The sequence below is a fragment of the Lissotriton helveticus genome, chromosome 2_1 (assembly GCF_964261635.1).
Source record: "Lissotriton helveticus chromosome 2_1, aLisHel1.1, whole genome shotgun sequence".
In the NCBI taxonomy this organism is placed as follows: domain Eukaryota; kingdom Metazoa; phylum Chordata; class Amphibia; order Caudata; family Salamandridae; genus Lissotriton; species Lissotriton helveticus.
The window spans coordinates 1,550,314,672-1,550,386,760 of record NC_136059.1 but is presented as its reverse complement, the minus strand read 5'-3'; positions in this window follow the sequence as shown (position 1 = coordinate 1,550,386,760).

Genomic DNA, 72,089 nt, shown 5'->3' with positions numbered 1-72,089 from the left:
TCAGAGAAATCTTTACAAAAAATAGGGTCAAGGAGAAGGGAGTTATTGAACCTCCATCTACCAGAATGGGGAGAGAAAGGAAGGAGGTCAATATCTACGAGTACCGGGGCGTGATCTGAGATCAGAATAGAACCAATGTCAGAGTGAATAGCATGTTGTGTGAGGGGTTTACTGAGAAAGAGGTAATCAATGCGTGATTGTGAACTATGCACGGGGGAGTAGAAACTATATTCTCGGAGATCAGGGTTACACAATCTCCAAATATCTACCAAAGCATTGTTACAAATAGTGTTAGTAAATTGAGAGTGCATCTTAGAAGGAGAGAATCTAACTTTAGAATGACGATCAAGGATGGGATCGGACACCAAGTTACAGTCACCACCAAAAATAATGTAATTTTCAGTGAGAGTGGAGAGTTTAGCAGAGATCGAGGGCCAAAATAATTTATCAGTACCAGTGGGGGCATAAACATTGAATAAAACAATCGGTATCTTATCTATAAGTAAGTGAACTAAAACCCAACGACCCTGGTCATCACATTCCTGTGAAACAAAAGAAACATTTAACTTTTTATGTAACAGAATCAAAGTCCCACCCTTCTTAGAATCAGTGGGAGAAAAGAAAACATGACCCACCCAACAACGCTTAACTTTTAAGGCTTCCGCTTCAGATAAATGTGACTCTTGAATAAAAGCTACATCAGCCTTAAGTCTAGCTAGATGCGAGAGTACTCGCTGTCTCTTGATAGGGTTGTTTAACCCCTTACATTCCAGGTAACGACACGGAATGGAAAACAACAAGAAAAATATACAGTAATACCTAATTCTGTTACCAAATCAAGAATAAGAGAGAAAGAAGAAAATGAGAATATGATATTTAGAAGAAGTAACAAAGAGATGGAATAGAGAAAGAGGAAAGGGTGAAACAGAACTAAAGAGGGGGAGACAGAGAGGAAGAGAGAAAGAGAGGAGGGAAAGAAAACAGAGACAGATAAGATCAAAAAGACAGTACACATCCAAAATGGACGACTGAGTAACATACTTACGGAAACAAAAAGCACAAACGGAGGTGGGGGTGGAAGCACCGAAGAGAAGACGACGACACCATACGGAGCAGGAGTCAAACCTCAGGAATCATGAGTCCAGGGGGCAGCGTACAAACAAAAGGAGTACATCAGGAAAGGGTGAGGGATAGGAACATCTGTAAATATAAAGGAGAAAGACGGGATAAATACATGTTAGGAGTATGAGGGAGATAACAACACAGTAGCAATAAAAACAAAAACAGCCATAGAAAAGAACCAATGGAACGCCATCACGAGTAATGACGAACAAAAGACATTAGCAAACAAAGCAAAAAAGAGCACAAAATCTTTCAAGGTGGTCTGGAGATGTCCATAGAATCAGAGCCTTGTCGACGCAGGAACTCCCGAAGAACAGCAGGGTCTTCATACGTGGTGGTTTTGTCCTTGTAGGTGACCTTGAAAAGGCAAGGATGAAGAAGACCGTATCGTGCATTGAGAAGTCTGAGCTGGGGACGTAAGTCCAGGAATTGCTTTCTTCTGTCTGCGGTGACCTTGGAGACATCCTGCGACAAGTAAAGGCGGTGTCCTTCCCATATAATTTGTTTCTTAGCCTTGGCGGCTGAGAGAACTTGCAAAAGATCAGTAAATTGAAGGAACAGCATGATGACACCCCTAGGTTTAGAAGAAACTCTAGGGCCAAGACGGTGGGCTCTTTGTATGTTGACAGAGGCCAGGGCTGGAGCGTCCAGGATCTTTGAGAGAAAAGTTGGAAAGAAAGCCGTCGGACTGGACCCTTCTGTTAGTTCCGGAAGTCCATACAGGCGAAGGTTGTTCCTACGGTTCCTATTTTCCAAATCCTCAGTTTGTTTCTTGAGCAGAAGAACCTCAGCCTCCAGTGAAGGAAAACGCGAACATGTAGAATGAAGGGCTTCCGAAGATTGCTCCAGGAGAAGTACACAAGAGTCTAGAGATGACCACTTGTCTTGCATAGCCTGCATGTTGGTCGTGGTGGCCTCTATAAATGGTTTTAGGGCTCGGATCTCCTCTAGAATAGTGTCCAGAGATGAAGACGAAGTGCTATTATCAGGTGAAGGCGGATCCTTTTTAAGACGCTTGATGGTAGGCAAAGCGGAGGAGGCTTTCCCTCCATTTTGAGACTTAGGGATTGCCCCAAGTGTGGCGTCCGGTCTTGACATGGTGGATGCGTCCGAGTCCTGAAGGGGTGAATCCGAATCTGAACCAGGGGGTAGTTTAGTGGTTGTGGCAAGCTTCAAATTGCGGAGTTTCCCCATAGAATACCACAGCACAGCGAGTAGTGTGAACAGGGGGGACCTGAGCTAAAAATCCAGGAAGGACAACCAACAAGGAAGTGTGCCCGACCACACTGGATGCAGGGAGCAATGGGAGTATGAAAGAAGCCAGGGAAAGTCTCAGCAAATGATGAATAGACACCTCACAAAGTCGCAGGACAATGAAGAAAAAACGGTGCAATTCATAGAAAGGCTCATGACAGTCCAGAAACCATAGAAGCGTCGCTCTCAGCACCAGACCAGTCCATTCAGAGGAAGAGGTGAGAAATACAGCTCAAGACGTAGGTGAAAGCTCCAGAAAAAAAAAAAAAAATAAATAAATAAAAAATGGCATAAGTAAACTGAGAGGAGAAATGGCACATGCAGGCAGGCAGATAGAGCAGTGAGGCAGAGATATATAACATAAAGATGGAGCATTCAAGAAGCGTGTGGAGCAGAAAAAATAATACAGGAAACTGTAGTCCTCATTTGCAATAGAGCGCCCACATAAAGTTATTGTCAAAGATGTCCAGAGAAAACACTGGATGCATGACTGAACAGAATGGCAGTTTAGTGATTACGCATGAAAAAGCAGGTCCAGAGGCGTCAGAAAAAACGGTAAAAATGGAGCAGATTGCAGAAAGTTACATGTTGGCAGCACTCACTGCTCGCCGATAACGTAAATTAGGAGCGTCGTTGTCCAGGGGCGAGAACAAACGCCGCCGGCTCCTCAAGAGGGAAGTGCGTGTCGCATTTGAAATGGCGGCCGCCTCAGAGACGGCCGGTACGAGTAACTTCTCCCCACAGCGTCCGGGCTCCGAAAAAAGCAAGAGATTAGGACGACCTCCCCCTCCGACGATGTATCCTGCAGCTTGTTGACAGGTACAGCCTCAGGGGACGCTGGAAGTCATTTAGACGCAGAGGTCGGCTCCGGAGCTCCGGGACTACGCCGCCATCATCCTCGGCGCGTAAGCCACGCCCCCATGACTTTCATACTTTAAAAGATTGTTCCTATCTGTGGGTTTACGGTATAAATTCGTCCGAAATCGGTTTCCATCTCTTGTAATTTCCACATCTAGGAATTGAATACTGTGGCTGTTGATTTGCCATGTGAAGCTAATCCGGTCGTTTCTTTTGTTCAGTATTTCTAGTTGGTTTGCCAAGGATTCAACGTCGCCTTTCCATACAATGAAAATGTCATCTATGAATCTTACATACATGAGGAGTTGTGATGCCCATAATTGATTTTGGTAAATGTATTGTTCCTCGAATGATGCCATATACAGATTTGCGTACGCCGGGGCGGCGCAATTGCCCATCTAAGTGCCACTTTGTTGGATAAACCATCTTTTATTGAATGTAAAGTAGCTGTTCATGAGGGTAAATTCCATGAGCTCCATCAAAAAGATTTGTAGATCGTGTGAGTACGTGCTGTTCAGTAAAGCGTGTTCTATCGCTTCCAATCCCTCTTTATGAGGTATCGACGTGTACAATGCCTTTACGTCTACTGTTGCCATCACAATATCCTCTTAAATGTTTAGGTGTTGAAGTTTAATCAAAAAGTCTGTCGAATCTTTGATGTAAGACAGTGATTTCAATACCAATGGTTGCATGTACTTGTCTAAAAAATTTCCCACGGGTTCGTGGAGACTTCTTTTTGTGGACACAATTGGGCGACATGGTGGTGTATTTGCATCTTTATGTACCTTAGGTACCATGTACAAGGTGGGACTGTTTGGGCTGTCTTGTGTGAGATATTGGCGCGTTTTTCCAGTTATGGTACCTTTTTCCTCGGCTCTTTGTAGAATGGATTGCAAGGTCTTTCGGATTTCTTCCGTTGGATTAAAATCAATTTCCATGTATAATTTTTCATCCTCTATGTGTTCTTTGACCACTGTTTCGTAATAGGATGTATTTAATATCACTAGTGCCCCTCCTTTATCTGCCTTTTGGCATATGATTTTGTCGTTTCTGGCTATAGTTCCGATTATTCCATATTCTTTGTTGGTCATGTTTTGCCTTTTGCTCCTTTTGTGAAAGTTGATTTTGCTGATATCTCGTTTACAAATTCTTCAAACAGATCGATGGTTTTATGACTAGTCGGTGGCATGTAGGTGCTGTGTGTTTTTAAGCCTTTTAATTCATCTTGGGGTTTTGGTCTGATATCGGGGACCACATTATCAAAAAAAGTTCGCAGTCTCATTTTACGGGTTAGTTTAAACATGCTTACGTCTAATTCCAACTTGTTGGTGTGTGCTGTCGGTACGTATGACATGCCCTTTTGAAGTGTCTCCATTTGAACTTTATTGAGGTTATCCTCCGAAATGTTAATCACCAAATTCTTTATGTCTGTTGATGTTTCTTGGGTTTGTCTTTCTTGGTCATTGTCCTCGTTTGTTGCGGTCCCTTTTCTTTGTTTTTTTCTGCCTCCCCTCCGGGGTCTTCCATTTCTGTGGGGCCTTCTTCTAAAAAAGGCACCGTAGTTGTTAACCCAGTTTTCTCTGGTGGAGGTTGTGTCCTAAGAGTACGCCCTACTGGGGCGCTTTGTCTTTCACTATCGGTGGTTGACGAGTCAGTGTGTGATGTGTAGGCCTTGGTTTGACGTCTCTTGGCATAAACTTCCGCCCAAGTGTACACTTCTTGTAACTTATAATCAAGAGTGTCCCTCTTGTATTTCCTTAATTTCCGTTCGTTCACTTCTTGGGTGTGTTTAGTTAGTTGGTTGTTGATGTCCTCTAGTATTTTTTTCAATTCCTCCTCTGTAATTGTTTTTTTTAATTCTTCAGTGGTGTTCTTGATTTCAATGGCCAGCTCCTCTAGTATTTTGGACAGTTCCTCAATTATTAACAAGATCAATCTAAACTGCACTTATTTAGAATGGCGTACCATCGTTCAGTAAAAGGCTTTGAGTTTTTGCACAATGATGGTCTCAGGAAAATTAAAAGGCCTCTAGGTATTCGTTGGGCTTTATGGTATTTCACCATGGTACTGGCGTGTAGCCGCTGGTTAATTTCTTTTCTTGTTAGATAGAGTAAATGCTTGATTTGTTGTTGCTTGTTTTTGGTAAAAGTATGTTCCGATGTTTCAGTGTGTATTAAGGAGTAGATTCTCTCACTGGCTTCAGCAGTGAATGCAAATGTCTCTGCTCTTATGTCTGTTGAATGAGTTATATCGTCGTACTGCATTTTGGTTGTGAGGCGTGCTCCTTCCCAGTGGGGGGTAAACCGCAAAATAGCTTAAAGATTCGGGATGTGCACCACCTAGTGTTCTTTTGTGTCTTTTTTCGTGCACGAGGGTAACACTCCCCTCCGGAGAGTGGCTGAATCCTTCTAAGTGTAGCAGACCTATTAATCCATAGGTCTCTCACCCTTGGCACAGATGTTGGGGCTGAACGATATTCAGCAAATAATTTTTTTCGTAGTTTTTTTGTTGAGTAATTTCACTTTGAACTTCATGTATTTTTATCAAGGTTCAATTTATTCTTTTCATCCACATATGTTTTTATTCACATATTTTTAACCATCTTCAAACGCTTTTATATAGTTCCAATGCATTTCGGTGCCTCATGCACCTTCATCAGGGAAAATCTGAAATGTGCAAATAAACATACTTAATACCCAATACTCTATCTATCCCAGTATGTGCTGGCTTTGGTCATTTACGCGCTCGCTGATGTTCTAGGTACGTGTAGTTACTGCTCACAGAGCCCCCCCCCCTTTTTTTTTTTTTTAGTAATTGTTACACTCTAAAGGTTCTCGCGTTTTAATCAAATGAGTCGCGTGTAACCGTTTATATTAAACTCGGCCGCCTAACTGCTAGCTGGGTGTCTGCTCCTTACGCGCTCTATTTAAACGTGATTCATCTTACCTCGCGTGCGGTTCTAACGCGGCGTCCTTTCTGCTCGTTGTGTTCGTTCGGTCTGTGTTTTACAGGACCGGTATGCAACGGGTATTTACGCTGTGCGCGTTACGCGCATGGGTGTTAAAGGTTACACACTTTTTTTTGTATGATTAACTTTATTAACTATCGGGTACCTGTCTCTAGGAGTCTAACGCTGCGCATGCTCCAGCCAGTGTCCATGTAAACAATAATGTTGTATCCATATATCACTATTGATATCAAGAAACAAGTAAATTAATTTAAACCTGCGAAACATAATAGTTGATTTCCATGTTACAATGTTAACATTGAAACGGTTACAGATAACATAAAAATTCTATCCGATCGTTAAGCCCGTTAGGCTTGAGACTTATAAGATGATAGATCCAGTAATTTTCACATTTGAGTAAATTCTTCTTGTTGAGGGGACCCTCAACTCTAGGGACTAATTCCAGGATTGCAGGTTTAAATTAATTTACTTGTTTCTTGATATCAATAGTGATATATGGATACAACATTATTGTTTACATGGACACTGGCTGGAGCATGCGCAGCGTTAGACTCCTAGAGACAGGTACCCAATAGTTAATAAAGTTATACATACAAAAAAAAGTGTGTAACCTTTAACACCCATGCGCGTAACGCGCACAGCGTAAATACCCGTTGCATACCGGTCCTGTAACACAGACCGAACGAACCCAACGAGGAGAAAGGACGCCGCGTTAGAACCGCACGCGAGGTAAGATGAATCACGTTTAAATAGAGCGCATTAGGAGCAGACACTCATCTAGCAGTTAGGCGGCCGAGTTTAATATAAACGGTTACACACGACTCATTTGATTAAAACGCGAGAACCTTTGGAGTGTAACCATTACTAAAAAATAACAACAAAAAAAAGGTGGACCCTGTGAGCAGTAACTACCCGTACCTAGAACATCAGCGAGCGCGTAAATGACCAAAGCCAGCACATACTGGGATAGATAGAGTATTGGGTATTAAGTATGTTTATTTGCACATTTCAGATTTTCCCTGATGAAGGTGCATGAGGCACCGAAATGCATTGGAACTATATAAAAGCGTTTGAAGATGGTTCAAAATATGTGAATAAAAACATATGTGGATGAAAAGAATAAATTGAACCTTGATGAAAATACATGAAGTTCAAAGTGAAATTACTCAACAAAAAAACTGTGAAAAAAATTATTTGCTGAATATCGTTCAGCCCCAACATCTGTGCCAAGGGTGAGAGACCTATGGATTAATAGGTCTGCTACACTTAGAAGGATTCAGCCACACTCCGGATGGGAGTGTTACCCTCGCGCACGAAAAAAGACACAAAAGAACACTAGGTGGTGCACATCCCGAATCTTTAAGCTATTTTGCGGTTCACCCCCCACTGGGAAGGAGCACGCCTCACAACCAAAATGCGGTACGACGATATAACTCATTCAACAGACATAAGAGCAGAGACATTTGCATTCACTGCTGAAGCCAGTGAGAGAATCTACTCCTTAATACACACTGAAACATCGGAACATACTTTTACCAAAAACAAGGAACAACAAATCAAGCATTTACTCTATCTAACAAGAAAAGAAATTAACGGCTACACGCCAGTACCATGGTGAAATACCATAAAGCCCAACGAATACCTAGAGGCCTTTGAATTTCCCTGAGACCATCATTGTGCAAAAACTCAAAGCCGTTTACTGAACGATGGTACGCCATTCTAAATAAGTGCAGTTTAGATTTGATCTTGTTAATAATTGAGGAACTGTCCAAAATACTAGAGGAGCTGGCCATTGAAACCAAGAACACCACTGAAGAATTAAAAAAAACAATTACAGAGGAGGAATTGAAAAAAATACTAGAGGACATCAACAACCAACTAACTAAACACACCCAAGAAGTGAACGAACGGAAATTAAGGAAATACAAGAGGGACACTCTTGATTATAAGTTACAAGAAGTGTACACTTGGGCGAAGTTTATGCCAAGAGACGTCAAACCAAGGCCTACACATCACACACTGACTCGTCATCCACCGATAGTAAAAGACAAAGCGCCCCAGAAGGGCGTACTCGTAGGACACAACCTCCACCAGAGAAAACTGGGTTAACAACTACGGTGCCTTTTTTAGAAGAAGGCCCCACAGAAACGGAAGACCCCGGAGGGGAGGCAGAAAAAAACAAAGAAAAGGGACCGCCACAAACGAGGACAATGACCAAGAAAGACAAACCCAAGAAACATCAACAGACATAAAGAATTTGGTGATTAACATTTCGGAGGAAAACCTCAATAAAGTTAAAATTGAGACACTTCAAAAGGGCATGTCATAAGTACCGACAGCACACACCAACAAGTTGGAATTAGACGTAAGCTTGTTTAAACTAACCCGTAAAATAAGACTGCGACATTTTTTTGATAATGTGGTCACCGATATCCGACCAAAACCCCAAGATGAATTAAAAGGCTTAAAAACACACAGCAACTACATGCCACCGACTAGTCATAAAACCATCGATCTGTTTGAAGAACTTTGTAAACGAGATATCAGCAAAATCAACTTTCACAAAAGGAGCAAAAGGCAAAACATGACCAACAAAGAATATGGAATAATCGGAACTATAGCCAGAAATGACAAAATCATATGCCAAAAGGCAGATAAAGGAGGGGCACTAGTGATATTAAATACATCCTATTACGAAACAGTGGTCAAAGAACACATAGAGGATGAACAATTATACATGGAAATTGATTTTAATCCAACAGAAGAAATCCGAAAGACCTTGCAATCCATTCTACAAAGAGCCGAGGAAAAGGTACCATAACTGGAAAAACGCACCAATATCTCACACAAGACAGCCCAAACAGTCCCACCTTGTACATGGTACCTAAGGTACATAAAGATGCAAATACACCACCATGCCGCCCAATTGTGTCCACAAAAAGAAGTCTCCACGAACCAGTGGGAAAAGTTTTAGACAAGTACATGCAACCATTGGTATTGAAATCACTGTCTTACATCAAAGATTCGACAGACTTATTGATTAAACTTCAACACCTAAACATTCAAGAGGATATTGTGATGGCAACAGTAGACATAAAGGCGTTGTACACGTCGATACCTCATAAAGAGGGATTGGAAGCGATAGAACACGCTTTACTGAACAGCACGTACTCACATGATCTACAAATCTTTTTGATGGAGCTCATGGAATTTACCCTCATGAACAGCTACTTTACATTCAATAAAAGATGGTTTATCCAACGAAGTGGCACTTCGATGGGCAATTGCGCCGCCCCGGCGTACGCAAATCTGTATATGGCATCATTCGAGGAACAATACATTTACCTAAATCAATTATGGGCATCACGACTCCTCATGTATGTAAGATTCATAGATGACATTTTCATTGTATGGAAAGGCGACGTTGAATCCTTGGCAAACCAACTAGAAATACTGAACAAAAGAAACGACCGGATTAGCTTCACATGGCAAATCAACAGCAACAGTATTCAATTCCTAGATGTGGAAATTACAAGAGATGGAAAACAATTTCGAACGAATTTATACCGTAAACCCACAGATAGGAACAATCTTTTAAAGTATGAAAGTCATCATCCTCAAACCCTGAAAACACATCTGCCCTATTCTCAGTTTCTCAGGGTCAGGAGAGTGGTCTCAGACACACAAGAATGCCAAGAACAATTGAAATTAATGGAACACAGATTTCAGGATAGGGGATATCCAACTACCATCGTTAAAACAGCGTTAACAAGAGCACTACATAAATCGAGAGAAGAACTACTTATGCACAAGAAAAAACCAGCAGAGAATAGAATCACATGTGTCAGTAAATTTTCAAATGTGAGTTGTCAGTTCACGAAGATCAATAAAAAACATTGGCAGATGCTAAAATTAGAAACGGATTTCAAAGGAGCATTTGATAAAGACCCTTTGTTTGCCCACACCAGGAGCCGGAATTTGGGAGAAATGTTAAAAACCAGAGAAGAACAGCTAACGTTTTATTCATTCAGAGGAACAGTACCATGTATGAACTGTAGTAACTGTCACAACATCATGGAAGGGAATACAATCTCCCATCCAATGAAAGGACATAAAATTCCAATAAAGGTCAATGCCACATGTGATACTATGAATATAGGATATATGTTGAAATGCTCTTGCGGGTCAGTATATGTGGGACACACGAGAGAAAGTTTAAGACCAGGCTAACAGAGCACAAGAGCAACATAAGAACAGGCATGCTTAAATCGACCGTGGCAACACTGTTGCAGGGTTTCTGTACTCACACAGAACTGTGCACAGAGGAGTGGAACCTCGGCAAATTAGGGTGTCCCAAAACTTACCTTAGCAACCAACTCACCCCTTACCGAGCTAGCTACAGTGTCTCATTGGACATATCAAAAACCCAATGTTTAGACAAACCAGAACATGAACTTACAGTACCTCAGGGTACGTGGGACTCATGAACACTCTTTCGTTATATTATCATTACAAACCAGAACATGGAGTAAAGAAGACACATGTGCATTTGAAATGTTTATTTACTAATGCCGTCTTCTCAGGCGCAGTATCTTTGATAATACAAGTATACTTATTATCAGTAGCAAAATTATCAGCATAGTTACTAAGACATAAAAAGCGAATGGTGACAGCATGTTAACATGCTGTAATGAATAAGAGTTAACAACACTTATATCTCACCCTCCCTAACACATATATTATATTATTATCTAAGAAGGTCTCTTTGGGTTGTTTTAGGGCGGGCCCATACCTTAGTGTCCTAGCATGAAGGAATCACATCAGCATACACCAGCTCTCTCTGCATGTGCACCGCATCAAGTGTGTTAACAATTCTCGTGCAAAGCAATATCAATCCCGCCTCAAGCCCAAGTTGGCAAAGGCTGCACTTGTGTTATGACTATGAAGGCGTGGAGATCAGACCTCATAACAATTCCATATCGTGTTGCTCCTGAAACTTCAGCACTCTCCGTGCAGACATGTTTTATTAAACAAGACTGATATCAGAGCAATAACATATTATTCTCACATACACCACGGCAAACCACTAGGTTGAAAGCTAAGTCAACAATTAAGGGTCGTGTGCAGAAGTTGCAAGAAAGGAAAAATGGCGTTTAAATCTCAAATGTACCTATGCTAACTTAACACGATATAAGGATATATAGGAGCTATACAACACCCCCCCATGATCCGAGAACGGACTAAATAAGGTAACAGAAGTGCCATCACATGAGAGCAGAATCCATTTATAAACGAGCATGAATAAAGATTCAATTATAAAAATCAATGCTAAAAAAATAGCCCACAAATATAATGTGGCTCAAGCCAATAGGCAAGGAAAAATAAAATGTCTTGACCAAAAGTCAATAAAGTCAAGGAAATGCTATCAATCAGCATGTCAATTTGAGGCAGTGTCTAAGATAAGACCGTATATGAAAAGTAAGCTGCAACAGCCTCCAGGAGGAAGTCACTGTCCTCATCAGAAAACAGTTCAGCCATCCAATTTAAAAGATGAAAGGAACATACGTGATCTTCCAGCACCGGATCCTCTATAACCATCAGAGGACAGCTCGGTGGGTTCTCAAGAAAACTTAGTTCCAAGAAATTCTGCGCCGCCGACAACACATCCCAGGGACCCATTAGTCCATGTGCCACCGCCAAGGCCATAACCCTTTCGTCAGAACAAACCAACTCGTGAGCAATGATAGGACTCATCAGTTGATCAAAATCGACGTCAGAAGATGCTGGTCCGCAGAGACACAAATCAATGGCCCAAAGGAAATCACAGGTCAGACAGCGAAATACAGGCTGGACACAGGTGAAATAGGAGAACCGAAAAGATAATCCAAACGCCGTGCTTAGAGTCGCTAACGGCAGTGCGCCATAGTAATCAAGCATGCGGTTGCGAAACCGCGTCAGTAGTAGCCGTGCGTGGTCTTGCACAGGAAGGGCATCCATATTTAAAAAGGCAGAAAACCACCAATGCGCCAGCCGCTAATGCAAGCAAAAACGGGAACCCTCCAAACAAGGATGAAAAAATAGAATGGAAGAAAGCAGGGATGACTCCAAAAATCTTCTCAAAGGAAGTCACGAGACCACCGCTAACAACTTTAAAAAAATGTGCTAGGCCCGTTGTGGAGGATGCGTTAAAGATAGAACGGACCATGGCTCCGAAATGCAAGGGCAAATCAGTGTTTAAAAGAGCCTGAACCTCCGTGCGGGTGTTAGCAATGTGAAGCACGAAAGTTTCACGGGCCGAGCTCAAGGCCACCTCTTTCTGGGACAATAGAGCTCTTATTCTAGCCATGCCGCTGAATTCTGCTCCCAAGGTCGGTATCTGTGGCCAAATGGAAGACTCCCTATGTTCACGTGTGGGAGGATAAAGAACATTTCTGCAGCAAATAACTCGCTCACTAACCGTTACTATGAAAGCTATACCTTTAATTAAACCACAGCAGTTTTCATTATTGAGCATTAAATAACTACCATTCTCTAACAATTTAAACGTGGGGATGATAGCAGGAACTGGCGTGCCCTGTAAAACGCAAGCCATATTCGGTCTGTCCCTGTTACATGAACCGTGTAACTGTATGTGTCTACACATTAAAGAATGATCTGGCGTCTCAGTACACTCATCCCCTGTTAGATAAACCTCTTGTTCATCCTTGAAACATCTGTATGTGTATGGGAGTGACCAGACCTCATGAAGAAAACCGCTACCTAAGGGTTCAAAACGACCTATTGGCACATATTTCATACAATTTGAAAACTTATATAAAGCAAAAGGCAGCGTTATTAAACCGTGGATAAGCCACGTAGCAGCAGTGGTCTCTGCCACAGAAAAAGGTAAAGATTCCAATCTTTCAATATGGAGCATAGAAAAGGAAGCATCACGCATTGAAAGCAAGCGTTGTTTGTCTGTCAAATTAAATGGTGCAAATAAAGAGGAAACGTTCATGTATCCCCAGGGAACTTTACCCATTTTTAGAGTCTGTAGTGTCCATGCAAACTGCATGATTGAACGTAATTGATTTTGACCATGGTATAATACAGACACTTCATCATGCACAATATCAACAACAGACGACACAATATTATCTAATGTGTAAATTCTAGAGGAAAGCACGTTAATGCTATTGTCAACCACTGCAAGCACTTTCTCAAGATTTGCCTGATCAATAGCCCTAAGGCGTGAAGCAGCCTCAATCTGTGAGAGTTTCCAAATTTCATTGTAAACACCATATAACCACCTTTTCGACCTGCCACTAGCTGGGCCCTTAATGAAATCATTCAAATCCACGTCTGCATTCAGTTTGGAAAGGTGATACTTAACCGCAGGTAAAGTTGAATGTTTCAGCCAAGCTTGACACAACTTGCCAACAGAGTAAGAGGTGACAGTATGACTCAAATCAAAACGGGGATCAGATCTAACAGTCTTAAAACCGTCAGTTATATTTAAAAATCTCTTTTGGCAAGAATCAGCACCACGGTGCCAAAGCAGCCAACCCTTGGGATTCATACTGGAAATGTTAAAGGAGGAATTCAGAAGCAGAGCCTGTATATCTCTAATGGACAATTTAGTAAAATTACTCCAATTCTCATATTCCTCCAACTCCGGGAAAGACGGGGTGTTTAACCTTTTAGATGTAGCCAATCCAAAGCACGTGGTCTGGGAAATGGTTTCATTTAAAAACCACATATGATTTGGGATGAGACATGCACGGTGCAAAGCCTCAGTGCCTTGTACCTGCCAGGCCCTTGAGCCCCAAACTGATTTAAGGTCTATGGTATCCTTCCATAACTCATACCCTCCAGTAACTAATTGATCCAGGAAGGCCTTTGAATATAACAATTTTGTATTTGTAAGTCGAACCTTGGACAGTGGCTGATTGTGAAATTTAAAATAAAAGGACTCGGGATTGGACTGATTAAAGTCAGTGAAATAAGTATACTTTTTAAGAAACGTTTCTGAACTCCCTTGTGTTGGTGCTGGGCAATGTTCCCACTGAGTAAAATTAACCGCATCCCTTCGGGAAGATGTCTTGTGTAAGAAGTGATTGCCATAATGTTGGTAACAGAACAATTCACCATAATTAGCAGATTCTAAATATAAATCCTCAGCATCAAAAGCAGCATAATATTTCAAATCAGAAAACAAACTTTCCACAGCATTAACATCCCAATCATCAGAACGAATGTTTTGTTTCACCACATCCCCCATATTAACTCTTAGTACATTAGGGACATTAACGACTTCCGTTGGACCATGAATCTGAAAACGAACTGCATCCCACGCGATTCCATCCAGAACAGGCCACGCTGTGATGTTAACCAAAGTCAAGTCTCTTTTTAATCTGTGTGTAGAATGTGAAGAGGAAAGTGGGGCCAAAGTTCCATTCAAATGAGTAATGCAAGTTCTCTCCTCGACATAGTGTCCATTCATAATCCGAAAAAAATAAAACACAAAACCAATTGACATAAAAAGGTAAACTGAAAAAAGGACCAGCCAAATGTATATCCAAGGAGGTATCAAAAAATGTTTTTTAAACAGGCTAGCATATAATGCAATTTTAGATGGTTTTTTCGAGGCAAGGGAAACAGAGTCAAATGAAAATCTGGATTCCGTGGCTAAACGAGCTTGCAGGTCAGGCATGGACAAATCAGTGGGGTATGTATAGTCTGTCTCATCAAGGTTAGTTCCTGGTAAATTATTCAATAATGGAGAGGAAACAGCAGGTAATTCGATGGCCACCTCAGGTTCATTATTAGAAGCAGTGGGCATAATTGAATTTCTCACAATGGAAGGACAGGAAACAGCCGGTGTCATGCTAAGAAGAATCGGCCACTCTGTGTATCTTGACATTGTCAATAGAAATAAACCTGTTTTCCTTACGACCTGGAAGTGGTGGTAAAATGACTGTTCTTGTGCCCTTCACTCCAAGCACTGGGACCGGAGCTCGATAGGAGGGACCAAACTCTTTCTTGTTGTCGATCTTCTCTCGAACCAGTTCTCCAACTCGGGGTAGCCAGCCAACTACCGGGATCTGCAACGCATCATCCGACGTGGAGGGCAAATGTTCCTTTGCAAGAGTGTCTCTCGTCTTTTGTAGATTCTGTAAAACATTGCAATGTTCATCTGCGTCAAAGGAAGTGGCGCGAACCACCGAGTCTAGACCGTCAAGGTCAGGGACGAACATCTTGATGCCAAAGAGCATTTCGTATGGGGTCCGCCCACCCAGAGACCTTCTAGGGAGATTATTAAGAGCACGCTGCACGCCATAGAGGTGAGCCAGCCAATTTCTGCCAGTGCCTATAACTCGGGCTGTCAAAGATTGCTTTAAATCACGGTTCATTCGTTCAACTACACTATTACCCTCGGGTCTGTAGGGTGACGAAAACTTGACTTGGACCCCCATCGAAGTCATGGCATCCTTATACGCCTTAGAGGCGAAAGCCGGACCCTGATCCGAATGGAAGGTACCACAGGCAAAAATCCCTACAAAGATACGCAAATCTCTGATGACAGTCCGGGAATCAGCGCTGCGATGTGGCCATACCCAAACAAAGCGTGTGCATGAGTCAACTGCTACTAAGATGTATTTATACGCAGTATCAGATGAAAATGGACCGCAGTGATCTAAATAAACACAGCCTAGTGGTTTATTAGAAATGTACAACTGAGTCTGAGGCGGACGCGTAGCAGTTGAAGGTTTAATCTGCTGGCATATGTCACAAAGAAGGACATAATCACGCGTCTGTTTGTACAGTCCCCGCCACCAGAAACGTTGTTGTAGTTGCGTTACAGTGGCTGAGACGCCCGCATGCGCAGACGCCACACCTTCATGAGCCGCTGTAATCAAGTCTGTTCTGCGATCCGAGTTGGGAATCAGCCGTTCCCCAACATCAGGAATTGTCACAAAAGGAACCTTTTCGGGACTTAAGTGGTATTTATACTTCGAAGGGAATCCCGAAGGATGTTTACTTCCCTTCTCAGAGGCAGCAATCGCTGCCAAGATGTCGCTATCAATCTTGGTTTTAGACCTAGTAACTGCTGCAACTAAGTATGTAGATACTGCTGATTTCGCTGCTTCATCAGCAAGCGAGTTGCCAAAAGCGTGAACTCCCACGCGCTGATGACCGAGAGTATGAATCACATAAACGAGTGGCAACATAGCCTTAAGCTCTGCCACTCGAACCCAGATCATTTTATGTTTTATTGTGCTACCCTTGGAATCATGAAAATCATTTTGAATCCAAAAGAACAAGTTTTCATTGTAAGACTGGACACAGTAGTAAGAATCACTTACAATTAGAGTAGTAACACTTGGATCTGCGTACTCCAAAGCTAGTAAGAGAGCACGAAGCTCTGCCAATTGTGCGGTGCAATCGCCCAGGGGCAACGTGTGTACCTCCCTGGAAATGAACTCATCATTCAACATAGCACCGACCACAATGGCGCATGCGGAAACGTAGGCATGTTTAGAGCCATGCGCAACCTGCGCCGACCCATCAGTGTAAATGATGCAATGGAAGTCCTCCAAAGGTCGCATCGCCAGAGGAGCAGGGTGAACGAATTCATACTGCAAGAACTCCTGCGACCGTAAGGAAGCGTCAAAAATAAACATGACATCCGAGGATGACAATGACGCAGCCCACTGAATCCACCGAGGGTGCAAAGCTTTCGAATTTGGTACACTGGCTTTCGTGACTGCCTCCAAATGAGGACAGGGTGTTACCACTAGCATGCGTTTCCCCTGTGACAGAGCTCGTTCCTTTAGAATAGCCATCTGTACAGCAGTTAAAACCTTTTCTATGGTGGGAAACCGCATCTCAGCCGAGGTGTACAAGTGTGACTTGTAAGCAATAGGTACTGTGTCACCTTCATTAAAAGTGAGGTAAGTGAAACCCACCGTCCCAGGAATTATTCTTATGACCAGGTTGGTGTGGTTATCACGAGTCAGTAAATATTTAGAAGCGAGCAGATCAGCCTGCAAGGATTGCAAAATTGCTGAATGCTCAGGCAGCCAGCATGATTTTGAGAAAGTTGGTTGTATCAAAGCATACAAAGGCTTGATACGCTGGGCATATTCCGGAATGTAAGTTCTGCCGAAATTCAAAAAGCCCAGTAAGGATTGTAATTTTTTCAGAGTTGTTGGTGCGCGCAATTGTGCGCACTTCTCCAAGAAGTGAGGAGCCAAACCTCTACCTTCATTGTTGAGCTCATAGCCCAAAAACAACACTGTGTGTTCAGCAATGTGCGATTTTGCAAAGTTGAATTTGTAACCCATGTCTGCGAAGTTGCAAACAAGAGAATTTACACGACACAGATGCTCCCAAATATCGTCGTCTGTGAGATATATGTCATCCACATACGAAAAAGCATCAGGGTCGAGTGCCTCCAGAATAGAGACAATTTGAGCGGTAAATACACCAGGACTATTCTTGTAGCCCATTGGAAGACGCCGGAATTGCTTTTGCACTCCAGCGCTTGTAAAACTGGTCCATTGGGAGCTAAAGCTGTCCAAACTGTGGGCATAAAAACCATTGGATATGTCAAGCGTTGTCTTGAAACGCTTACGCACGAGACTATCCACTAGGGCAGAGCCGTGGGTATTCTGTACTGCACAGTTACGGCAATGCGAGTTCAAATGCCGGTAATCCAAAACTAAACGATATGATCCGTCAGGTTTATTCACAGTAAAAAGTGGATTATTCATCGGTGACACACACGTTTCAATAACTCCCTGATATTCCAATTGTTCAAGGATTTCCGCGACGGAAGATTTTGCTTCACGCCGAATGGGATATTGAGGTTGAGGCTGCGGCTGAGTCCGCAACGGAATTTCGTGGCAAGGCGACAATTTATCCCAACCACATTGGTTACGGTACAGAGCCGGCGCGAGAGCCCGAGCCCACTCTTCTGCAAAATGCTGCGCATGCTCTTTCGAGACAGTGTTCGCGAAACTGGGTAGGATTACCTCCTCCCCTCGCGGCGCCGCGAGCACAAAAGGTGGGGGCCAGTCAGCCTCCGAAAGTAAAATATCATATGTAGAAGACAGATTCTCCCAAAATACACCTTTAACGGTACGCTGTATGTCACCTTCAATTAACAGGACAATTTCATATAGTCTTTCAGGGGGAGCGAGTCTAGTATCCGCTGTTTCTATCACAACGTAGACATCAGTCGCTGTCACCCTCAGTAGTGGACGCAGCGCCTCTCTGACTATGGTTATCTCCGCCGCGCTGTCCAGCAAGGTCAGAGCCCACGTCAGATTCCGAAGCCGCGTTCTCACTATCTGTGGCATATCGATGCGCTGTTAAGGCTGCGACTTTCTTTTTCGCAAACTGCGGACGCCTAGGCGTAGAATCCTCCTGCTTCACTGCGCCGTCCGTCTGGCGGGACTGGCCACGTCCTTGTTGGCCACCACGTCCACGTCCACCCCCTCCTCCTCCACCGGTCTTCGGGGCCGATGTGTCCTGAAAGGAACGAGGAGAGCGTTGATCAGAACCCTGAAAACGATCAGGCGATTTAATCATCGCGCGGTCGCGCAAATCATAAACTTTTTCGGGTGGCGCAGGAGCTTGTATTGCAGGAAAAGTACCCTGAGTCTGCGTTGTCTGCTTCCCCTGTGTCTGTTTTTTAGGCCAATTTTGTTTCTTGGACTTGGGCTGGGCATCTGTCACTGCAGATTGTCCCTGTGGTTGTTTTTTCTCCTTCACTGGAAAATATTTCAGACCTCTACTTGTGCGGCCAATCGTTTTATAAGCGGCCACCACAATCTTTGCTAACTGGCGGGGTTTGTCGGCATCGGGCAGAGCAGCCAAAGCATTCGACACCTGAAAGTTAACTGCATCTCCTTTAACATTGGAGAGAATGAGATCACTTACAATCTCAAAAGAACCACACAGGCGCATACCCAATTCAACCGCTGCCTCTGGACCGTGATCATTCTGAACACGTCTAACGATTTCAGGCAGGGCAGTCATAGACGGGGTGCCGAAGCACCTTGTATAAACTGCCGCAAATGTTTTTCCCCAGCTGTCACAGTCAGCAAGTTCAGGAGTAATATCCTTCGGTAGAGTAATCGTCAACATTCTATGTTTATCAGCAGGAGTAGAATTCGGAAAAACCGCCTCCAGTTGATCAAACTTCTCTGCTAGCCAGAATGGGAAGTCATCGTTGTCAACCGGACGCGCACCAAAAACCGAATTTACCATCACTGGATTGAGACGCATTCCGCCTCGTTCCAGGGGAGCGGCCGCACCCCCCTGGGGACCACCAGGAAGATGTCGACCGATGTATTGCACTAAAGCACGAATCACGGAAATGGAAACTACATGCAGCCTGCGAATTTCTGCCAGGGTGCAAGCCCCGTGATTCGGGTGCGGGGTAAAGCCACCCAACGCAGGCCAATTAGTACCTGGAATTGAGAGTGGGCCTAACCTCGCAGGGGACATAGAGTGGGGGAGGGCGCCATCAAACCAAACTCGATGCTGCCAATGATCAATAGGTATTTCCAATGCCCTGTACGGCGTATATTCAGCCGGGACATCCGAGGCGGTGTAGGAGTGGAACAAACCAGAATTAGCGTCCACAGCCGGAAACGTAACCCAAGAGTAAAACAACTCGTAAGGAAACGCCGGATCTGCACATACCACGAAAATCACAGCCATCCCATCTACTGGGACTTGGTACGTCTGAAGATGGTTGCGTACCGCTACGCGACTATGCTGCGCAATAGCCACCGCTGCCGCCATTACAGAATTGGAAATAAGAAAACACAAAGAATACTTTGTAGCACAACTGGGTAGTAATTCAAAGAAACCGTTTAAGAAAGAATCAAGCTTGAATAAAGACCTATTTCAAAAAATAGGTAGGTTTCACCGACACCCCGTTTTCCGGAAACGGACGTGAAGGGGTTAAGGCATGAACGATAAACTACTCGAGTGTCATGATATAAGACCACCGAAACCGTTGGGCGCCATGTTGCAGGGTTTCTGTACTCACACAGAACTGTGCACAGAGGAGTGGAACCTCGGCAAATTAGGGTGTCCCAAAACTTACCTTAGCAACCAACTCACCCCTTACCGAGCTAGCTACAGTGTCTCATTGGACATATCAAAAACCCAATGTTTAGACAAACCAGAACATGAACTTACAGTACCTCAGGGTACGTGGGACTCATGAACACTCTTTCGTTATATTATCATTACAAACCAGAACATGGAGTAAAGAAGACACATGTGCATTTGAAATGTTTATTTACTAATGCCGTCTTCTCAGGCGCAGTATCTTTGATAATACAAGTATACTTATTATCAGTAGCAAAATTATCAGCATAGTTACTAAGACATAAAAAGCGAATGGTGACAGCATGTTAACATGCTGTAATGAATAAGAGTTAACAACACTTATATCTCACCCTCCCTAACACATATATTATATTATTATCTAAGAAGGTCTCTTTGGGTTGTTTTAGGGCGGGCCCATACCTTAGTGTCCTAGCATGAAGGAATCACATCAGCATACACCAGCTCTCTCTGCATGTGCACCGCATCAAGTGTGTTAACAATTCTCGTGCAAAGCAATATCAATCCCGCCTCAAGCCCAAGTTGGCAAAGGCTGCACTTGTGTTATGACTATGAAGGCGTGGAGATCAGACCTCATAACAATTCCATATCGTGTTGCTCCTGAAACTTCAGCACTCTCCGTGCAGACATGTTTTATTAAACAAGACTGATATCAGAGCAATAACATATTATTCTCACATACACCACGGCAAACCACTAGGTTGAAAGCTAAGTCAACAATTAAGGGTCGTGTGCAGAAGTTGCAAGAAAGGAAAAATGGCGTTTAAATCTCAAATGTACCTATGCTAACTTAACACGATATAAGGATATATAGGAGCTATACAACAACACACTTTTTGGAAAAACGACATCACATCAATCAATTGCGGGCCTGTATCCTGGAATTAGTCCCTAGAGTTGAGGGTCCCCTCAACAAGAAGAATTTACTCAAACGTGAAAATTACTGGATCTGTCATCTTAACAGTCTCAAGCCTAACGGGCTTAACGATCGGATAGAATTTTTATGTTATCTGTAACCGTTTCAATGTTAACATTGTAACATGGAAATCAACTATTATGTTTCGCAGGTTTAAATTAATTTACTTGTTTCTTGATATCAATAGTGATATATGGATACAACATTATTGTTTACATGGACACTGGCTGGAGCATGCGCAGCGTTAGACTCCTAGAGACAGGTACCCGATAGTTAATAAAGTTATACATACAAAAAAAAGTGTGTAACCTTTAACACCAATGCGCGTAACGCACACAGCGTAAATACCCGTTGCATACCGGTCCTGTAACACAGACCGAACGAACACAATGAGGAGAAAGGACGCCGCGTTAGAACCGCACGCGAGGTAAGATGAATCACGTTTAAATAGAGCACGTTAGGAGCAGACACCCAGCTAGCAGTTAGGCGGCCGAGTTTAATATAAACGGTTACACGCGGCTCATTTGATTAAAACGCGAGAACCTTTGGAGTGTAACCATTACTAAAAAAAATTTAAAAAATTAAAAAAGGGGACCCTGTGAGCAGTAACTACACGTACCTAGAACATCAGCGAGCGCGTAAATGACCGAAGCCAGCACATACTGGGATAGATAGAGTATTGGGTATTAAGTATGTTTATTTGCACTTTTCAGATTTTCCCTGATGAAGGTGCATGAGGCACCGAAATGCATTGGAACTATATAAAAGCGTTTGAAGATGGTTCAAAATATGTGAATAAAAACATATGTGGATGAAAAGAATAAATTGAACCTTGATAAAAATACATGAAGTTCAAAGTGAAATTACTCAACAAAAAAACTGCGAAAAATATTATTTGCTGAATATCGTTCAGCCCCAACATCTGTGCCAAGGGTGGGAGACCTATGGATTAATAGGTCTGCTACACTTAGAATAAAAGAAAGGTACCACAATGAACTCTATCGCTGGAGAGACTTGGGGCTAATCAGCAAACCAGAATTTGAATTTCTTAAAAACGAGTATTCCATCACCCCCCAACTATATCTAATACCAAAAGTGCCCAAGAACGCACAGCAGCCACCCGGAAGACCAATAATCTCCGCCATAGGAAGTTTGTTTGAAAACACGAGTATTTTTATAAATCACTTTTTGCAACCCTATGTGCGTGAACTACCAGCGTTTATACAAGATACTGGGGACTTCCTGACTAAAATGTATAATGTCGATTGGAAAGAAGACTATGTATTTATGACACTAGATGTACAGTTACTTTACACAAGCATAAGGCACGGGGATGGGTTAAGAGCACTGCAACACTACCTAGGTAAAAGACCGATGAGCCTTCACCAACACACTTGCATGTTACTAGAGATGACTGACTGGTGCCTCACCAACATCTTCTTCTTATGGGAGGGCTCCATAGAGAGTGCGGTAGACTTTGCAACACAGCTCAATGAGAACAGCTTGAACCTAAAATTCACATGCACCTCGGGCACCTCCACTATCCAATTTCTTGACCTAGAACTCCTTGTGGTAGACAATAAAATTGAAACCCGCACCTTCAGGAAACCCACAGCGGGTATCGTAATATTACATGCGCTGAGCTTTCACCCGACTAAACTGAAGGAATCTATACCATATGCGAAGTGTCTCAGAATGACGCGCAACTGCAGCAGGAAGGAGGATTTAGCGGATGCCAAAGAAAACCTCTTCATGCAACTAAGGAACAGGGGTTACACTAAGGAAACATTGAAGAAAGCAGAACTTAAGTGTGAGGGAAAAGACAGGAAAGATCTCCTTTTAAAAAAAGTAAATAACAACAATAGGAAAGAGGGAGCCCCAGCCACCGGGGAGTAAACCACACGACATAACCCCAGACTGATCACAGGATACAACACATATCACACAAATGTATGCAAGATTCTAACCAGGCACTGGCCTTTGATTCGGAGCGATCCAACACTAGGTCCCATCTGTGATAAATCTAATCTCCTTCAGTAACATTCAGGAAAGCAAAATCCATGAGGAGCCAACTAGTGTGCAATGCCCCCACAAATATCACAACTACCACGTGGCTTCAGACCCAGAAAGGTTTTCAGAAGTGCACCAAGTGCAAAGCCTGCAAACACAGGACAAATACCACCACAGTCAAGCTACCTTTCAGACGCTCACTCTATTCCATCAGAGGGAGTTACACGTGCAAAACAGAATTTGCCGTGTACGTGTTACAATGCGCATGTGGGAAAAGATATGTGGGAAGCACGATACATCAGGCACACCTAAGAATACTTCAACATCTTAGGGCAATAATCAATGATGACCCGGCATATCCAGTCGCTAGACATATAAACTCGCAACATGCAGGAAACACAGATGACCTAAAATACTTTGTCATTAACAGTATATCCAAGAACACCAGGGGAGGGAATCATCAATTAGCATTAAGAAGACTGGAGTCTAGATATATCATCTTACTAAACTCCAAGATCCCTAACGGGTTAAATGTGGATGAGGCACTTAATGTGCACCTCTAGTCCTAGTCTGCCTGTCCCGCAACTTTCGACCCATTCCTTTACATAACTGACGTTCACCCACACTACATGTACATATTCACGGTTTGACAAAGCACCCTAGTCACTTAATTAGTTGAATAGAATTGCACCACTTAGACACATAGGTAGTGTTACACTCTAGCAGCCACAAAAGCGCTCCCTCACCCACCATTAGCCTCACCTATCTTTTAAGGTTGTCTCTGATCACCAAAGAAATTGAGCTTGGGAGAAGATCCACTGGGGTAAGACAGCTCAGGCAGGTTTGGGGACACATGCCCTGTTCAAACCACCCAGATCGAATCAACCTGAATGGAACAGGCATATGCGAGAGCCTTGCTATAATCAGACATGCCCACTAGGGCAAGCAACACACTACTTAGCAATGGCTGAATCTCGATCTCACAGTAGGAGACTATCTTACAGGTAGAATTGAGAAAGACACGACTGAGCGCGCACGCACACAAGAGAGTTGCATAACACTAATTACATTCTTTGTTTTTAATTTAACTTTAATTCTTAATATTTGTCACATTTTATTTATGTTGAAACATACACCTTATATATTGTGTAATTTTATTTAATGCTTGTATTAGTAATTTAATTCTTCTCAAATTTCATTACAGCCTCTTGTGGGTATAATGTGAAGTAACATTGACACAGACTTGACATAATATAGATGTACATACAACTTTTATATGCACCATGTTAGAACATAGAAGAACTGTTCTATGTTGTTTGTAGTGACATGACTCGTTGCCATAACAACATGCTGAACCAGTTGAAGCTTGTCAAACTCAACAGTATTTTAACAGTGGATTATGTGAATGATAGATGTAGTGAGCAAGGCGGTTGAATACCGCCGAAACGCGTCTATGCTGTAATCTGCATAAAGAGACATTACTTTGGAAACTTGTTCAAGGAGTCAGCGCCTTCTTGATATACAAAGTTTGGACTGGTGTGCTATATATATATATATATATATATATATATCCCAACACTCTAGTTGAGCCCTCTGTGGGAAGCAGCAACACAGTCAAAAATTTGCATCCATTTCATTCAGGATCAGATGCAGCAGGAGACGCACTCGGGCACAGACATCTCTCCTTCATCTTGCCAGACCGGTTTCGGGATCATCATCCCTTCATCAATGGCAGCTGTTCACTCTGGGAACCTTGCGTGCACTTCCTTATTAAAGAGCATGCCCCTGTGGGCGTGTCCAAACGGCATATATATATAAATATTAATAGAACAAAGAGATGTCGCACTCCATTAATAATGATTTAAGGGGTTTTAATTACCACTACCACCAACGCGTTTCACCACACAGGCTTGTTCACGGTTAGGGAAGTCTGCTCACCATTTTCAATTTAGACTACTTTTCGCATTTTCCCATTATGAGGCACTGTGGGATATGTAGTATCAATTACAATACACAGAAAAATTGTTAAATATCTTTACAACTATTTACAGTGTTTTCATTCCATTCTTTTACGAGTTAGTAACTTTGTTGTATCCTCTTATTGTAAGCATGAAGTTTCCGCACATATATGGTTGTTTCAGTTCAGGATTTTTGCAAGTTCTCACCTGCATATATAGAAGGTCTAAGTGCCTTATTATATGGTTCATTGACCAAAATAATGTATTTGAATACACTGTAGTTGGTCCTTCATTGGACAGTCCAATGATAATGTCTTATTGCAGTGTCTGAGAGATTATTTAGTCCAAGACATTTGTCTCGCCTGAGTGGCTGTAATTCAACCTGTTGATTGATCTCATTGCACCTGAGTGGCTTAGTTATCACCCATAATTGTGCTTGATAGTTTCTGAGGATATATTTGATTCAGAATATTATTCTGTAAGCTGTATACTAAAGAGAGGCGAAGATGGTTAAAACCACTTTTAAAACAGGGTGGATGGAGACAATGTCGCCCTGCTTTCATACATCTACAGATGCTCGAAAGCTACTACTGTATTGGGTCTATGGTGGGTTTCCTAAAGAATGTCTTGAGGACAAGGAAAGCTGTTAACATCTGAACTTTATGAGATATGTTTTGGAATGCCTACCAAAGGGACCAATAATATTTCTCTAAATAATTACATCAACTTTTTAGAATTTTTCACAATGTTAGCTGCCCATAAATGAGTATTTTTAATGTAATATATGGCAATATATCGTTTTACTATATGTATGCTTTTATGATTTTTACTTTTCAAAATCGAATAAAGCTCATTTTGATTGATTCATTCAGAATACTTGTGCCCAATTATTTCTTGTTCAGTTTTCACAAGTGGACAAACAGGTCTTCTTCAGCGTTGAGGCGTACAGGTTGTTTGGTTCTGAATTTGATGATTAATTTAGATTCCAGTTGTCTTAGTTTCAATGTCCTGTCTCCTCCTCTCTCATGGATTGGGACATGTGCTATTCCACTGTATTTCATGTTCCTCCAAGTATAGTTCTCATGAGTCTCAAAGTGTTTTGTCATGGCGTCGTTGGTATCGCCATTCATAATTGCTCTGATATATTCCAATATCCTTTTCCTCAGAGGACAGATGGTGCTTTTGATATATTGCTTCCCAAAGTAACAAGTGATCATATAGACTACATAATTTGTCTCACACGTGATCCTGTGTGTGATGCTAAATAGTTGTTTTTTTGTAGTCCGTAAAGTGCTTTATGTTTCTCCCAATTTTGCAGGCTTTACAGTTGTCAATTTAGTGAATCCTCTATGGCGATCTGATAGGCATGTTTCTTTTTGTGATCTCGTGAAATAACTTCAAGTCAATTTATTTTTTAGCGATGCTGCCTCTCTGAAAGAAATGTCTAGGTTCATACTCAGATTGTTTCCAATGTCTCGATCTTTCCTTACTATATTCCAGTATTTGTTCACAATATTCCTTATCGAGTTTTGCTCTTTATTGTATGTCAATATGAATCTTATTTTTTGTTGTTCTCATCATTCTTCCTTCGGTTGTTTGTTAATGTTTCTAGCTGTGTTAGGTTCTCCGTTCTTTTTCTTACTTTCTCAATATCTTGTTTTCTATAACATCTTTGTTTCAATTTTTTATTAGTTTCTTTCAATTTCTCTTTAAAGACATTATCATCGGTGCAGTTTCTACGCATCCTTTGAAATTCACCATATGGTATGCTTTTCTTTAGAGCACGAGGATGAAAGCTGGTTCCATGTAGGATGCTGTTAGAAGCAGTTGTTTTTTTATATGCAGTTGTTTTTATATGATTATCCTCAATGTAGACCGTGAGATCCAGGAACTGCACTTCATTGTCACTGATGTTGTGTGTGAATGATAGACCGACATCATTTTGGTTTAAAAGGGAAAAATATTCCTGGAAATAATTTTTTGTTCCATTCCAAATTATGAATAAGTCATCAATGAAACACAGCCAGAGGGGGACTTTGTCTATGCATTTCTCGTTGTCTTCTCCACAGGCTACCGTCCTCTCCCACCATCCCATGGTGAGGTTCGCATAGCTCAGGGAGAAGGAAACTTCCATGGCTGTCCCACAGGTTTGTAAGTACATTTGTTTATCAAACAAAATGTTTTATTGCGTAAGCATTGCTCTCTCATTTCTAGTATGGCTTCTGACTATTCCAGATATTGGACATTCCATTCTGCTAGAAAGTATTTCATAGCGATCAGTCCTACCTCATGGTTTATTGATGTGTATAATGAAATTACATCAATTGTTGCCAGTAATGGACCATTGTGCCAGGTGATGTAGGCCAAATACTTCAGGAAATCCCCTGTATCTTTTATGTAAGAATTGAGTGTTGTTACCATAGGTGCTAGGATACTGTCAATATATACTTATATGTTCTCATATAGTGAGCCACAACTTGAAATGATAGGTCTGCAGGGTTGATTTATCAAAGTTTTGTGCACTTTGGGTAGGAAATCAATAGTAGGAATTAATGGATTGTCATTCATTAGATAGCTGGCTTCCTCATCAATGATGATGCATTTCGCTTTCCAGCTTCTGATGTTTTGATAGTAGCTCATTGTTAGGTCATGCAAATTGTATGTAACAATTTTTGTGTGTATTGTGAACATGCCTGTGTGGTGAAACGCGTTGGTGATAGTGGTGAAAAAAGACCCTTAAATCAGTATTACTGGAGTGCGGCATCTCTTTGTTCTATTAATGTGATAATTGGGCTGTATTCCGCCCATCTGATGTAATCACCAGATGGCAAAGCGCTCTGTCATTAGTAATCTCTTGTTTGAAATATATATATATATTACCTACTGGCGGTCGCCAGTAGGTAGTTATAGTTAGGACCTCATTTCTATTCAAAAAGCGTTTTTTCTTTTCCCAATAACTTTGGCACCAGTTGACAAATCTTCGCACATTTTTCACAACTAGTGGCCCGTTCCGGTCAGCTCCTGTCCTGAAAGTTTCAGGGTAATTCGACAAGCAGGGGCCAAGAAAAAAGGAGGGTCCTAAAATGAGTTTTCCCCATGTTAATTTCCATAGGAAGCTTTAGACAAAGCTACAGCCCGAACTGTTGAACAGAATTATACCAAATTTGGCAACAAGGTAGCCCTTGGTTCAGAAAGAGACCTTTTTTTGTAATTGTGTAAATCTGGTCAGTAGTTCCTGCAAAATTAGAAAGAGAAAATTGTTGATATCTAGGGACGTGGTGGGTTCGCGAATCCTCCCGACTTTGAGCTTCACTCTGATTGGCTGGCAACACTCGAAACCAGGAAGTGTTGGCAGCCATCTTGTTACTCAGTAGAACAGAGTCACAAGAAAATAGTAAAATAAAAGTTAAAAAAACAAGAAAAGGGGGCAGGTTAGAAACACCCTGACCCCCTAGGCATGTTCAGGGGGTCCCACAAGGACCCCCAGGGCCAAAAAAAGCATTTTTTTAAAACTGCAGAATTCACGCTGGGCGCGCGGATACTGTCGATAAAATTTAAAAAATGAAGCGCGGGCTTGAAACCTATGTTTTTTTCAGTGAATTTCAAAGGTTTTTTAAATGCTAATTTGTAACTATAGCGTCCCTGAAACCTATGTTTTTTTCAGTGAAAATAAATAAATAAATTATATATATATATATATATATATATATATATATATATATATATATATATATAGAGAGAGAGAGAGAGAGAGAGAGAGAGAGAGAGAAAGAGAGAGAGAAAGAGAGAGAGAAAAACAATAATTAATGAGCGAACAGAGCCGCTTATTTATTATTCACTGCTTTGTGAAGGAGTGTCCCTTGCTGCCCATTGTGGCTAATTTAAATATATTTTCATGCACGGTGGTGCCCTAATGTGGGCAGGGTCACCTCCAGTTTTATGAGGGGTCTGCATGGATTACAGCAGCCCACCTGAAATGCTTAGAAATAATTAATGCTATGTTTCCGGAGGTCTGTATAGTATGACGCTAGGCAAAGTTGATAATTTTTTTAAGTATTCCCAAAACTGGAGATTTCACTTTTCAGCTTGGAAATGCAGGGACCACATGCAGAAGGTCAGTGCCTTGACAAATCTTAATGAAACTTTCTGAAAAAAGGTTCATCCTCCTCAACTCCTTTCTGGAAAGTTTTTGAGTGATCGATCTAGCAAAGTTCGAGAAAAAATGGGGGGAGGGGGCAAAATTAGCATTTTTCCATGCAATTTCCCTAAGGAATATTGAACAGCACTACTGCCAAAATGGCTGAATAGAATTACACCAAATTTGGTAGGGAGCGTGATATTTACACAGTAAGAGTGCTTTTTGTCATTTGGTGGAAATCCATTTAGTAGTTTTTGAGAAATTATGGTTCAAAATGTATAGACATTTCAGGATACGGAACTGCTGCCGTGCCACATGGTCAAAATGCATGGGCTGATTAGCTGGCCGCAACATGAAGAGACACAGGGGAGAAAAGGGTTACCCTGACATCCTTGGTGTTATGGGATGTTGTAGAGCATGGGTATTCACAAACTTTACCTCAGGACCAACAATAAAGTCTGGTTTGTGGCCGAGGGCTTCACCGATGGGCCGGCAAGTAGGGGTAGGGTTAGGTGGGGCAGTGTAAGTGGGGGCGGGGCGTCTAGAGTCAAGAAAAAGCTCCACCCTTTCAAAACATTACCTTAAAGTGCTGTATTTCAAAAACAGATGTAACTATAAAGCTACAAGGAGGAGGCAAGTGGGTTGGTTACGTCTGTACTGTAGCATAATGTTGCATGTATTCACTTGCATTGGTTCCTCTCTTCTCTGCGCTTACTTTGACTTTAATGCATTCAGAATTATTTATTGCACCACGGTGGGCAATGGGCAAAATGTTTATGCATACTCACGTGCACACCCAAGCATGCACACACACATACTTTCATAGACATGCAATTGTGTATACGCACACACTCACTCACAAACACACAGTATATGAGACAGTTCAAGGTTTTTTTACATTTAATTCCCAGTGCTTGGGGCTGCATCTCCCCTCCTATATATTTTAAGATCCAAACATTTTATAATAGCCTGGGTAGCAGGTGCGCAATGCCCATAGGGCGAAAAGGACTTCAGCCCTAACCCCACCCGTGCTGCTGCAGCTCGAGCTGCTGTGGGCTCCACTTTGCAGTGTCTGGAGTCTCATCTCCAACATGTTCGAGTTGTTCACAGGTCTTTAAAGACCATTTGCATATTTACATACCTTTCTAAACTGGTTACTGAGGCATAGTGTTGTTTTCTGGTTCCTGAACCCACTTGGCCCCCAGGTTGTATGACGTTACAATGCATGCTTTTACCTCGCATGCAGTTGCAACACAATTTTTTACCCTAACTTGCTGCTTGGGGTGGGCTGGATTTTGGAATAGTATAATTTACTATTCCAACTCCAGTCTGTGCAACAGTAGGGAAGGTGTTGGAGTTCAATCCAACACCTTATACCACCTGCATCAAGCCATTTTTGTTGCAACGGCATGCGGGGTAAAAGCATGCGTTGTAATGCATGCATTGTAACAGTTGTTTCCCGGCCCCCCACTCTGCCTTACATTTGTATTTTACTTTTACTACTGTAATGTGCAAATGTATATCATGAAAAGGAATATAAAGTAGGGTTTTCAAAATAAAAATGCCAGGCATTTGTTTAAAGAGTCTGCAAAGACTGTCTTGACACTAAATAGGGTAATAAATAAAAATGCATGTATTCATTTGTAATGGGACTTTTCTGTCTTTGTTCCATTTAATTATCAGTCATGGATCATTCAGGGAGCCCTAGAACACAATAAAAAGTGCTTTCAATTTATATTTGCTGTTCTAAGTATGCACAGATAACTACTGAAAATATGGCTTTAGGTGATAGCTTATTTTTGTACCATCTGGGACATCAAAATAATGAACAGGCAACCCTAATCATAAGACTGGAAGTTTGTTGCAGGATCAGCACATTATTTATTTCCTCCACCCTAGATTCCTGATAAATGCCATAATAGCAATAGTTTATCTTATATCTCAAACCCTACGCCACCATCAATAACATGCTGAGTTACTTCAAGTGTTGGGGAATGCACCCTGCATTTAGATAACTCGCTCCTCATTCTTGCCCTTCACTTTCATGCTCATCCTGCATTCACAGCGCTCACAATGCACTCACACTGATCACCATGCACTCACACTATTCACCCGCTAACCCTGCACTCACATTGATCACTCTGCACTCACAGTGCACTTGCGTTGTTCACCCTATCCCTAACCATGCAGTCTACACGAGCACACTACTCACCCTGCACTAATGTGACACTTCACTCACCTGTCCCCCACAGTGCTCAATCTGAAATCTCACTCAAACAAACGTATCACTAACCATGTATTAATTCATCCCACTCTGCACTTACATCCGCACCCAAATTCATATGGTCATCTCACTCATCCAGCAGTCACTCCTCTTACCCTACTCTCACACTGTTGTGTCGCTCACCATGCACTCCCATGGGCACTCCTGTCACCCACACAGCGCAGAGGGTTACTGTGCCTACAAAGAACGTGGACCATGCAGATCACAGAACTGAGTGTGAGAAAATTATGAGTAGCGCTATAAAAAACATGAAATGCTTGTCAGAAAGGTGCTATTGAGAGATGAGGTGCATTGTTGGTGAGTGGTAGTGAGGGAATTCATGGAGAAGGAGAAAATGGGGGAGGGGTGCCTAAAAAGACTGTTGCACTGTGTGCAACCAGTGATAGGTCTAGCCCTGGCTGGGAGTTTATCTCCCCCAAAACGAAGTTCGGGTCTAGTTGCGCCCCTGGTGGTAATGTATCCTATACCTGGCCCAGCACACATTAAAACTGACCAACAAACACCCCAAAAAAAAGCTCATCACTGACCTGAAGGAGGGCGAGGAAGACAAGCTGGCAGCAAGCAGGCTGGCCAAGAAGATGGTCTGTGGGGGTTGAGGAGGTGCACAGGCTGGCTCGATCAACGGGAGTCCCCCTGCTGCAGTTCCCAAAGGCTACATATGGCTTTCAAAACAGCAGGCTGAGGGCTGCGACGTCATCGCCAAATGCAGCAGGAAGCTTTCAGAAGGCTTCATAAAAGTCAGCTGTGATTGTGCAGCAGCTGACTTTAAAGGGGCCTTTGCTTCCCGCCAGGTGTGCACTGTCACTGAGGCTCTTGAGAAACACAAAAGAGAGCCGTTTGAGCATGCGCATGAAAGTTGTTATTGTGCATGCTCCTGCGGCCCTCTTTTGTGAGAGCGTCGGGTAGCCCAGCAGCTACAATGTGGTTCAGTGGAAAAGGTCTGTGGGCTGCCTAGGAAGGTCTGCCGGGCCGCTCGCGGCCCATGGGCCGTACTATGAGTACCGTCGGTTGTAGAGGGATATTTTCGGGTTCAATTAATTTTTCTTTTATGACACCATGGTGCCCCAGTACCGCCCTGGTACTCTGCATGGCTCCGTGTATTTTCCCAGGGGTACTGAGATACCCCGACACCCCCCCAAAAAAAAGCATGGAGTGGGTAATACCGTTGAGTACTCGGTGCTGCGAGGTCAAAACACACAGTCTGATTGGCTGGCCAGAACATCAATTGAAATATTGCGGCTGCCAAATAGCAACAAATAAATATTAAAGCATAAGGGGGTATAGAAGGGTTACCCAGGTTGTCATACGGGTGTTGTAATGTGGCACCTTGGTACTGTGGTACTGCCTTGGTACTCTGTGTGGCCTCTGTGTATTTTCGCAGCGGTACCCAGGTACTGTGATGCCTCAACAAAAAATGTTGTAGGGTGGGTGCTTGTGGTGCTGTGTGTTGACCACACACACAGCACACCTAACACCCAGACACACACAACTACACCCACACATTCAATACCCCCATACACACATGTGCACCTCTGCGGCCAACCCCATGCCAAGCATGGTCAAAGGTGGTGGGTTGGATGCAGGGAGCCCTATCACAGTCCTGACAATTTTAACATTTTTTCATTGTTCTTACCTTCCGATGATTATGAACAGTGTCCCCATCGGGGGACTCACCTTCCTCCAGGAACTGATGTTCACCCAGGCACCTATGTCTTGAGATTGATGGGGCATTTTTAAAGCTTTTTTAGGGAGAACAGGGCCAGGTGGATCTTGGGACAGAGGGTGAAGGTAATGGTGGGGTATGGGGTATGGGTAAGCTTATCTCATGGTTTAGGGGGTTTTAGGGTGATTGGACAGGTGGTTCTGGGGAGAGAAGGTGCTAGGAATGGTGGGTTTTGGAGTATGGGAATGTTTGTGTGAACGGGTAGTGTTAGGGTGTTGGGGGTTGTTGAGGCAGGAGGATTGGGGGAGAGAGGTGGGGAGATAGGGTCTGAAATAGAAATGGGGTGCCCTGTGGAATGCGGTCAGGTGTTTGAATTGGGGTATGAGTGTTGGAAACTCTTGTGTCAGTTGAGGTACTAGGAGAGCGGAACCTCTCTGCATGACAGACAGGGCAGATCTAACGCCATCCAGGATGTCAATACGTATGACCAGTTGCTGACTGATACCTTGGATGGCATGCAACAATGCCATATCCCCCACAGGAGGTTCATAAGTACTTCCAATGCATCCTCTGACACTAGTGCTGGCAACATCGGTGCAGGATAAGTGGTGCCTGGGGCAAAGGAGACACAAATCCATTTACAGATTGGGTGTTGGCTCTTTTCCAGGAGTGCAGGACTGAGAGTGGAGATGACAATTGAGGTGGTGGCAGACAAAGGAACAGATGGAACCTCCTGCGTAGGGTCATCCTCCACCATGAGGGCCTGGCCTGAGTTAGAAGCCATAGAATCAGATGTCGTACTGGTCTCTGGTAAGTCCCAATGCCCAGGGCTAGCTTTAAGGCAGTGCAACTGGTGCAGCCGCACTAGGCACTAACCTGGGAAGGAGGTGTGCTGTGTTTAGCAATAATGTATGATTTAAAAACATCTGCGGCAGAGTTCCTTGTATGTCCAGTTTTCAGGCAGCATTCAAAATGTCAGGCTAACTCTTGCGAATAATGCTCCTGCTGGAGAGAGATCAGAGTTTCATCTAGTGGCAGCTTTCACTTGCCATAAAGTAGCGCAGAGGGTTCATAAAGTTCATAAATAGGCCTGCTGTAAAGAACTCTTACCGTACAGATCACAGATCTGTATTTTATGTGGATAGGTGAGTGGATTACTGCTTTTGTTATAGATATCCTTTTTTCACTACAGTTCAAAAGATACAACCCTAGTATAGAACAGTGACTGTTATGAACTGTCAGTGTAGAGCTGCATGCAAACTGCATAAAATAGGTTGGGACGTTATGTTTTTTTTCCCAGTCTTTCATTATCTTTTCCCAATGTTGCTGAAAAGGGTTTGTTTTGGTAGACATGCATTCTTATCAGTAAACTCAGCCTTTACCAGTGCTTTAAAACAAGTGAAATGTATGTGGGAGCGTGCCTATGGAGAGAGGATGGGCACTTTTGCCCAGTGGTCATGAGGGAATCCAAGGAGGAGGTCATGGGGGGCACAAATGATTGTCGCACTGGCACCAACAGCGCTAAAGCCGGCTCTGCCTGAGGATTCAGGTGTAATAAAAGTAGTGGGTGAACTACCACGTAAACTGTCCTCTTCACTTTTTGTAGTTTCCTGCTCTTCGTCCATTCTTCAGTCCCCTTTTAGCAAATAGAAGGCAGTAGAGGGGGTATGGTTTGAGAAAATAGGCAAACCTGCAAAGACACCAGAGGTCACAGCATATGTGATGTCACTTCTGCTACTCCTGGAATTTTTTGAGCTGACATTGTGGATCTTGCCCTATTAAAATGCTTTTTCAAGGAAAATGTTATTTTTCATATACATGTACTATTTAACTATTTTATCAACCACAGATGTACATCAGCTAGCAACGAATATACATTTCTCCTCGAGAGAGTTACCAGATTTATAGCAGGTCAATCTTTAGGAAAGGCAATTCAATATGTCTCTGTATCATAACCTGCCCCTTCCTTTTTACCATGATCTAAGCAGTAACAACATTCTAATGATGATGAAAATCATCCCTACATCGCAGTAACCCTTGCATTATGGCACAAGAGTGTCTGTGTTGGCACTAGGAAGCAAATGTTAGGGCAAGGGAAAAAACACAGGGGTGCACTGCATTCTTGTGAATACGGTGCATCACTGCATTTTTTAAATGGCACAGCACTGCAAAATTTGCTGCAACATTGCACCATTTTATTGTGAATATAGCCATTTTTTTAAGCAACCTGTGTTCCTTAACCCCTTCCGCGCTCATGACGAGCTCAGCTCGTCATGAGTTACGACGCTCGTACGCTCATGATGAGCTGAGCTCGTAATGTAACGCGGCTTTTAAAAAAACGCAGCGCACAGCGGGAAAACCGCTAGCGCGCATGTGGTTAAAGGAACCATTGCTTTTTAAAATAAAATGTTTCCTGTTTGGGAATACATGGAGGAAGGCATTGGTTACTGTGGGGTATTTTTACTAAACTTTCATGCAACGTAGGGCAGCGAGCAAATTTTCTGAGCTGGGCTGCAGGAAAAGGAGAGAGCAGAAATGCATCATATTAACAAAGAAATGAAGCATTTCTGCTGTCACTGCTAGCGCTGGTGCACTAGCGCTAACGCATGGAGCAAGGGAGCCTGCGTTACAGGCTGGATTGTTTTCCTGCAGTAAGGAATACTTTCCTGCACTAAAAAATCCTTAAACTCATTTTCCTTTTTCTATGTGTGCTACAGAATGAAACACATGTGGAAAGCGGTAAGAGGAAATAACAAGGAGAAATAAATATATTTCTCCTCGTTACACCCCTCTGGGGAAAGAGCAGCATGTTGATGCATTCCCAAGTTTACTAGCTTCAGTAAATCTGAGAATGCTCAAAAATCCATTGATGAATGCATGGGAACACCCATGCTACACCCATGGAATGCCTCCCACGTTGAAATGTAACGTAACGAAGCGCAAGCAGCTGCATTACATTTCTTTACAAAGCCACAGAAGGCCACGCAAATCAGGCCTTGCATGGTTTTGTAAATTGCAAATAAGCCTTTGCCCTACGTCGTCTTGCGTGCCGCAAGGGCGACTTAGAGGCTTAGTAAATCTAGTCCCTGATTCATTGTCTGCTCTCCAAATGGAAGATCTTCAAGTGGGACAACTTTCTCTTTTAAATTCTTTTACCACCTCCTTATAAGAGTCAGTCGAATTTCAATGGTTTGTGACTGCATTTGAAGACACAAAACATTGCTACATCTCATTGCGATTCGCAATTTGGTGGGGACATCCCTTTCACGCTCTTTCTAATTGCAATTTTGAATGTATCGCAAACCCCCTTTTGTAATTTCAAAATGCTTTTCCTAATTGAAAAAGGGGCGTCGTAGATATTATAATGTAATTTTGTCGCTGCCATCAACATGACTTTGCAAATGGAGATTTTGCAAATTGATTGATTGATTGCTTTGGCCCTGCATGTTTCCCAGAAACACTATGGGCCATATGTATCATAGTTCCGTTTTGCGAATTCTAAATAGCGATTTTTAAGGAATCGCTATTTAGAAATCGCAAAATGGTATGTATGTAGGAAATCGCTTCTTTTTAGCGATTCCTTAACATTCCTAAGTTGCGATTAGCAAATTGCTAATCGCAAATTTCCCATTCATTTCTATGGGCCAAGAGGCCCATAGGAATGAAAGGGAAATTTGATATTAGCAATTTGCTAATCGCAAATTGTGAATATTTTCTAGGGTGCACGGGTGTCTCAAGAACACCCTGCTGCACCCCTGAAAATGACATGTGGGGGCATATGGCGCACATACATGCCCTAAGGGCATTTATGAGCGTCATATGGCAACTTTGGATTTAAAAAAAAATCTTTTTTAAAAGAATTCGCAACTTACCACCAACTAGAAGTTGGTGGTAATTTGCGAATCCTTATGGGCATTTTTCAATTATTTTTTCTTTGATACATTGCATTTAAGGAATCGCAAAATTTGCGATTCCTTAAGTGCAATCACAAAATAAGGAATGGCAAATTTTGCGATTCCTTATTTTGCAGCAAAAATGTTTCATACATACCATTTAGCAAATTAGCATTCGCAAAGGCCGAATTGCGAATGCGAATTTGCTTGTTACATATGGCCCTATGTCTGCACAGCACCAAATATTGTATGTGCCTAAAGTAAAACTGTGCAGCTGGATGAGCACATCAGACAAAGGAGCACTTTCCGCTCTAGACTTTGGGGGTGTTGCCCTGTTTTGGGTATGGCCAGGTAAGCCATTCAGCATGTCTTAATGTCACTATACTCAGAAAAACGTGAGAAATGTAAATATGTGTCCACCGTTCCCATCCACCATTGGGAGATGGGAGGGAAATGTCATCTTTTTGGTACATTTTAGGCTCATGCACAGAAGTCATATTTATGTTCAATAGGAGCTTTTGTCCAGCCTGACTGGAGGAATGGCAGAGCACTGTCCTATTACTATGTTCATTAGAACATGCAAATGTGCAATTTTCCTGTCTTTCCTTATGGGCCTTTGACTAACAACTAAGACCATAAAGTTCTACTCAAAGCACTGTTCTGCGAGCGGCCATTTTGAAATAGGTCATTAGTGCTGTTTTGCCACCATTGAAAACCCCAATTCTATTAAAAATATGTACTTGCCTCTTATCTACATGTTCACGTTCCTTCAGTTTTATATTACGTAAGGTCGGTCCGACGATTATTGAATGCAATATGTTTGCCATTCAAGGCAAAAACACTATTACATATCAAACTTAAAAGCCCTAGCTAGTCAGTCAGAAGGAACAAGATTTGCAACCTCCAAAAGGTTTCCTATGTTGTGCATAGTTTGTCAGCGATTGAGAGTATACCAAGCCTGCCCTTCCTGGGAGTGTGATCTGAAATTAATCACTTGCCCTGCTTCCATGGCTGATGATGATGATATGAATTATAAAGCGCATCTGTGAACCCTGCAGATGTGGCCTGGGGCTACCAGTTCGGCTAGCACATTTATACGACTTAAAACATTTGAAAAGGTATATATTCTTCATAGACACACAATCAGAAAACACCGGGGGAATTTTTATCTTGGTCCGCTTTTACCAGTGGCATCTTTGTGTGTAAGGGTCGCAGAAGACAACTGCTGTACTTTGTGAAATTTCACAAAAACTTTCACTGAAGGTAATTTTCCACATTTTCCTGCTAGCCGCTTGTTGAGGTCTCCCACTCACCAATATAATATGTATGATATGCAAAATGTATAATTATATAGTTTTTCTACATTTTCATGTCGTCCATGGCCTGCTAGCTGTAATCTAGAGATATTGACCCCAACTCAACATGGCCACAAGAGCAATTTCTGAAACCGGTCACCAACACGGCTTGTGTTTAAGAGCCTAGGAGTGATCCAAACCTATTGGAAACACATTCCTAATATCACACAGTTAGACTCAGAAGACCAGTGAATATACTTATTCTGCCCACCTTCCCAAGTGTTGGTGCTCTGACAGAAATGTCATTGTTTTGGAGATACTGGGAAAATAGTATCAACTTTAAATGTTCCTTCTTGTTGTTTGTAGGTTGGCATTTGCTGTCAAAATAGATACGCCCCAATCCAGCTTTTCTGTGAGACCGCTAGACCTAAAATCACTCAGCAAAGAGGTGTGTGTTTTAACTGTGCGCCTCAAACCCACTAAAAACCAACACAAGCCCCAGCATTTCCACATGGGATACATAAAATGGTCCTCACTATGGCATCATGTGCTCCTCTGTGAGAAGTGTACGATCTTGGGATTTTTTTTTTAAACTCACAATGGAAGTTTGTGTAAGATCTCTTTGCCTTCCAGTTAATCAATCACTCAATCAAAATAAATGTTTATTAAGACCCTTGGTCCTTAAACATAAAAGACCATTTACGTATTTTTCATAATACAATATTGTTAATCATTTATACACAATAAAACTACAATCCCATAACAAATAGTTATTTCATTTTCCTAACCTAATTCATATTATCCTAAAATGTAATTAATAAAATCCCAAATTTATAAACTCTTAAAAACTTTTTGGGCTTCAAGCATAAATTTCAACAATGCACATGCTATGTCCAAATAGGTAATTTCCGTTAACAATTCTGCTGCCTGTGCACGGTTCCTAATACCATATTTTAAAAATATTGGTCGTAAAAACAATTTTCGTGCATCAAGAACCTTGAGACAATCTAATAATATGTGCAAAATATCGCATTTTGTGCCTAAGTTGCAGTTACATTTTCCTTCGGAGTCCATCATAACCCCTTTAATCCCGTCATTCACATAACAAGGATTGATTCCTATTCGTAATCTTAATTCTTCATTTCTAAGGTAGCGATTGGGTAACATATCTATGTATGGGAACTGATGATCAGATTTCCATGATTTAATCATAAAATTTACATATTTTTTCCCATCCAAGTACTGGCAATCCTGATCTTGAGAAGTTTCTTTCCCTAATTTCTTCACCTCTCATCTTACAACATCAATTTGTAGGTCCTGAGGGTTGAATTTAACTCCCAGTTCCCCACATACATTATCTAACATTTTCCTGACCCCTGCTGCCCATTTCAGATCACTCTTCAAAATTTCCCTTATGCACCATTCTGCTATTTTTTGCTCCTCCCCATTTCCTAGGCATTGCCAAAATCTTATTAATGCCATACGTTCCATTACCTCCCGAGATACCATCCCATTTCTATTCTTACCGCCTGAATCATAGATGACCTAGGTAGGGATAGTAGATTTTTTATTCATTTTCCCTCTTCAATATCCCACCCTCTATTGCCACTCATATACTATAATTCAGCACCATATTGGAACTGAGGCGGTATCATGGCCATATATACTTTCAAGACAGGTCTACCTGACCTTTCTCCATAATTCCGATTACATTTTTCAGCCCGCTAACTGAGGTCAACACTCGTATTCTTAATGCATTCAGATGAGATTCCAATTTTAGGGATCTTTCAAACCATATACTAAAATATTCATACTCATACACTATTACCAGATTTGTGGAGCCCAGAAACCAACTGAATTTCTTCCTTTCCTTGCCAAAGCTCAAGACATTGTTTTTTTTAAAGTTTACGCCGAGTTGTTTCTGACTACAATGTTCATTAAACACATCCAGCTTCCTCTGCAGATCTATCTCTATTCAATCTAAAATTACCAAATCGTCTGCATAGAGTAGGCAAGCAATGTTTCCCATTAAATTTAGGACTAGCATCCCATGCCTTATTTAATATGACTGGTAAGTCGGCTGTGAACAAAGAGAATTGCAAGGGGGTTAAGACACACCGTTGTCTTAACCCATTTTCAATTGGTATCTTCTTTGACAATGTCCCATCTATGTCCAGGATAACCTGTGCCCAGTTGTTCCTGTGGAGCTATTGTGTCATAATCAGAAGGTCCTAAGGGATGTCAATATTTATCAACATCTCCCACAACCGATTTTGGACTTCCAAATCAAATGCTGCCCGGATGTCGACAAAGCAGCTGAACAGCATACTCCCTGCTCCACTGACTTCTGCGTGATGGACCAAAGGGCGAAGCAGTGGTCTATTGTAGAATGCCCCTTCTTGAAACTCCCCTGTTCCAGGGGTATTAGTTGGTTAACCTCTACCCATTCTTTAAGTTTCCCTAAGATTACTTTAGAAAATACCTTCTCCCCTACATTTGGAATCTTTACATCTCCCTGTTTATGGATGGCTCTAATAATTACTCTTTTCCAAGTTTGGGGTATCTGCCCAATCTCCAGAATACCGGAAAACATTTTTGCAAAAAACTTTGCCCACCAGTCTGATTGGGTCTTTATAATTACTGCCAGAAGATTATCGGCTGCTCTAGTCAACGTTAAATTTGCTAAGATGCATTTAACGCTTCTTTCTGAAAATAACAACCTAATATCCTCCCCCATCTCTGGCCACAATGTTTGTTGCGTAGTTACTTTCAGTTCTCCTTTACTATATATTTCACCCAAATATCGTTCCCAATAATCCATTGCACATGTTTTAGTTGCCTATATCTTCCCTGACCCCTCTTGGACCAATTCCCAAAACTTTTTTACATCCTTAGTTTCTATTGCCTCTAGTAGATTCCCCCAGCATCTCTCTTTATATGTTCTTTTATATTCCTGTATGACCGTTTGATAAATGTTCTTTCATTTCAGTAGGCTAATCATAGTATCTATATCATACTTCAATTTCAATCTTTGTTCCCCTTTTCTTATATTTGATTTCAATTTCCTACATTCTTCACTAAACCAATGTTTCTCTTTGTGTGCTTTCTTATTCCCATCTCCCCCATAGCTTTTCCCTTTTAACTTAACTGTTAGACATTGAACCATTTGGGTAGTCACATTTTAGAACCAACCTATGTTACTAATTCTAGGAATGTCATCTAATATTTGACAATGCTGAAATGACCTCAATTTCCCCAAGCACTCCTCCGTCATACAAGTAGTCAGCCGTTTTAGGGTATTCCATTTGTTTTGGGATAATTGTATCTCTTGATTTTTTTATTTCCTCAGACTATCTTAACACTAAGTGGAAAGTGATCATTTCCCTCAACCTTCATCACCTAAAAATATTTTATCAGTTAAAAATTCCATGCATGGATAAAGATGTAGTCTATTGGGCATGGTCGGTTGCCTAACTTAAATGTACGGCTTGCTGCCCGATCTGATTCCATCCTTCCGTTAGCACAGACAAGGGACATTGATACCATAAAATTACATAAGGCCGTATCTCACGCAGCGAATCCCCCCTACGTAAGCTGGCAACATTTATATTGTAGTCCATTAGTATCTCTTTACATCCTAGATCAACTCTACTGGGGTCTAGTTTATAATTAAAGTCACCTAGTACTAAAACCAGGTCTCTCTGATGAGCCTCTGTTATCTTCTGAATATCCTCTTTAAACGTGCCCAGGTCTGCTTTATATACCTTATATCCACCTCCTTGCATATAGACGTTTACTATGAATATACCATTATATTTGGGGTTACGATTCAAAAGGTGCACTTTGCCGGTCACTAAACATTTGCATTTAACTTTGAGAGGGACTACTTTCTTGGCTATATTAGTAGATATCATTGTTATTTGCCCGTCAGCCAGGTGGCCAAATTGGCTTCTCCTGGCTGCTGTATTCAATTGTACATACCCTTCCTGCACAGAGGTTTCGTCGTACAGCCAAGTTTCTTGTAGGCACACAATTTCAAAGTGATTACTAAATTATCTACTTGAGATATTCTAATATAATCATTAATATTCCAAGTAAGGATGCTCAGGCTGTGCTACGACCCTTCCTCCTAATCAATGTCACCTGCCCAGCTTTTTTCGTCATTCTCCAATGATGCTAAAGGCCTATATCTATATACTAATTTTAATCCTTCTCTGTGCTCATCCATTTCGTAAGTTTGCAATGTAATTTTTAGATCTTCCTTCTTTCCATATGTCTGCTCAATGAATTGAATCTGCCTCATTCCAAGTCCGGTTTGGTTTTTTGGGAAGGGTTTTTTACCTAAGCCCCTATCTCTTACTTCCTGATCCGGGACTAATCTAATTCCTTCTTAAAGTAAGTCCTGTTCTGCGTTCATCAATGCTACGTTAACCAATCGTGAGTATAGCAAGACCTTTCTTACTTCTTGTCCCTCTATTTTTTCCGTAAATCCTTCTTGTCTGAGGTCTGAGGCCCCATGTCTTTAAGAGAGAGAAGCAATTGAGTCTGATTTAATGGAATTAATTTCTTTCCTCCCTTTCCACCATTTCTACGATTTGTTGGTTCAAGGTATAATAATAGATCATTCTCCATTTCACTTTCTATTCCATGAGTTCTACTCCTAGCCTCACCCCTCCAGTTTCCCTCTGGTCCTTCCATACCCCTCCCTTTCCTTTTCCCCTTTTGCTCTTCAAAGTCTCCTTTTTCCCCATACCTTCCCACTTGCTTATTCTTATTCATGGGTTGTATTTTAGGGTTCAATGTCATTCGTTGTGATTTTTTTATCTTACGCTCTTCTCTTATTTCCCATATGTTTTATATTTATATTCAATAATCTCTGTATCTGTGGGCTTATTTCCTGTCATTTATTTTGGTCTTTCACTGGACCCTTATATCCTTCCTCTATAGTCACATCCTCCTTTTTCTTCTGTTTTACGTTCAGCCCCTTCTTTCCCCTTCTCACTTGTCTCCTTGCTCTAGGTATATATAATCAATCAATCAATCATGCCATTTGTATAGCGCACTACTCACCCGGGAGGGTCTCAAGGCGCTTGGGGGGAGGGGTATGCTACTGCTCGAACAGCCAGGTCTTGAGTTGTTTCCTGAAGGCGAGATGGTCCTGGGTCAGCCGAAGGTGGATGGGGAGGGAGTTCCAAGTCTTGGCAGCCAGGTAAGAGAAGGATCTTCCTCCGGCGGTGGCTCTTCGGATGCGTGGTACGGCTGCGAGGGCGAGGCTGGTGGACCGTAGCTGGCGGGTGGGCATGTAGAAGGTCAGGCGGTCGTTGAGGTACTTGGGGCCCAGGTCGTGGAGAGACTTGTGTGCGTGGGTGAGGAGCCGGAACGTGATCCTCTTGTCGACGGGGAGCCAGTGCAGGTTCCTCAGGTGGCTGGAGATGTGGCTGCGTCGGGGGACATCCAGGATGAGTCGGGCGGAGGCGTTCTGGATGCGCTGGAGTCTTTTCTGTAGCTTGGCTGTGGTTCCAGCGTAGAGGGCGTTTCCGTAGTCCAGTCGGCTGGTGACGAGTGCCTGGGTGACAGTCTTCCTGGTCTCAGTCGGGATCCAGCGGAAGATCTTGCGAAGCATACGCAGGGTGTTGAAGCACGATGAGGAGACGGCGTTGACTTGTCTGGTCATCGAGAGGGAGGGGTCCAGGATGAAGCCCAGGTTGCGTGCGTGGTCGGTTGGCTTGGGTGTGGTGCCCAGGGCTGGGGGCCACCAGGAGTCGTCCCAGGCGGAGGGCGAAGATCCCAGGATGAGGACTTCCGTCTTGTCCGAGTTCAGTTTCAGGTGGCTGTCCTTCATCCACTCGGCGACGTCTTTCATCCCTTCGTGTAGGCAGGTCCTGGCGGTGTCGGGGTCTCTGGTGAGGGAGAGGATCAGCTGGGTGTCGTCGGCGTAAGAGATGATGTTGAGGTTGTGCTGGCGTGCGATGGCTGCAAGAGGTTTCATGTAGATGTTGAAGAGGGTGGGGCTGAGTGAAGATCCTTGCGGGACGCCGCAGATGACTTCGGTGGCCTCGGAGCGAAACGGGGGGAGGCGGACTCTTTGTGTTCTTCCGGCGAGGAAGGAGATGATCCACTCCAGTGCCTTCTCTTGGATACCGATGTTGCTGAGGCGCTGGACTAGGGTGCGGTGGCAGACCGTGTCGAACGCAGCGGAGAGGTCCAGGAGGATGAGGGCCACTGTTTCCCCCTTGTCGAGCAGGGTCCGGATGTCGTCGGTGGCTGCGATGAGGGCGGTCTCGGTGCTGTGGTTGGCTCTGAAGCCGGACTGCGAGGGGTCGAGGGATCCGTTCGTCTCGAGGAAGGCGGTCAGCTGTCTGTTGACGATCTTCTCGATGACTTTAGCAGGAAAAGGGAGGAGCGAGATGGGGCGGAAGTTTTTGAGATCGGTGGGGTCCGCTGTAGGTTTCTTCAGGAGGGCGCTGATCTCGGCGTGCTTCCAGCTCTCCGGGAAGGTGGCGGTGTTGAAGGAGGCGTTGATGATGTTCCGGAGTTGGGGTGCGATGGTGGAGTCTGCCTTGTTGAAGACGTGGTGTGGGCAGGGGTCGGTCGGTGATCCGGAGTGGATGGTGTTCATCGTGCGGGCTGTGTCTTCGGTGGTCACCGTGGTCCAGGTGCGAAGGGTGGCGGTGGGGGGCGTTGGTTCGACGGTTGGGTGCGTGGGTGGGGCGCCGAAGCTGTTGTGGATGTCGGCGATCTTGCGGTGGAAGAACGAGGCGAGGGAGTCGCAGAGGTCTTGTGACGGAGTGATGTCGTTGGTGCCGGTGCTGGGGTTGGAGAACTCCTTGACGATAGTGAAGAGCTCTTTGCTGTCGTGGGCGTTGTTGTCCAGTCGTTCCTTCAGGGATTTCTTCTTGGTGGTGCGGATGAGCTGGTGGTGCTTGCGGGTAGCGTGTTTGAGGGCGGTCATGTTGTCGGTGGTCCAGTCGAGGAGCCAGGCTTTCTCGAGGGTGCGGCAGGTCTTCTTGGAGTCCTTGAGGTCGTCGGTGAACCAAGATGCCTTCTTGCTTCTGGGTCTGCTGGGAGGGTTCTTTAGTGGCGCGAGGTCGTCGGCGCAGGCGGTCAGCCACTGTGTGAAGTTGCGGGCTGCTTCGTTGGGGTCCGTTGTGTTGGCGGGTGGGCTCTGGCTGAGGGAGGTGGTGAGCTGGTCTGCGGTGATCTTGCTCCAATTCCTGTGAGGTACCTGTTGCGGGTGGTGGTGGGTCGTGGATCTTTTGAAGCTGAAGTGGACGCAGCTGTGGTCGGTCCAGTGGAGTCCGGTGGCGTGGCTGAAGGTGATGTACTTGCTGGAAGAGAAGACGGGATCAAGCGTGTGGCCGGCGTAGTGGGTGGGGGTTTTGACCAGTTGCTTGAGTCCGAGGTTGGCGAGGTTTTCCAGCAGGGCGGTGGTGTTGCGGTCCTTGTTGTTCTCCAGGTGGAAGTGGAGGTCCCCGAGGAGGATGTAGTCAGTGGAGGGGAGGGCGTGCGGGCTGATGAAGTCTGTGATGTCTTCGCTGAATTGTGTGCGTGGTCCCGGGGGTCTGTAGACGAGGGTGCCTCTGAGGGTCGTCTTAGGGTCGGTGTGAATCTGGAAGTGGAGATGTTCGGCTCCGGCGAAGGAGTCGTTGGCGTCGGTCGTGATGCGGATGGTGTTCCTGTGGACGATGGCGATGCCACCTCCGGTCTGGTTGATGCGGTCCCTCCTGATGATCTTGTACCCGTCCGGGATGGCGATGGCGATGTCGGGTGCAGAGGAGGCGTTCATCCAGGTTTCCGTGAGGAAGGCGACGTCCAGTGATGTAGCGTCGAGGAGGTTCCAGAGTTCCACGGCATGTCTGTGGACGGAGCGGGTGTTGATCAGGATGCACTTGAGGTGGTTGCTGCTGGTGTTTGTCTTGGCGGGTGCGGGGCAGGTTCGGAGGCAGGTGAACTTGCAGGTGCAGCAGGTGAAGGGTCCGTGGGTGCGTCTCGGGGTGGCTCGGCAGCAGGCGTGGGTCCGGCCGGCATTGAGTGCGTTGAGAGTGGCGGCGTCATAGGTCAGTCGGGTCGTCATGCCTCGGCGGGGAGGGCCAGGGGTCCTGGCGCTGGGCGCGGGCCAGGCGCGGACGGGCGCAGAGGGGCTTACCTTTGGCGCACCTTCGGCGCTCCCGCTGCGCGCGTCCGCTGCGCGGTCGCTCTGGGAGCGTCATAAGTAAGGAGCCGGAAGGGAGGAGCAGCTGGGTGGCGGGAGCGGGGCGGCCAATGGAATCACAGGGGGGTGGGGCCGCAGGGAGGCAGCGGCGGGAAATTCCAAGAAGCAGCGGGCAGCGGGAAATTCCCAGGAGCAGCGGGAAATTCCCAGGAGCAGCGGGCAGCGAGCGAAGGAATCTGCAGGCAGGAGGCGGCAAAGGCAGGCAGGAGCGGCAGCAGTGAGTGGGGCGACCAAGCCCTGTGGAGGGCTGAGCGGTCACACTCTGTGGTCCCCTACGGTCCCCTTGAGTAAGGAGCCGGGAGGGAGGAGCAGCTGGGTGGCGGGAGCGGGGCGGCGAATGGAATCACAGGGAGGCGGGGCCGCAGGGAGGCAGCGGCGGGAAATTCCAAGAAGCAGCGGGCAGCGGAAAATTCCCAGGAGCAGCGGAAAATTCCCAGGAGCAGCGGGCAGCGAGCGAAGGAATCTGCAGGCAGGAGGCGGCAAAGGCAGGCAGGAGCAGCAGCAGTGAGTGGGGCGACCAAGCCCTGTGGAGGGCTGAGCGGTCACACTCTGTGGTCCCCTACGGTCCCCTTAAGTAAGGAGCCGGGAGGGAGGAGCAGCTGGGTGGCGGGAGCGGGGCGGCGAATGGAATCACAGGGGGGCGGGGCCGCAGGGAGGCAGCGGCGGGAAATTCCAAGAAGCAGCGGGCAGCGGGAAATTCCCAGGAGCAGCGGGAAATTCCCAGGAGCAGCGGGCAGCGAGCGAAGGAATCTGCAGGCAGGAGGCGGCAAAGGCAGGCAGGAGCGGCAGCAGTGAGTGGGGCGACCAAGCCCTGTGGAGGGCTGAGCGGTCACACTCTGTGGTCCCCTACGGTCCCCTTAAGTAAGGAGCCGGGAGGGAACAGCAGCTGGGTGGCGGGAGCGGGGCGGCGAATGGAATCACAGGGGGGCGGGGCCGCAGGGAGGCAGTGGCGGGAAATTCCAAGAAGCAGCGGGCAGCGGGAAATTCCCAGGAGCAGCGGGAAATTCCCAGGAGCAGCGGGCAGCGAGCGAAGGAATCTGCAGGCAGGAGGCGGCAAAGGCAGGCAGGAGCGGCAGCAGTGAGTGGGGCGACCAAGCCCTGTGGAGGGCTGAGCGGTCCCATATATTGTTTATATCTCATTGTTTCTCCCCGTTTTATTATAAGCATTGGGTATCATGATATATATACACTCTGTTTTCCCTCATATGGATGATCTTCTTCCTCCTCCTCCCCCTGTATCAATATTGATTCTCCTGTAACCCGTCTCACTATGAAAGGCATATGGTGCCTAATTTGTTTCAGCTCCCCCACAATTATTTGTAATTTGTCTTTTTGATCTTTTAGAATATCATTGTTCATTACAGAGACTTCCAACAGGCCTTGCAATGTCTTCTGTAGGATCAACATTACTTCTATCATTTATGCACTTGGTGACGCTGTAATTTCAAGGTTGAATATTGACCCATTGACTCCTGGTTCATTCACCATAGCTGGGGGTAGGTTCATTCTTTGTTGCTACCCCTTCCCGGGTCTTCGACTTCTGTACTGTCATGTTCCCTATCTGTACTCTTCTCCATCTCCCCTCCCTCTGCGTTTTGCATCTCAAAGGCGGAGAATAGTCGAGGAGATGAAGATAGTCTTGATTCAAGTATCAGGTCACTTATATATTTGCGATGTCATGATGCCTTAAGTAAGGCATTTCTAGATCCTGTAAAGCCAGGCTATTAGACACTGATGGCTTTCCCTCGCATGGATTAGTCTCTGATAGATGGTTCTTTTTAAAGTGTTTATCCACAAAGTCTTTTATCGAGTTGGTGATGGATGTTCCGCCTCCATGTCCACCTCTTTGTTCCCCTACTTCAGTGCACTGTGGGGTTTTAATCTGGGACACTTTTTTCTGATTTTTGTTACTAGGGCCTGTGTTTGTTTCTTCCTTACAGCTTTTACTTCCTTCTTTCTTGTTGTTCAGGAATTCTTTTCCATCTTCTCCCTTCTCTATTGAACTGTTAGTCTTTCCACGACTATTCTGTCGTTCCATACTTTGGTTCTCCTGGGTGCCATGTTTTCCTTCGGCTCGTCAGTTCCTCTATTACACTAATTTATGAATATCAATTTAAATTGTCCCTTGTTTTTACTCCAACACTCCTTTTTCCAGCCGTTCTGCTCTCTTTCTGGTGCTAGTCTTTCTTTCTCTTCCGCACATGTTTACATTAAATCTAAGTACTTACCTCTGCTTAGCCACTGTTTCATATACCCTACTTCTTCTCTCTGCCTCCTCAGCTCTCACCGCTTAATTATTCTCTATTTTTCAACTTCCAATTTCTGACCTGTTTCCAGACCCTCTTGCTGTGGCTTAGTGCCTATTACCACATACTACCAAAGACAGTGTCCTAATCAATTTGAGAATTTTTGACTTGATAGGAGTCTATGGAGAATAGATAATTTATAGGGTGGATTACTGTTAGAACTGGGGGTCTCTAGTTGGCAATGGTATACACCTTTGACCAAATAGGGACCCTTGCTTCTGAGTCAGGGACAGGGGATTACACTACTGGATAACCCCTGCTCACCCCCTTGGTAGCTTGGCATGAGCAGACAGGCTTATCTCAGAGGCAGTGTGTTAAGCATATTTGAATATACACAGTAATACAGTGGAATCACTACAGAAGGACACAACACAGGTTTTATAAAAATAAGTATTCTTTATATAGACTTAACACAAGACCACAAATGACAAAAATCCACAATACTGTACTTAAAATAGACTTAAAGATGGTAGAAGTTACTTAGTTCAAGTTGATGAGAAATGCGACAAAGTTCTCACTAAAGTACCTGGATGCGTAACGCAAAACAAACAAAAGGCTCGCAGAGTGGGAGATGCGTCGGTTCTGTGCTTCGGGGGAGATGATGCGTCGCGCCTCAATGCTTGCGCAGAGTAGGGGATGCGTCTTGATCCTTACCGGAGCGGAGGTGGTGCGTAGATTCTCGTCCTGCGGCCCGGTTGCGATGCGCATGATGGCGCCTCGATGCAATATGACAATTCGTTGTGATGCGATAAGATGGCGCCCTTGATGCGATGACATGAAGACGATGCGGGCATGCCCGGTGGCCCTGTGGCGAACTCTGTAGCTGTGGAGCCACGACAGGCCCTGCAACATGCTTCTCCGGTGATGCGACGGCGACTTTGCGGCGGCGACACGCTTCTCCGGTGATGAGACGGGTAACAACTTTGACGAAGGCACGCTTCTCTGGTGATGCAGCAGCAACCTCTGCGGGAGCAACACGCTTCTCCGGTGATATGACGGCAACAGCTACAACTGCGACACGCTTCTTCTCGATGCTTCGCGCTTCCAGCTCCCAGCGAAACGCAGGCTTCTGCAGACAGAATTCCCAGCAAGGAAATTCAGAGGGGTGCTGGTGGTGAAGTTTTTTGTCCCTGAGACTTCAGCAAGAGGCAAGCACAAGTTCAAGCCATTGGAGAAATATTCTGCAAGATGATGGAAGTTCTGTAAAAGTTCCTTCTCCTTTCCTGGCAATAAAGAAACCACTGCAGGCCAATCCAGCAAACAGCAGACTGGCAGAGGGGCAGTCCAAACTCCTGCAGCTTCCTTGATTCTTCTCCTTGGCAAAAGGTTTGTCTTGTTCCCAGAAGTGATCTAAAGTCTTGGGGTCTGGGTCCCCATATTTATACTACTATTCTCTTTGTTCTCTGAAGGCAGAGAGGCCTCTGCCTAGTCCAAACTAGTTCTGGTCAGTCCTGGAGCACTTTGTTGACAAGACTCCTTATTTCCTTTCACAGTGTAGGCCAGGGACATCAGACACGGTTCGGTGACTAAATATCGTGGGAAATAATATAGAATGCCCAAAATATCGACTCCAAAATATCGTAGTACAGAATATAGAATCCCTATCTACAAACAGGTGAGTACTAAAATATCGATTCCAAAATATAGAATGCTAAAATATAGTTAATTAAAATTTCTAATTTTTTAAATGTATTAAAAATAATATAAAAGTAATTAAATATTAAAAACAATTAAATAAAACATACTTAAAATAATGTAAAAAAGCTTAAAATGTAAAAAATATTAAATGTGATATAAAAAAGTAGAGATTTTGTTGCATAGTGAGAGTGTAAAAATTACTATTCCCACTCCAGTGAGTGCAACAGTAGGGAAAACGTTTGATAGAGTAGGGGTAACAATTACTATTCCCATTCCAGTGAGTGCAACAGTAGGGAAAGCGTTGGATAGCGGAGGGCAAAAACTACTATTCCCACTCCAGAAAGTGCAACAGTAGGGAAAACGTTGGATAGTGGGAGGGTAAAAATTACTAATCCCACTCCAGTGAGTGCAACAGTAGGGAAAGCATTGGATAGCGGGAGGGTAAAAATTACTATTCCCACTCCAGTGAGTGCAACAGTAGGGAAAACGTTGGATAGCGGGAGGGAAACAATTACTATTCCCACTCCAGTGAGTGCAACAGTAAGGAAAACATTGGATAGTGTAGGGGTAAAAATGACTATTCCCACTCCTGAGAGTGCAACAGTAGGGAAAGTAATGATTTAATATTAAAAGAAGATTACATTAATTATCAATACCAATAAAAAATTCTTTAAAAATAATTAACAATTAATAAAAATGAATTACCAATTAATAATTAATGATCAATTATTTATCAATACATATAAATAAAAATAAATATTTACTTTATTACAATTAAATTACTTCCCACCCTATTCCACTATAAACCCACAACTTGCTCCAAATAAATAATACAATTAACATAATTATCAATTAATCAATTACTAAAAATTAATAAAATAAAATTACCAATTAATAAAAATTAATTACCAATTAATAAAAAGTAATTACCAAATAATAATGAATTATCAATTAATTAATTATCAATACATATCAATAAAAATTAATATTTAATTTACTATAATCAAATTACTTCCCACCCTATTCCCCTATGAACTCACAACCCGCTACGGAATTAAATTACGCAAAAATAAAATTACATAAAAATCATTACAAATTAAACATACATTACAAAATAATACATAATTTTAACACATATACTACCATACATATTATGGAAATCGATATTTTAAATTCGATATTATGGAAATCGATATTTCTACCCCAAATTCGATATTCTGGGCTGTCTATATTTTGGTAATTCGATATTCTGGGCTGTCTATATTTTTATTTCAATATTCTGGGCAGTCTATATTTTGGATTCAACATTAAGGGTGTTCACCATCAGACACACCACAGTAGGTGGAGTCAGCATTGTGGAGGGAAGGCACAGCCCTATTCAGGGCCCAGGTGCAACTCCTCCTACCCATCTAGATGCAGAACGCTCTATTCAGCACTGTGCTGACTCACCCTGTCTCCTGGAACCCCCCAGCCACTGCCACTAAAACTCCAGACAAGGAATACACAACCTAGCAGAGGCAGGCTTGGATACTTAGGCAAGAAAAGACCTACTTTCTAAAAGTGGTATTTTCAAACACAGAATGATAAAACCAACTTCACTAAAATATGTTTTTTATCATTCTGAGTTCAGGCATACTAAACTCAAATTTCTGCCATGTTTCCTGAGTCAGTTAGGATTATAAGATGTATTAATCAAACTGCCCATTCTGGCCTATGCGGAACAGTTAGCCTTGCAAAAGTGAAAAACTAAAATGGCTGTAATTCACTATTAGGACATGCCACACACACCAGGGCTTGTCCTACCTTATCCTTACAATGCACCCTGCCCTTGAGTCTACCATAGGGGGGTCTGATATGAAGAAAAAGGAAGGTTTAGGGACTGGCAAGTGGGTGCACTTGCCAAGGCGACATGGCAGTACTAGACTGCACACAGGCTCTGCAATTGCAGGCCTGAGACACACTTTACAAGCTGCTTCTGTCGGTGGCACAACCAGTGCTGCAAGCCCACCAGCAGCATTTGATTTACAAGCCCTAGGCACACATGGTGCAATGTACTAGGGTCTGACAAGTAAATCAAATAACCTAATCATAGAGTCACTAATCAATACATCAATTTAACATAGGAAGCACTTGCACTGTGGCACTGAATAGCAGTGGCACATTGCGCAAAGCATATAACCAGCAAAAACATATAAAAAACAGAGGAGGCAATCAGTAAAAATGGAAGGGAGACGCACGCCAATGATACCAGGTCTAACAATTACCTTCGCAGGGCGTCTTCCCCACCTCAAGATTTCACTTGTCCTCCAGCATCTCACTAGGCTTGTTATGCTGGCAGAGCATTCTCAACTGTTTTCGTGGGCCTGGAGGCCTCCGCGATCCTCCGGGGCCAGAGCCTGGCACTGTGCTACTTGCGTGACCACCAAATTGCCCCAATGCTGTCCTGCCCACAGTGGGGGCAACGAGGCACTCAGGCAGCGTCAGGCAGCCTCTGGCTACCTTACAAGCCTCCTGCAGCCTTCCGTCCCAGCTTGGGAGCTGCACTTCTGGGTGAGCATCGGACTCAGCGTCAGGCAAGGTTTGCTTCTGAGGCACGCTCCAACTTCCAGCTTCCTGTCCGACGGATTCCGGCGTTAGCGGGAGCAAAGTACAGAGCGCAGAGAGTCGTACGGATGAGCAGAGCTCTAATCTATAGTAAAAGTGCAAGCCTTGTAGTACATGGGGAAATGGATAGAGTGCGTCAGACAGCACGGTGAAAGGCTTTCGCACGCGCCCCAGACACTGAAGAGCACTGACAAAAAAAACAAGCACTACGTGGAACACCCAGAGCCGCCTTCCAGTCAGAGAAAGAACATTTGCACCCTGTAGTGACCTGACGCTAGGGACAGAGGACACTAGGACCCTGTGGGTCATGAGGGAGGTGACCAGGTCACCAGACACCACATCCGGTCAGGGGACAGGAAGAGGGCAGTCTGGACGGGAACGAGGACGGGTACGGACGCGTGGGGACAGCGTCAAGAGAAAGAAAGAAATAAAGAATTGTGCTTACACCCACCTTGTGTCCAGCGTGTAATTACAATACATGGTGTCTGCAGCAGAGACACGACAACTGGCGCCGAAGGTGGAAGAACTGCCACGCGTGCAGGACATCGACGGGCGTGATCGAGGCCGGCCAGCAGGACGCTAGGAGCTACACGGGAGCCCACCCCGACAGAGAGCGTCCATCGGAGACACACCAGAACGCGGTAAGCAGCGTTCGAGGCACAGCGCGAGTGCCAGAAATTAAAGCGCAAGGTCCTCGCGCTCGAGATAGGAGATCTCGCGAGACCAAGAAGACATCTCGGCGGCCATTGGACAGTCAGGCGGGGAGAGCCAATGGAAAGATAGAAGAGTCAGGCGAGCGAGACTTCAATAGCGAAATATCGCGAGAAGAGAGCGGCCATTTTGAAAAAGAGGACAAAAGAAAAAGGCCATAGGAATAAACAGGGCAGCCATTCCAGAGTCAGGCGAAAAAGAAAAAGAAGAAGAAAAGGAAAGAAAAGGACAGAGAAAGCCTAGAAAAGGCTAGAAGAGACAAGGAAAGCCTAGAAAAGGCTAAAAGAGACAAAGAGAGGACAAGGGCAGCCTAGAAAAGGCTAAAAGAAAAGGAGAACACAAAAAAAAAAGAAGAAGAAGCAAAGACAAGAAAAAGACAAGGAAAGAGGACACCAAAGGGACACAAGAGGAAAGGACAAGGACAGCCTAGAAAAGGCTAGAATAGACAAGGAGAATACAAGAAGACGAAGAAGAATAAAAGACAAGAAAAGGACAGAGAAAGCCTAGAAAAGGCTAGAAGAGACAAGGAAAGTCTAGAAAAGGGAAAGAATGGCAGACCCAAAGCCCAGCGCGCAATACAGGAGCCCACTACTGTTCAACTTATCGGAGCCACAGGCAGGAATAAGGTGGGAAAAGTGGATCAGACGGTTTGAAAGATACGTAGAAGATACAGATGTAGCAGACGGAAAGAAACGAGGGCTACTGCTGAACTTAGCAGGGGATGACGTCGAAGAACTTCTGGTGACACTGCCTACTGAAGAAACAAAAACATATGACCAACTAAAAAAATGCCTAACAGCCAAATTCGACCCACAACGAAACATTGACTTCGAACGATACACATTCACGGTTGCGTGTCAACGAGCAGACGAAACACTAGATGATTTCGCAACAAGATTGAGAAAATTGGTGACACATTGTGAGTTCGACAAATTCGATAACGAGCAGGCAATAAGACTAAGACTCATAGAAGGCTGTCGCGACACAGGATTCAGGGCAAGAATACTCAAGGAGCCGACGTCGTTGGAGAAGATCTTATCACTGGCAAGAGCAGAGGCAAGAGCAACGGAGCATGCCAAGGAAATGGAAAGAGGGAAGAGCGTTGAAATAGAAAACGCACACTTCACGACAAACAGAGATCGCACAGGCCGAGGGAGGAATGACTGGAGGGAACAAAAGGAAAGGAACTCACGCGAAGGAACATGTTTCCAGTGCGGAATGGAATTTCCTCACAGAGGCGCATGCCCAGCGTTTGGCCAGACGTGCCGAAGATGTGGCAGAAGAAATCATTACGCCAGTATGTGCCATAGTGCACAAGTCAGAGGCGACAAGGAAAGAACAGGAAGACAACAGGAGTCGACAACAAGACACGTCAGGTATGTCGAAAAGGAAAGGAGAAGTACGTCACGAGGGTCAAGCGAAGAAGAGGAAGAAGAGAAAGTGCAAAGACTATACAACATGTCGGAAGTACACACAGAACCAGCAGACAAAAGCAGCCGAGGGAAGACAGACAAGGCAAAGATAAGAGTAGGAGCGCACGAAGCAGACTTTATTTTGGACAGTGGTGCGACATGCAACGTCATGTGTGTAACAGAATACGAGAAAATGGAAGTGAAGCCGACACTGAGAGCGTCCAAGGTGAAAGTGTTCACCTGGGGGGCAAAGAAAGAGGTAACGAATTTGGGAAAATTCACAGAGGAACTGAGGTACGAGGACAAAATAAAGAAGGAGGACATTCATGTGTTAAAAGGCGATGCCCCTGGACCATGCCTGATGAGCAACAACACCGCTAAAACGATGGGCCTGATAACAATGACGTATAAAAAAGAAAAAGGACATGCCGATAGCAAGCAAAGAGAAGAAAGGAAAATGAGCAAAAAAAAGAGCACAGCAAAGGGCGGCCGTAGAAAGAGAGGAGCAAGAAGCAAAGTGGAGGGCAGAGACCAACGATCAACACGAAGAGAGGCTGACAGAAAGAGAGCCGATGGAGGACGACTAAGAAGCAGAAGAAAGGATGATGGCAGGAAACGACGACAAAGGAAGGGGTACAAAGGAACAATGAGAATACGTAGAAAAAAGTAGGAACAAGAGACTGGGGAGAAGGGTCGACGAGACTGACTCTCTCTCTCTCTCTCTCTCTCTCTCTCTCTCTCTCTCTTTTCTTTTCTCACAATGACAATGAGCAAGAGAATAGCACCATGAACATTTGTTTGCAACAAGGGGGGAGATGTAGTGACCTGACGCTAGGGACAGAGGACACTAGGACCCTGTGGGTCATGAGGGAGGTGACCAGGTCACCAGACACCACATCCGGTCAGGGGACAGGAAGAGGGCAGTCTGGACGGTAACGAGGACGGGTACGGACGCGTGGGGACAGCGTCAAGAGAAAGAAAGAAATAAAGAATTGTGCTTACACCCACCTTGTGTCCAGCGTGTAATTACAATACATGGTGTCTGCAGCAGAGACACGACACACCCCACGTATTGCGTTCGGGTCATATAATATAAAAATATACTTTTCTCTAAAGATCAGGACCCAGATTGATTAATGCTTTTCACAGATGCATATAATGCAAAGCAGAGTAGAGCAGAGTAGCAGCAGGGATTTACTTTCCAGAGCAAAAGATGTTTTGAGCTGGAAAGGTGGCCCTTTCACAGCATCAAATCCACCTTGTGACACTTTACGTCAAGGGGGCGTTTGCTGCGTTTCTGGGTGAGAGTCACCGCAAACAGCCATAGGTTTTGATACAAAGCCAGATCTACTAAGGTATACTGATCGAACTTGGGGTTAAAAACTAACTGGGGTGAATGCTTTGTTTGCCCCAAGAAACTGATGCATTGCATGCATGCTGCAGTGCAACGCACACACCCAGTGCATCTGATCCTTTTGCTGCTGTTAAAGCATAGGAATTTGAACTGGAAAAGTATGCTTCCAGAACAGGTACTGTTCTTGATAGTGCACCATTGATTCTGTGCAGTGGTGCACGTCTGCACATGGTGCATGGCATCCTGCCTGTACGCAGGCGCAGAGGATGCCACCAGCAGTGGGTCAATCTTAGTAGATATGGCCATGTGCTGAGTTTTCCCCTTCTGGCAATAGAGTACAGCTTATTTGCATGCTGCATTGAGTTGCAGGAAAACGTAATACATTTGGGACCATGTTAGCTATCTCTCATCAAATGAGAAGAGATCCAAGCTGCCATTTTTCACACTCCAGTTTGAAATCATTTGTGTCTACTGCTTTAGCCTTAGAGCCAGTAGTGACCCACAAAATTAATGAACCTATACATGCCTGCTAAACCCACACTCAACAATCATAGAGAACAAATCTTGGTCTACTTGCTCACTGACCTGTTTCGGTCATGAAACAGAAATTGTCATCTGTCAGACCTCGCTTGGTGGGGGGTGGGCACAGGGCAAGCAGGGCTACTGGGCCACAGCAGTGGTGTTTAGGCACATTTGTCTTCGGAGTCGAGGGGTCGACTCGATCCTACAATGGATCAGCAAACTGAGTCACATGTGCCCTTTCCAGACTTGACCATCAAGCCAAGCAGTCCAAGGCTTCTCATGGAGGGAGTGTGGGTGGGGGGCTCAGACTGGGAACGTATTGGTCAAGCAACAGGTAAATTAATTCATCATCCAGCACAGTGCTTATCTTCTAGTACAAAGAGAAGTAATTTAATCACAACAAAACTAGATATTGCACACAAGGAAAGATGTGTACCACATGGGTACATTCTGTGGGTGCTACAGCAGTTATGTGCACAGATATCAATAAACTAAAGCAATGGTAGGGGCTCCCTACGTGCGCAGATGAGCAGTTTCCCTGGATTCTGTGTCCCACAGATCAGTTGTATTTCCTTTGCTAGACAGTTCTCTTTCATCTGGGTTGTTGTTAAACCATGGATTCCTCACAAATGTGTAGTAAATGTCATAGTCAATATTCAGATCAAGAGATAGATTTACTTGAGATGTTAAGTGCTTGTTAGATTTAAGCACGAGCATGCTGACCACAGCCGCGCAGACAAGTAGATGAGCTTGAGGATGCAGTCACTCAGCCAGGAGCCACTACTTCATTTTATTTGAACCAAACTCTCTGTAGGAGCAGCTAGTCTGAGTAAGTTACCTCCTCCAAGGTGCGGGCTCCAGACCTGAAGCACAGAAAGTATTGTCAGCAGAGGTCTTCTGTCCTCCTATGATGGAGGTCACTGAAGCTGCCAATTCGGGTAGTCGGTGAGCTGGTGCACCGCGTGTTGCTTATACGTACAAACCCCTGGGGAGGTCAAGAGGCAATCTGGTAGACTCTGGTCCTCTCCAGTTATTCTTCCACAAACAGTCCACTCTTTGGAGATGCCACTGTTTGGGGTTCAGCAGCTGGACTTTTCCTTTCTCAGGCAGTCAGATCTTGCTGGGCCAGAAATGCCTCTCCCTATTCTCAGCAAGTCACATTCAGACCCACAACTGTTCCAGCAAGATGCACTGACTACAGGTGATGTTGCCTCACCTCTAGGAGACTGTCTGTCGACAGACACCAGCCTTGAATTTCATCACTTTTTGAATACTCTAAGGGGCACTTCCCTCCTTGGTCTAGAATAAATTAAAACTGCACCTCAGTCCTCTAAGAGAGAAAGAAGGTAAGCAAGGAATGCTGAGTGCAATGATGTAACTTTATATTGCCAATTTCTGGCTAGAAAACGTAAAGAGATCAGCATAAAGAGAAGATGATTCAGAGATTGCATGCCTCTGTCCAATAAGTACAGTTGGAGTAAAGTGTGTGGTCTATACACCGAGTTCTGCAGAGAGCAAATCTGGCCTCTGGAGAAATGGACACATGGGGGGGGAGCAAGCCCCAGTGTCCGGATGAGATGAAATGAGATGAGAAAGGTATCACCATGCCAACCCTGCTCCCCATATCAGCTCCATTCCCAGGCCACCCCTGATGACAGCAATTGAACTTACCAATGAGGGAAGGGATTTAAGTGGGCTGGGTCCCTCCGGGTCTCAGACCCAGCTGTTATTAAAACCTGGCCTTTCAAAAGGGTCTCTGTAGGGTGCTTTGTTCATGGCTCTAGCTAGTGATGTACTTCAGTTGAACATCTTGCATGTTTTACTTAATCTTGCATTCCCTAAGATTGTTTGGTTTCTCTAGGATATGTTTCTGAAATTTATTCTCATGTAGCATATTACTCTTGTAAATTGCATTCCGTGTCACCTCTAAGTGCCAGTGCGATTTCAAGCTGTGGGTGGGTTCTTAAAATGGGCCATGATTGAGATCTCTGCAGCTGAGGTTGAAGTTAGGTCCTGTCAGTGGGTAATAAAGGTTTTCGGAACTGATGCTTATCCAAACATTGGCCTCTCAGCAGAGTGCACAGAGCAGTAGTCAAGTATGGTAATTGTAATTGTGATTCCACGCAAAAGTATGTGAAGGAGGGAGACAGCTTTCAAACTATAGCCAGGGCAAATGTAAAAGAAAATGTACTTACAGGTGAGTGGGTTTGTTGTATGGTAGATGATGATGTGAGGAATGTTTAATTCTCTGGAGTTGTGTTCTAGAATTAGATATGGAAAGTTGTGTTTGCGTTGAATGTCAGACAGACGCAGTTGTGCTCTCGGCTCTGCCGGACGCCTCATGTTGTACCTGAATAAAGAGGCACTTTACAAAAATCTGCACCTGCATGGTTCTTGGTGGGAAGACTTTTCACTGGAGGTGAGCAGTCTGACCCTTTGACTGTACTGTTTACAGAGCAGTTTTCGACTGTGGGTCCTTGAAATTGAACAGCAGGGCATTGTCTTCTGTAGGGCCGGACTGGCCGTACGGGGGATCGGGCATTTCCCCGGGAGGATGGAAGAGTGGGGGGCAGTTTTTCAGCAGCGGGCATGGTTTTGTTACTGGAGGCCAGTTTCGTAGTGGTGCCACAATATCAGCCCTCACTTCCCGGGTACTGGTCCAACAAAATTGCCAGGGCTGCTTTGAGTTCCCAGTCCGGCCCTGGTCTTCAGGTTGGTGCTCTGGAGCGCGCTCTGTCACCGACATAGTAAGTGCGCATATTGCTTGAGAAGGGAGTTACAGTCGGCTTCTCCTCCTGCATTTTGCTTATTGAGCTCTCTTCTCCCTCGTTTGATAATGGTGGCGCTTTGTTTAAACGCATTGCGTTCCATGCTTCCTTGATGGCATCAGTAATGTACTTGTAACCTGGAATGTTCGGGGATTGCACTCCATGCAGCGTAGATATAAGGTACTCTCCTATTTGGTCCGTAGGGGTGCGCAGGTGGCTTTCTTACAGGAGACACATCTGACTAAAACTGAGGGGCTTGCTCTGCGGCGCAGGTGGCGTGGACAGCTTTATTACACCACTTACTCAGCCTTTGCACGGGGGGTCTTAATCTGGATTAGGGCTGGGGTCCCTTTTCAAATGTTAGACCAACTAATAGATCCTGATGGTCTATACGTTGCGGTTAGAGGCCGCCTTTATGGGCGTGAGGTGACCCTCTGCAGTGTGTATGCTCCTAATGTAGAACACAAAACAGAACAAAGTGGCTAATCAGATTTGTTTTGTAATTAGTTAGGACATACTCAGCCAATTTGTGCTGTGTGAACTACGAGTTTTATATTACAAAAAAAAATTTATTTTCATTTTTGGTTAAATTTCATTGATTTGTCCGTATGTCTTCAAAGGAATATTTTGTCAAAATAGTAGAATCAACAACAGGCAATTATGTGCGCAATATATACAAGTGAAAAAAATGTATTCACAAGAGATGCTCAAAATTTAAGACACCAACATATCAATTATTACATACAAAGCAAATTCAAACATAGAAAACATTTCACAAAAAGAACCAGTCCTTTAACTTATATACCAATGGACAGGTGAAAATCAGAATACAGTGAAACTGCCTGCCTGTCTCACAAAGCCTGTGATAAAGTCTTTTGAGGATTGACAGCTAGGGCCGACGACAGTGGGATTAATTATTCCCTGGCTGCATCCTTCTTTCTTGTCACAGGCTGAGGGTCAACGCGTTTCGAACCGTGAGTGATTACGAGGTTCTCCTCAGGACATGGACTGGGTGAATCCTTCACTGCGGAAAGCGCGCAGGGGCTGCGAAGATGGAAATTAGCTTCACACAGTGTGAATTTTCTGCACTTGAAATTGGAAGCAGGGAGAAAACGACATGTTGGTCAGGACGCCCGGGAGTAAATCTGGAGTCGTTGGGTGGAACTGCTCACCTTCTCTAAAATACTGTGCTTGAATATGACAGCAGGTAGACGGAGACGCCCGGGATTGAGTCCGGCGGTCGCAGGGGTTATTGAGCTCCTTCGCTAGACCGTCGAACGGGAGCTGCATTCAATCCATTCCGCTACCGGCGTCATCTGACGTCAGATGACGCCGATAGCGGAATGGATTGAACGTCTCCGTCTACCTGCTGTCATATTCAAGCGCAGTATTTTAGAGAAGGTGAGCAGTTCCACCCAACGACTCCAGATTTACTCCCGGGCGTCCTGACCAATGTGTCGTTTTCTCCCTGCAGCTATCGAATTCTATCTGACGTATATTGACCTCCTGGCTCCCAGATTATTGGTGATGTACCAGGAGGCTAGGCAGACGGGGATACTACCGGCTTCAGCTAGGGAGGCCATCATTGTTCCACTCCTCAAACCAGGAAGGCCGCCGACTGACCCAGCTGCGTATAGACAGCTCTCTATGCTCACTACTGACTATAAAATACTAAGCCGAGTGCTGGCCACCAGGCTCCTTCCCTTAATGACACGGCTGGTGCATTCAGATCAAGCTGGCTTCATCCCGACGCGCAATACCGCCAATAGCATACGTCGGTTGATTGGAATATTAGATGGAGGTTGTGGAAGGGAGAGGCAAGCGATAGTCCTCTCGGTTGACATTGCTAAGGCGTTTGACAGCATGTAATGGCCCTACCTGTTTTCAGTTATGACGGCATTTGGGCTGGGTGCCGGATATGTCCGTTGGACTGAAATACTGTATTCGTCGGCAACGGCTAGGGTTCACGTGGGTAGGGCTGTTTCCTCTTCCTACCCGGTGGGGCGGGGCACTAGGCAGGGCTGCCCACTCTTCCCGCTGCTATTTGCCCTTGCGATAGAACCATTGGCAACGCGCACTAGAATGGGGAGGGGGACCGTGGCCTACAGCTGCGAGGTCATGCACATTATATCTCGCTCTACGCGGACGACCTCCTAATGTTTCTGGAAGATGCGGGGGACGCCCTGGATGGGGCGCGCACTCTCCTTGACCGTTTCGGTGACATCTCGGGCCTGCGGGTTAACTGGGCAAAGACCTGCGTTTCCTAGTGTCTAGTACATGCGACCCGCCCACGTTACCGCCCGATCTGGCGTGGGAGCCGAGGTGCCTTCCCTATCTGGGAACGCAGGTGTACCATGCTCAGGAGGATCTCCTTTAGGGCAACATTGGGAGAGCGATGAGGGGCTTGAGGGTTAGCATGCGGATTTGGGGGATCCTGCCATTGTCGGTGGCAGGTCGCGTTGCGCTGCTGAAGATGGTGGCGCTTCCTCGTCTTTTATATTTCTTCCGGACCCTACCGATAAGAATACCGCTGCTTTTTTCCGACAACTCCGCTCCGCGGTGGGTAGCTTCATTTGGGGTGCAGGACAGCGCAGAGTGGCGCTGGATACACTGATGCGGCCGAGAGCTGAGGGGCGCCTCGCCACCCTGGATTTTGAATTATACTATTTGGCTGCTCAATTCCAGATTCTTACTCAGGCGGTGGCGCTGGAGTTTCAAGGACCGGAGGGGGGGACTGTGCCGGAAGTGCCAAGGCATGTTCTGTCCTTTGTAATCTTGCAGCAGCGACTGAGGACTACCGAATTATTGATAGTGGAGGGCACCCTGAGGCATTGTTGGAAACGGTTCCACAATAGAATTGGGGTGCAGTGTCCTTATGCACTCGAGATACCGTTGGGCATGTGCACGGCCTTGCCACACGGTGGTGATTGGTCTGGTCTGGTCTGGTGGAATCTGAGGAGTTGGGCCTGCAGATGGTGGGTGACCTTATTGCAAACGGCGTACTGTTGCCCTATAGCACATTGCAGGAGACCTTCGGTCTTCCACGTGGCCATTTCCTGATACACGCGGCATTGATTGCAGCCATACAGAAACATTGGGGTTCTGGCCTCTCTGAACCACCAACAAGCGGAGCATGTCAATATGTAGTGATGGCAGCGGGTACGTATAAGGCGGTTACCTGCCTATATAAACGAATGCTAGGGGAAGGGCTTCACCCGTTACAAAAACTGCGGAACCAATGGGCGACAGACTTAGACAAAGCTATCCCGGATGCGGCCTGGTCACAGATAATTAAAAGAGCATGGAAGAGTACCAGGAACGCTAGGTTCCAACTAATCCAATTCTTTGTATTACATAGGGCATACCTCACGCCAGTTAAAATTAATCAGTATTTTCGGATCGATACTCCGACCCGCCCCCGATGCAGGGCGCAGACCTAAGCCATATGCTATGGGACTGTCCTCAGCTGGGTACATACTGGGAGGAGATAACCACGTCGCTCTGTAGGGTAACTGAGCGGCAGGTTGATATGGATAAAGGGGCATGCCTATTAGACTGGTTTCCGCACACTAGCAAAAATAAGATAACTAGCAAGTTTATGGACTTGGGACTCATTGTGGCTAAAAGAGAAATTACATCACACTGGAAGGCAGCAGCTGGACCTAGCTATGTTAGATGGAAAGCAGCGTTACTTATGTGGGCGGGCAGCGAGAGTTCTGTTCGAATGCAACAAGCCCATAGATCCCATAGTGATAGGGCGCTGGAGGCGGTGCGGGCGTGGGAGGCCTTGGTGGTGGAGCTCCGGATGCTGGATGTGGATATTGATTCGGAATCCGGCTCATCGATGGAGGAGGAGCAGGCACGGGCGGCTTCCTCTGGACTTGGGGAGATTAGCACAGAGGGAGGTCCCCGACTTCCAGGTGATTACGATGATTCTTAATATAAGTGAATGAGATGACCTGTATACATTTCACACACTAGGGTAGTACCCTGATGACACTCCTTATTTAGATAATAGCGCCGGTGGCAGGGGTGGGAGGTTTAGGAGTTGATAGATCTTGAGGGTGGCCATGCATGGGGTACTGATTAATGACCTAGAGCCCTGGGTTCAGATACGATACTACGCTGATTGAGGGGATTGACATAGCAGCGCTAGACTTGGAATGGGGTTCATGTGCCTTGTTAAACTATTGAATTACTGTTGAGTCTTCTCTCAATACGAAGTGTCGGATTCTTTGTATTTATGATGGTCCCTCCTCATGTCTTGTTTGTATTTTAAAACAATAAAAAGATTTTTTTTTTAATCAGTGATGTACTTGAAGTGTTCTGTGTGTGTATAGAGTGTCAGCACATCTATGGTAAGCACCACCATCTTGGATTGGCCTTTCTTGTCAACAGGCTCAACTGGCTAGTTCTCCAGCACGCAACAACCGTTACGATTTGGAGCGTTGCTTGTTCGCATTTAGCGTACCTCCAGCACACGGCATTGGAGACACATTAGAGACACATCTGCCCTGTTTGGACATCATTTTGGAAATGGACCCATTTCCAAGAGGGATGAGTTAAAAAAAGAATTGGAGAACTTATATGGCCAAGGCATTATTAAACCAATACAGAGTTAAGAGTTATTATCTCCAGTGGTGTCGGCAAGGAAGGCCAACAGATGTTTGAGGATATGCATAGACTATAGAGACCTGAATACCAGAATTTCGAAGGGCAGATATCATCTACGTAACATTACTAAATGCTTAGCACACTCAAGGGTCCTAAGGTTTTTATAACCTTAGACATAACATATACGTATCACCAGATAACTTTGCAATGTGATTATCATCACTTAACATCCTTTATCACTCCCTAAAGGACTGATAGATTTAAGCAAATGCATTTTGGTTTGGCTTCAGCCTCACTAGTTTTTCAATGTGTGCTAGAATCTTTATTGAAGGATGCTCCTAATGTCAAATGCTTTAAGGTCATTCTTTTGTTTTTTGTTCATGATATTGAGTCTCATGACATATCTCTGGTAAACGTTTGATCCATTCTGAAGGACAGGAGAGAGGGCTTACCTTGAGGGCCAGTACATGCAAGTTTGCAAAGGCCCACGTGGACAATCTTGGTTATAAAATATCTGTCCAGGAACTAGAACCTAAAAGGTGTTTGGTTAGAGGTCTTGCAGGGTTTACTTCTCTGGAGAACACAAACCAGTTGCAATTTTTTTAAATGTTGGAATCTTATGCCTGATGCATTCCTAAATGCGCCAATAAATGCATAATTTGTGGTCCTCAAGAAAAATGAAAGATTTGTATGGAGTGAGGAAGTCGGTAGAGAAATCAAAGCTGTGAAACAAAATGCTTCCAATGCCATTTCTCTCAAGTCTTTTGGCACACATAAGCTCTGTGTGATAGTAATTGATGCTAGCCAGTATGGTTTGGGGACGGTTTTGCTTTAAACTTGTAGAAGCCAGGATGAAGTTGTTGCTCTTGAGTCATCTGCTCTTAGGGGAGCCATGGTACATATTTTCCTATAGAACATGAACCTCTAGCTTACTGCTGGGGTGTTAATCATTTTAGAAGTTATTTGTGGGGTGTGGAGTTTACCAGTCACATGGATCACAAACCTTTAATCATTCTTTTCATATCCAAATGTGCTAGTAAGTCCATTCCTACAAATGCCAGATGGCAATATAGACTGCAAGAGTTTCAGATATTCCAGGTGTGAAAAGAAAATGATATTTAAAAAGAGGATTTTAGCATGGTTGGTCTGACATCTACTTTTATGGATGACACTATATCAGATAGTGAGTTAAAAACTGCCTTTTTGAGCGACAATGTTTTACTTGAAGTAATGGAACGTATTAACAAAGGGTGCCTTGAGCATAATGAAAGTGAGTCTCTCAACTCATTCAAACATGTGTTCACTGAGCTTAATGTATCTGGTGGTATATTTAGGTGATCAGATTTGTTAGTGGTTCCATGTGCTGTTTGTGCCAACATTTTCAGACTTGTACACCAGGATCATGTGGGCATGAGAGCTATGTAAAGGAGAATTAGGAACAAATTCTGTGGCCGGGAATGGGCAGGGATTTAGAGCATTGTGTGAGGGAAAACATTGCGTTTGTCGTTAGTGACAAATCCTAAGTCACTATTCCCAGACCTGTTCAGTTAGTTTTTCCCAGACAAACTTTCGATTAAACTAGTTATTGGTGTCATTGATCCTGTGAAGGTACTTAACCCCTTCCTTGCTCATGGCGGCCCCCGGCCATCATGAGTCACGGTATGTAATCGACTTTGTTGATTATTTTTCTTGTTCAAAGTGAAGTTTATAATGTCTGCCAATACTATACTTTATTTTTTCATTCCATGACAGTCTACAGGATCATTGACATACTTCGTGTGCATATAGGCTTAAAATTTACCTTTTTAAGAAACATATTTTTTCTGTGCAGGGATATAATTTATAGCAGTAGGGACAATCCTCGAAGGCCCTTTTGCTAATTCTGGGGTTGTTTTATATTTTTTTAACAATTGGGAATACATTTCTCTTACTCAAAGATGTCCGCCAAGATATTTGGGACATCCAATAGTCCTTCCTCCATTTTCCCTAATGGGAACAACCATGAGGAAAGCTTGTACGAAGTCCGCTTTCCATTTTTCTTACATTGCCCTTACAAAACGGAGAGAGAAGCCGGGAATGACCTCTCGCATATACCCAAGTGAAACGCCCACGAGTCGTATCATGCGCAGGAGCGCTACAAGTAAGTGCAAGCATGACTTATAATCTTATAGACAACTGCAGCGCCCTTCTCAAATCTTGTTTTTTGTACCATTTAGCAGACAAAATTGACTCGAACATGGATTTGCTCTCTTCTCGTTTTTTCCCCGCTTTTTCTAGATTACGGGACATATCATAGCCCCGACATTGCGACCAAAAGAGTAAGTACCAATGCCGGTATTTTTCTCAAAATGCATGCTATTACATTGCTAGAAGTTTACTTAATCGTGTTCCCCCTTTTTTTGCTCGAAGAAGATATGAATTAGCCGGTATCTGAGAGAAATCACATTGCCGGGTGCCCAATGTATTCTAGTTACAATGCCATGTCTTAATCACTTTTATAATAATATCAGGAACACAGTAGACTGCCAATATGGGCAAAGTAAAGTGAATATGTTACACGGCAGTTAGACTTCTTACGAATATCTAACTTTTTTCTTGTTACCTTTGAATTCACATTACCGAGAGAGAGCTGTTTTACATACAAAGACATCGTGCTCCACACACAAGAACTATCGCAACCCTATCTCGTGAGGCTTCTCAAAAGCGACATACTGGTATTTTCACAGGTATCTTTCTCTGATTTTTATATCATGTACCTCAGCACTCAATTCTCTTCGTCTATAACTTTATTTGTAATTAGAAGGACTATGATTTTAAACTCACGAACAGCTCTTTTATTAGATATTTTATTAAAAGCGGTATTTTTCATTCCTTTTTGTATCACAACGTTATCATGCTTATTTGGCTTTTTAACATAAAAGTATTCGATTAAACTCTCTCCAAGATAAACTGGACTTGCAAATGTTGATCGAAAAACTCGATATCCAAAAAAGCTAACCCAGTGACTTATGTAAACAATCGATATTTTCTTCAATAAAATAAAATAGAGCACTTTATAACACAGGTTTCTATGGTTTTTACAGAACTTATTTATTCAATTTGAGGACATTTCTTATATGCCCAGGAAGAAACAATTTTATCCTGAAACAGGTATATTTATTGTCATGGGATGACTATAATAGATTTCACCACTGTCGGGTATGAAGTATATACACAGGTATTTTAGACAATTAATGTCTTTTAAATAAATTTTTTTGGGTTTTTCTACGTCTGGTAACTTGCTCCAAATTGGGAATCTACACGATCATTTAGTAATGTTCCCTAGTTACAGAACGCTTAAGGTACTTAATAACTGACTATGCTGAGGGAGTCTTACTTGGAGACTTCACTTATGCAAAATCCTTCGAGCCTCTCAGCTTCACTGTTTCAATCACAAATTTTCAAACTCTTGGTGGCTAATCGCCAACGTGTTCGGATACTAACGTCTAAACGTCTTTTTCTTGGGATATTCGTTTCTGGCACCGTTTTTTGATCTCTGTTGCTACTTTTTCACACACTTTTTGGTAAAGAAACCTTAATATCACTCTTTCCATTCCTATTCACCGAGCACTTTTCTGCACTGAAAGCAATAAAGAGAACGTGCTGACATCACTGTGTCACTCTTAATAACATGTTACGATTGACATATAATCTGTTACATGCAGATTAAAAATGATCCAGGACTGACATAATTGGATTTTGTTTTTGACATCCTTGTATTTGCAGCCTTGATAAAGTTACGTTAAGTAACAAAACACGTGTCGGCTGCCTGCTTCAATAACTCAAGACAAAAGTGGAGGAACTAGAAAGAGAGACCTGCAAAATCATTGATGTCCTTTGAAATCTGTACATTGTACCATCATTTTTTGTCGTTAAAAATTGTATTGAGACTAAAACCTACCTAGAAAAATATTAAAATCACAAAACAAATGTAATGTTCTGATGTTCTCTTTCTGTACCAATATAGAAACATTGTACATACTGTAAGTTACAAGTCAGGGCACCCTAACTGGGTCAGGACTGAGAATCACTACCAAAAAAAGCATATGTTTTGGATATCAAATATTAGAGTGCCAAGGTACAACTAGTATTAGAACTGGTAAGATAACTGAGTTTTTTAAAAACTTTGGGGCACATTAGGACGGCGTGCGGACATCCCGTCGTACAGAGGGACCGCCCGTCATAAGGGCGGGGGTCCTGTGCCTGCTATTAGGATGCGCCTGCCACAGTGGCGGATGCATCAAGCATTCCTGACATTGTGGCGGGCGTTGCACTCAGCACCGCCCGCCCCAATGCCAGGAAGGCATTTTGTGCGGTGCCTGCCATGTTGTGCATTGAACTGCTGGGGGGCACCATAGGTACCCTCCATGTGCACCCCACACCCCCCCCCGGAGTCCCTGGGGGCTGGCAACGGGCCCCCCAAGCAGACTCTGCATGCCTTGGCATTCCCAAACTGCAAACACAACAATGATGGACAGAATGTGGATCAATGTCACACATTCACCCCAGTCCAAAGATCTGGGCCCAAATCCATCGTTTTTCCACTCCACACCACCCTGGGTTAGACAATGGCGATATGCAAATCAGCGCTGACCCTGTGCCCCATGGGAACAGTCCAGTCCGAACTACAAAAGCCATGTCCTTCCCAGAACGGAAACAAGCATCCGAGGACCGGCCCGGTTTCGAGGTAACACCTCTCTTCAGCCCGGCTAGCTTGATTCCAGTGGTGTGGAGTGCCTGGGACTCACGTCTGAGCATCCCCAGTACACTTAGAGCGGTAACTGCAAACACAACAATGATGGACAGAATGTGGATCAATGTCACACATTCACCCCAGTCCAAAGATCTGGGCCCAAATCCATCGTTTTTCCACTCCACACCACCCTGGGTTAGACAATGGCGATATGCAAATCAGCGCTGACCCTGTGCCCCATGGGAACAGTCCAGTCCGAACTACAAAAGCCATGTCCTTCCCAGAACGGAAACAAGCATCCGAGGACCGGCCCGGTTTCGAGGTAACACCTCTCTTAAGCCCGGCTAGCTTGATTCCAGTGGTGTGGAGTGCCTGGGACTCACGTCTGAGCATCCCCAGTACACTTAGAGCGGTAACTGCAAACACAACAATGATGGACAGAATGTGGATCAATGTCACACATTCACCCCAGTCCAAAGATCTGGGCCCAAATCCATCGTTTTTCCACTCCACACCACCCTGGGTTAGACAATGGCGATATGCAAATCAGCGCTGACCCTGTGCCCCATGGGAACAGTCCAGTCCGAACTACAAAAGCCATGTCCTTCCCAGAACGGAAACAAGCATCCGAGGACCGGCCCGGTTTCGAGGTAACACCTCTCTTCAGCCCGGCTAGCTTGATTCCAGTGGTGTGGAGTGCCTGGGACTCACGTCTGAGCATCCCCAGTACACTTAGAGCGGTAACTGCAAACACAACAATGATGGACAGAATGTGGATCAATGTCACACATTCACCCCAGTCCAAAGATCTGGGCCCAAATCCATCGTTTTTCCACTCCACACCACCCTGGGTTAGACAATGGCGATATGCAAATCAGCGCTGACCCTGTGCCCCATGGGAACAGTCCAGTCCGAACTACAAAAGCCATGTCCTTCCCAGAACGGAAACAAGCATCCGAGGACCGGCCCGGTTTCGAGGTAACACCTCTCTTCAGCCCGGCTAGCTTGATTCCAGTGGTGTGGAGTGCCTGGGACTCACGTCTGAGCATCCCCAGTACACTTAGAGCGGTAACTGCAAACACAACAATGATGGACAGAATGTGGATCAATGTCACACATTCATCCCAGTCCAAAGATCTGGGCCCAAATCCATCGTTTTTCCACTCCACACCACCCTGGGTTAGACAATGGCGATATGCAAATCAGCGCTGACCCTGTGCCCCATGGGAACAGTCCAGTCCGAACTACAAAAGCCATGTCCTTCCCAGAACGGAAACAAGCATCCGAGGACCGGCCCGGTTTCGAGGTAACACCTCTCTTCAGCCCGGCTAGCTTGATTCCAGTGGTGTGGAGTGCCTGGGACTCACGTCTGAGCATCCCCAGTACACTTAGAGCGGTAACTGCAAACACAACAATGATGGACAGAATGTGGATCAATGTCACACATTCACCCCAGTCCAAAGATCTGGGCCCAAATCCATCGTTTTTCCACTCCACACCACCCTGGGTTAGACAATGGCGATATGCAAATCAGCGCTGACCCTGTGCCCCATGGGAACAGTCCAGTCCGAACTACAAAAGCCATGTCCTTCCCAGAACGGAAACAAGCATCCGAGGACCGGCCCGGTTTCGAGGTAACACCTCTCTTCATCCCGGCTAGCTTGATTCCAGTGGTGTGGAGTGCCTGGGACTCACGTCTGAGCATCCCCAGTACACTTAGAGCGGTAACTGCAAACACAACAATGATGGACAGAATGTGGATCAATGTCACACATTCACCCCAGTCCAAAGATCTGGGCCCAAATCCATCGTTTTTCCACTCCACACCACCCTGGGTTAGACAATGGCGATATGCAAATCAGCGCTGACCCTGTGCCCCATGGGAACAGTCCAGTCCGAACTACAAAAGCCATGTCCTTCCCAGAACGGAAACAAGCATCCGAGGACCGGCCCGGTTTCGAGGTAACACCTCTCTTAAGCCCGGCTAGCTTGATTCCAGTGGTGTGGAGTGCCTGGGACTCACGTCTGAGCATCCCCAGTACACTTAGAGCGGTAACTGCAAACACAACAATGATGGACAGAATGTGGATCAATGTCACACATTCACCCCAGTCCAAAGATCTGGGCCCAAATCCATCGTTTTTCCACTCCACACCACCCTGGGTTAGACAATGGCGATATGCAAATCAGCGCTGACCCTGTGCCCCATGGGAACAGTCCAGTCCGAACTACAAAAGCCATGTCCTTCCCAGAACGGAAACAAGCATCCGAGGACCGGCCCGGTTTCGAGGTAACACCTCTCTTCAGCCCGGCTAGCTTGATTCCAGTGGTGTGGAGTGCCTGGGACTCACGTCTGAGCATCCCCAGTACACTTAGAGCGGTAACTGCAAACACAACAATGATGGACAGAATGTGGATCAATGTCACACATTCACCCCAGTCCAAAGATCTGGGCCCAAATCCATCGTTTTTCCACTCCACACCACCCTGGGTTAGACAATGGCGATATGCAAATCAGCGCTGACCCTGTGCCCCATGGGAACAGTCCAGTCCGAACTACAAAAGCCATGTCCTTCCCAGAACGGAAACAAGCATCCGAGGACCGGCCCGGTTTCGAGGTAACACCTCTCTTCAGCCCGGCTAGCTTGATTCCAGTGGTGTGGAGTGCCTGGGACTCACGTCTGAGCATCCCCAGTACACTTAGAGCGGTAACTGCAAACACAACAA